Below are 72,089 nucleotides of genomic sequence, written 5' to 3'. Positions count from 1 at the left end.
TGGATACCCATCTCTGCTTCCTTGCACAGTTGATTTATTCTCTCCTCCTACCGCACCACCACTGTCAAAAGCTAGCCTTCTCTGTTTGTTTCTTAGCACATGTGGCCCTAATATTGACAATCCCCAAATGGGAGGCTTAACTCTTGAGTCTATTTGATGTTATAATATGGATTCTGTAGCTGGTTAATCCAGATTCTCTCTGATCCTTGGGTTGGTATCCTTCCATAGTCCAATTAATAATGACTGTTGGCAGGCAAAGATGATATCAGACAGTAGTAAGTAGTCCTGCCTCTAGGGAACACAGAGAAGGAACTGATAAGCATCTTCATCACATTAGCCTTTCCTAGCACCAGCTTAAATGACCAATAATACGGTTCCTGAGAAGAGGAATTAGACATCATCTTCCCAAATAGTGGAACATTGGGAAAGCCCAATGTTCTTTCATCTTCTCTTTTCCAGATGACCTCTGGATTCTACCTTATAATTTTATCTCTTTAATATTAAGATTTAAAACTCAGTTAAATTTAACATTTTCTCCCCTAATCACTCTATATATTCCTGTCAACTAATTAAATAATGAATTAGTTGAACAAATACTAAGTGTCTATTATAGAGGGGGTATATTTTGTGTTGGATATAACCCAAAGGAACTACCTTTAAATTGCTTACAGTCAAGTGTTGACAGATTTATGTAAATTGAGATCCTAAGAGCAGGTTTCCAGGGCCAACTACTCACAGACACCTGAGGTCAGAGGAAAGCAAAATGACTTTTATGGAATATCCATTATGAACCATACACCATGTGCTGGTCCTTTTATGAGTAATTTTGCATAAATCCTTACATTACACTAACAGAAATAGACATCATCATTCTAATTTAAAGAGAAGTGAGATTAAAGGTCAGGCGTCCCAGATTCCAAAGTCTGTTTTTTTTCCTAGGTCAAGCTGCCTCTAAGAATGAGGTGGTGATGTAGGCCAGAGTTTGCTAAATTGGGTAGGTTTTGACTCTGTTCACTCTCTTTCCAGCTGTAGCATTACCTTTACAACTTTCTTCTAAATCGCTTTATGAGAAAACTTGCTTCCCATGGTCAATAAATAACTGGGTGGTTTTTCACTTGGGTTCTTTGTTAATTATTATTTATGTTCAAATCCAAGTAAAGCTTCATGATAAGATGAAGGGGCCGAATGAATATGGGTTGATTATTAAAGCTGGAAGTGATGATTTCTGACACTGTCATGGTGAGAAATCAATTCTTATCAGAAACTGAGTTAACAATTGACCAGGGTGTCCCTGTATGAATACTCTTCATGAGGAGGCTGACCCTTCAGGAGGACGTGAGGCCTGTTCACACTGTTTTCATCACAGCGTTTGTAATTGTCTTTTCCATTTCGGAGGCTAATCCAGCAGTTTATTAAATGGTGTCCCCATGGCCTCAAAGAGCTCTGTCTTCTTCTAGGAGCTCCCATTTCATTCCGGGAAAATTGCTCAAGTCCTGGTGGAATACTGCAAACTGTAAAAGCTTCTCAACTTCCTCTCTGCTCTAAAACACATCACCAACAATCAATAAATTAAGGAGAAACACAGTGAAATGGTGGGAAAAGCAGGAAGCAAGGCAGACCCGCATTTGAATCCTGACTTCTCTTCTTAGTAATAATGTAGACATGGGTAAGTTATTTAACCTCATTGATAGTATCCAGACCTGGATAAAAGAGGGCAACAAAATCTACCCTCAGAGGCTTGTTGCAGGAACGAAATGAGGTAAAGCATGTAGAGAACATACAATAATGTACAGAGGCCATGACTGAGCTCTGCATGCCATTTACAGGTGCTAAGTACAGTGCAGTGAACAGACTCATAGGCACCCTACCGAAGCACTTAACATACTGCCCAATGCAAAGAACAGATTTTTAAAAAGGCAAACGTTGTCATTATTAGTACCCCTCCTATGGAATTTTCATACTGGGTACGTTCTCTTGCCTTCTTTTGGATCACTGGTTCTATTGGGCATCCTCCCTAACTTTGGTTTGTTTTTACTCCAGCTGGACATTGCTTCTTCAGTCACCTTCTTCTATTTTGGACATAACAGACACTAGGCAGATTCTGACCTGGACTCTTGGGATACTTTTCTCTATCCTGGAACTAGAGCTTTGCTTTACTGTTTACCTGGGAGATGGCATCAGAGATCTTGGGCAGAAAAGCATGCTGAATTTAGGAGACAGAGAATCTGGTTTGGTGGAAGAGGGTGGTAGTTTCGGACTTTTCAAACTTGAACTTGAAAATTGCGGTATCTTTTTGAATATCTGTTTTACAGTCACAGAAGCACAAAGGCATCTGATCTATGGGAGACATAATTTACAATTGGATTGTCAAGCATTAATACCAATTTATGAATGCTGAACCTTAGGTGCATTCATAACCTTCTTTCCTTATTTCGTCCTTTCTTTATATTTTCCTTCTCCCCGCCTCCCTCCTTGAACAAATGCTGATTAAATCCTGGTGTCAAAAAGTAGCTTGTTGTACTAAAGACATCTTTGCTAACCTCAAATTGCCCACGATCTAGCATATGTTGTGAAAAAAGAAAAACAGAAAAAAAAGCAGAAGTTTTACTCAGATCTGAGAAAGAAACTAACAATTGTGGGCAATTAGGTTACCATAATTGTTCTGTGTTTGTTTTTTTTTACATAAAATGTCTCATTTTATCCATTAGGCTACTCTATAAACTAGGTATTCATATATCAATTAGTAGATTAAGAAAGGAAGGCTCAGACTGTCAGATACTTTTCTCAAAGTCACACAGCTAAGGTGTTCCTGAACTGGGATTTCAAACCTAGTTCTAGGAGTTTTGATTGCAAAGCCTGTGGTCATTTCTCTGCTCATTGTTACTGTTCCATCACTTTTCAGCCAATTCCCTCTCAGAAAATGACACATAGTCCCTGTATTATTTAGTTTTTGCTTGAATAATGCTTCGTAACAAACAACACTCAAATTCATTTATTTTTTTCCCCTTATGGGTCTGCAAGTTGTCTGGTCTTTGGCTGATCTTAGGTAGACCTGGATGAATTGATCTGGGTTTGGCTACCCATACTGGTTGAATTAGTCTATTCCAAATGTCTTTTCAAACACTTTCCACCAGATGCTTGGGCCTCCTCTCACAGTGAATGATAGGAGTTCAAGAGAGCCCTACTGCTTCCATGTTCATTCACATTTCATTGGCCAAAGCAAGTTATAGTACATGGTCAGCCAGACAGCATGAAAACTGGAAATTATAGCCCACATATAGTGAGAGGGAAAAAAGTGATATGGTAAAGGATTCAGATGCATAATTCTATAACAGACAGCAGGTAAAACACTGGGAACAATAATTCAGTCTACCACAGTCCCAAACCAGCAAGATGACTTCAGGTATATGTCAATGATTTAGTGGCATTTAGAGATTGTGGTCCTGGCTTTGTCATTTCCTGACCAGGAAGCATTGGGCCTATAACCCAACCCTTCTGAGCCCTCACCTGTGCTAGAATGGTCATCATTTCCTGTTCGCTATTCCTCAGCTCGATCTAAGAGAGCAAATGTGAGATTCTTTATACATTTTACTGCCGTATTCAAAGTGAATTGTTAATATTGTTCTTTATTGTTTTTATCACCATCATGACCAACTTAATTATTCTTGAAGTCTTTTGGGGGACCACCTGGTAATCCACAGTTGGAGAACCAGGTGCTCTGTGGGCTGTGGCATTAGTGCTTGATTATTTCATTATTATGTCTATGGTTTGGTTTCTGGTATTAAGTCATTTGTTTATGTTATTTAATAAAAGCAGACATTGTCTCATCTGCAGCCCATGAGAGGCAGTACCAGCCTTTTATTTCCTGGGGTGTGGTTCATTTGGGGCCACCCTCCCCCCATGGGAATGAGGGTGGTTGGTGGTTCGTGGGCATCCTCTGTTTCGCCAAAGTGGTCTGCAGTCTGCAGGAGCTTGAGAGCCCTGCTTCCCAGAAGTACACCGACTCTTGAGCTGAAAGCATTTACACAATTTCTATTGCTTTGTATGGGCTGAATCCTCTCTACCAGACACACACAAAGAGTGCTTGAGGTGAGCAAGAAAAGGCAGGAGGTAACGTCTGCCAGAAGCAACTAGCTCTACGTGTGGATGCAAAATAATATTTCCCTGAAGAATCCATAGCGATGAAAGGAGGAGGAGGCAGAAGTTGCCATTATAAACCAAATATAAAGTTCCTAAGATAAACTTAAACATATTTTTACAAGGCTTGTATGTTTGCTCAGTTCAGCTCAAATCTCTGAAATTCAATTCTCTACAACTCAGTTTAATCAATATTTCTAGACACTATAGTACTAACAATGCAGGGATAGTCTCTAACTAAGAGAGGAATAAAATATAAACCCTGCCCTTAAGAAACTCCAGCTAGTGGTGAACACCACACACACACACACACACACACACACACACACACACGTAAGAAAAGTTAGGGGGTAGGAGCTAGGGTTTGGGAGTCTGGCAGAACTGGGTTACAATCCTGAACAAAAAAAATCTTGACCTTTCTAAGTATTAATTTCCTCATCTGTAGAAGAGAACAATAATATCATATAGAGTTCATCCAACATTCATTTATTTATTTAAAAATATTAATTAGCTTCTGTTTTGAGTCAGGGGATAAAGGCAACCTTCAAGGAGCCAATAGATGTACAGGGAGGCAGATATTACACAGAGCAATGATGTAACATCAATGTTGATAAGTTCTGCAAAAATTCAATTCAGGATATGTGGGGAATGAGGAAATGAAGGAGTAGGGGACATAACTGAGTCTATATCTTCATGTGCTGCTTCCCTTTTAAACATGAGGAAGGATGCTGTGACTTAAGGCATATGCTTGTGCACATACATGCACACACACAGTTTGTGTGTTGGGGTTGAGGAGGCAGAATGGTACAGGGAGAAGGAATGACATATGAAAAGGTATTTTAGTGGCAGGGAGAAGAGCATGCCAGGAAGTAAGAGAAGGCCATTACGGTGGGAATGGAGTGAGAGGGTTGAAGAGACAGACAGTGGACCTGTGGGTAGAAATCATATTAAGGGCTTGGGCTTTGTTCCATAAGAAATGTGGATCTAAATGGGGTGGTGGTGGCGGCTAGGGTTAGCTGTGCTTCGGTGTGGGCGGTGGTTGGGAGGAAGGCACAGATAGATCTGCAAGGCCAGTTCTAAGTCAATTGCCATCTTCCAAGAGAAAGGGGCTATTGGCCTCCTAAGTAGTGGGAGTAAAGAGGAAGAAAAAGACAGTCTAGGAACAATCCTAGGAGGTCACCAATGTCAAGGTCACTATTGATCTCCATGTTGCCATATCCAATGGTCACTTCACTGCCCTCGTCTTGTTCTGCATTTGACACAAATTGGTCCTATCAATCATGCCCTTCTTAAATGATCATGGTGCCTTTGTTTCTGGGATGGCAACCGCTCTTGGATCCTCACTTTATGTACTGGTCACATCTTAGCCTGCCTCGCTGTATCTCTCTAATTTTCAAGGCCTATAAATTATTTTACTTCCTACAATGGACTAAATACTCATGTCCTGCCCCTCCCACCCCCCCAATACATATATTGAAACCCCAGCTCGGAATGTGATGGTATTAGGAGATGGGGCCTTTGGGAGGTGATTAAGTCGATGAAGGTGGATCCCTTATGAATGGTATTAATGCTCTTATAAATGGGACCCCAGAAAATTCTCTTGCCCTCTTTCTGCCACATGAGGATATAATGAGAAGCCTACAAACAAGGGAGAGGGCTAGAACCTGATCTCGCTAGCACCTTGATCTCAGATTTTCAGTTTCCAGTACTGCGATGAATAAATTTGTTATTTACTAGAGCACGAAATTCATGCATGGGTAGGGTCCCCAGGCCTGGCTGGCAATCAGGGCCGATCAGGGCCTTCCTCCCCGCCGCTGCTGGCTGAAGCCTTCCTTCATTCCGTGTTTCCCCTGGTGGTCAGCGCACATCATAGCAGGCGGTCGAACTCCCAAGGGGACAATTTAATATAGGATAAGCCTTCCAGTCTATGGCACTATATTATAGCAGCCTGAACTGACTAAGACATCTTTCCAAAGCATTATTCCAGCTGAACTCCCTGCCTGACTTGAATATTCAGTTGATATCACAACTTGGATGTCTAATAGTCTTGTAGGTATTAAATCCAAAATGGAAATGTTGTCTACCCCCTGCCTTCTATATTTTAGGACTCTATTCTTCTAGTTACTTAGAGCAAAAGTACTTGGAGTCATACTTGCCTCCTCCCTTTTTTCATAATTCATGTCCAGTCACTCAGCATATCCTGGACACTTGTTGTAAGCTGACTGCCTTAATGAGCTCAGTTAATGACACCCTTGTATCCACATCCTTTGCAATGCAGCTTTGTAGCTTCTCCCATAACAACATAGAGTCTATTTTCCCAGCCTTGAATATGAACTAATGTTGTGACTTGATTTGTCAACAAAATGAGAGACTGAATGCAAATGGACCATGGCCAGACTCTACATAAAAACAGACTCTGACCTGCAACCTGCAGCAACCAGCCCAGGAAGCCCACTACCTATGGTAACCAGGAAGTCAGACCATGGTCTGCAGCAGTGAGTCCGGGAAGCCAAGCCATAACCTCTCTAACAAGTGGTACCAAATGGCCAGGACTTGATGAATAACTGACAGTTTTCCTAATGTTCACTCCCATTTCCAAAATAGGACCAACCAGGGAAAGCTATATATGCACCCCTAACCACTCACATGGGGTGCCCTCTTCTAGTCAGCCCACCACAGCTTCCCCATGCCAACAGCCTCCCATCAGGACACACCTGAAACCCTCCCTTTCCCCACTACAATGCTTTCTTCCCCCTCTACCTGCCTTTGAGTCTGCCCATTGCTAGTGACGTGCCTGCCTCCATGCTATATCAATTAGCCTTTGCTTGCTCTCACTTGAGTGGTCTTCATTTATTTCCACAAGAACATGGTAGAAGTACCCTGTGGCCATTCTATGTCTCTGTCTCAGGTGGCCTTTGACAATTCTTCCCTCTCTTACCTTTCTGCCGTCACCATGAGAACGAGCCTGGGCTAGGCTCCTTGGGAGTTCAAGGGCCTGCTATAGCTTGCAAGGCTGTGGAGCAGAACTCAGGTGTTCTTTGGAGATGAAGTATACTTTGCAATGGGCTGCCTGAGGATAAGAAGCCAATAAGGAAGCAGAAAAAACTTAGTGATTTAAGGGTTATTTGGATGATAGAAGGAGAGAGGAAGGATTTCGCTTTCCAGTCAAATAACAAATGAGCTGGCTGGGAACTTTGCTAACCTGGGTTGTTCTTGGGTGCATACAGGAAGTTGATTGGAGAAGGCCGGTCATTCCAGGAGGATGAGCTGTGATGCTCCTCCCAGTCACGGGTTGGGTCGGAGCTGAGGCTGAAGCCCCCAGCCAATCAGCTTCTATTTCATGCTGACCTTTTGAGGGCAGACGCCTCTCAGAGCAGAAGCAAGACAGTGATGCATTTCCTGGGGCATCTCCAAACATGGCTTGGGTAAGATACCCTTTTTACAGAGTTACAAGTGAAGCCTTTGTGTGTTTGTGAATTCTTAACAAGTACTAGGACAAAGAAAAGCAGGTATACATGTAGCCTGGAAAAGCTGCTAGGTGTGATGAATTTAACTGCCTTGGTGGGGGGTTTTGTTGGGGGGAGGTGATATGAATGAACCCTCTCAGAATTTTGCAACTGTGGCCACAGTTTGCATTAACTAGATCACAGCTTACACCTTACCAAGAGCACAACAACCAAAGAGATATTAATGAAATGGAAGTTGAACCATGTGGCCTAGTTTTTCAGCTGCCCACATTTTTCTCCCCCCCAACCCCCACCCCCACCCCCAACCTTCCTTTGTACAAAGGATGCTTTGGTTTCTTCCATGGCATTTCTTTTGCTTTGCAATTTTCCTCAGACACGGGTGCCATATACATGTCCTCAGTGTGGGGTCCCAGAGTTTCTTTCTTCTTCCAAGTCAGACCCAGAGGACAGTGCAGGAGCTTCCCCCCCCCCCCCCCCGGCCCCCGAGAAGTTCATTAAGAACATTTGCTGAAATGGACACCAGACCTCAGCAGATGTCATCTATGCTCATCCATCCCTCCATTCATTCAAACATTTACACAAAGTTTGGCTTGGGGCCAGCCACTATGCTAGACCCAGTGAGATACAGCGATGAAGTGGACACAGGCCTCGTTCACGGGGCCTGAGAGTTTAGCAGGGAAGTGAAACTGTGTGCTTAATTAGCTCTCAGGTGAAGTAAGGGGTGACAGGTGGAGAGGCACAACACTCTCCCAGCATGGCCAAGGGAGAATAATGGACTGAGAGGATGAAGCCGGCTTGAGAAATGTCAAACTTTTCAACGTGGCTGGAGCATAATGTGCTTCACTAATATTCCTAATTACCAATTATCAAACATTTAATATGTCCCAGACAACGTGCTACACTTTATATACCCTCGTCCAGCAATTTTCAACCTTTTCATCTCATGGCACACAAACTCATTACTAAAATTCTGCGGCACGCCAAAAATATATATTTTTGTCAATCTCACAAAAAAATAGGTATAATTTTAATTCACTCACACCAGACAGCTATTATTGTGTTGGCTGTTGTCATTTTTTTTAAAAAAAATTTGACAATCTAAGGGAAGAGAGGTCAGTGCTCAGAAGTAGTCAGTATAGTATATTTTAAAGTCTTGCAGTGCACCAGTTGAAATCGCTGTTCTAGTCCATTCAATCAGGACAACTATGTAGTAGATATTAACAATCTCTTTTGCAAATGAGCAAACTCTAATGAGGAAAAGTCAATTAATAGTTCAAGGTCAAATAGGAAGTGAGTGGTAGACAGTCTTTAATTCATTAACTCAATGAGTGTTGGTGGCTCACTGGCCGTGTAAGCAGGCTCTGTGCTAGGTTCTTCTGATCTGGAAGCCTGTGCTTCAGCTGACTCCCATGCTGGGTGTGTGAGGGACCCAGGCTCTGAATGATCTCCTAGGCCCACCCACCAGGCAATAGGGAGCGACAGAAGATGGAGAGAGAGTGCCAGGTTTTCTGGTTAGCATTAGGCTTTGGGGAAAGATGGAGTTTATGAGGTATTTGAAAGGGGCACTTTGGTAGAGGGAGGCTTGGACCTTATCAAATGAAAGGTGAGAGAAGATGGGGGTGGATACTTCAACATAAGAGATCAGGTGAAACTCCTTGTAAACAAAGCATTTCTGTAGCTGACAGGCTGTGGTTGGGAAGGGGTGTCTGCCCTGGCTGACTGGCTGTCAGTCAGCTCAGGCAGCTGTAACAAAACACCATAGACTGGGTGCCTTAGAAAACACACGTGATTTCTCACAGTTCTAGAGGTTGGGAATTCCAAGTTAGGGTGCAAGTAGGTTCACTTTTGGAGAGGGCCCTCTTTCCTGGCTTGTAGACGGCTACCTTCCCCCTGTCCTCCCATGGCAGAGAGAGGGAGCTCCTGAGTCTTCCTCTTCTTATAAGGGCATGGATTTCATCATGACCTCATCTAACCCTGCTTACTGCTCAGAAGCCCCAGCTCTTCACACCATCACATTGGGGGTTAAAATTTCAATATAGGGATTTGGGGGAGCAGAAACATCCAGTCTATAACAGTGGCTCCATCTTTGAGGCTTGTTGGAACCAGGCAAGTGTGTTCCGCTTACACTTTGTCAGAGGCTGGTTTGTTATTTATTTGGATTTTGAAGATCATGAGGAAGGTTGTTGGGCTGTGGGGGTTGATTCAGATTGCAATTCAGCCAAGATGGCAATAGGTAGTTTATATTTATTTAGCTCTTTATGTCTAATAAAACACTTCTACACATGATATTTAAGATCCATTTTACAGAAGAGAAAGCAGAGGCTCTGAGAGATTATGTAAATTTTCCAAGGTCACATAGTTACGAAGAAGCTGGAAAGTACATTGAACTCAGATTTTACGGCTGAATCTTGTATTCTTTCCAGGCTATCAGGAACTTCTCAGATAACCCCAAAGTCCACGTAGACTGACGAATATCCCTAAATCATAAAATATTTGAGCTACAGGGAATGTAAGGACCATCTATCCCCAACTCTTTGTGTTGAGGTCCAAAAAATGAAGCAATTTGATAGACCCCAAATTTAGGACATAGTAGAGTGAAAATGAGAACTTTTATTTTTTAATTGCTGATCCAAGATCCCCCTGACCCTAGAATATGTTTACCAATTTTTTTTTTCTGCCAAGCGCCTTCCCTTAAATGACTGCCTTTACTTATTAGAACAGTCTTGTAAGAAAACGCAGATGTCAGCCCATTTTACTGATGACAAAACAGAGGCTTTGAAAGATTCCGTAACTTGTCTCACATTGTCTGATTGGTAAGGGTGAGCTAGGTATTATAACCTCCTTTTACTGATGAGTTAACTAATTTCAGATCAGTTAAGCAAAGTGTCCATGAAGCCAGACCTTATGATTACAAGTCAAGTGCAATTTCACCCCTTTTGTTCTGTGCTCCACTTTTCCCCTAAGGCAGAGAGAAGGTGTTCCCTCCAGGTTTTGCCTGTCTTTGTCTGAGTGGGATTGCTTGCCTGGAGTTGTCATGACAGCTGTGGCTGCAAGCCTGCTCTCCTCAACCTCAGATACCTGTTGACCCTCTGAACTTGCCCACAGACTTGCTCCATGGATCCCCTGCTGTCCAGAAAACCCATTTCTAAAGAGAGGCCCTCTTCATATTGTTTGCATCATGAACGGCTGGCTATATCCCCTCTTCCCTCATTTCTCATCTGTCATGTGGGCTTGTGTTAGAAGCAGGGTCAATTAACTTCCTACAGAGATGTTAACTTGGCAGACACAACTTGATTGATTTGTTTTAATTTGACCCAGTTTTGCGATGAGCTTTCCAGGTAGGAGGGATTGCCAAGCGTGGGAGCTGGGGTGAATGTCAAGATTGATTGCTCTTTTATTTTAGAAGAAACACAAAGTAAATGTGGACAGATGGCAGATTTGTCTGATAGATTGGTGTTATCAAAAGCCTGAGTGGATTGCTTTCTCCTGTAGTATTCCTGCTTGACAACATCAGCCACCACTTCTTCCTGTCATCATCTTTCTCTTTCAGTGGCTCCTGCTCTGTCTTGGTTACTGTCCTCACTCTTCCTCTAATGGCCCAATCCAGAAACTAATAATCATCCTATCAACCTCCTTGACCTCACCTAATTTAGTTGGTCATGACTCCATGTTGGTTCTACCTCTGACATAGTCTCAATTCCATAGCTTCTGCTACCTCATAACCCACATAATCTTACTTGATACTATCCATCTTTTCTCCAGTTATCATTGCCATCACCTCCTAATAGGACCTAACATCACCAATGTTTTCTCCAACTAAGTTTTGATTGGAGAGCGAATTTGGTTATGTCACCTCCCTGCTTAAAAGTCTCATGGCTCTCACTGCCCACAGAATGAAGTCACAACATTTATGCGTTTAATATAAAGCTCTCCATTGTATGACCCTGGCATACCTCTCCAGTTTTATATTTCCACTTATTCCTCTCTTGAGAACAATGCTAAACTCTGCTTTTCCAGAAATTTGTTACTATGTTTCATATAATTGTATCTTTGCACATACTCCTTTTTTTAAAAAAAATAAATAAATAGGTTTTTATCCATTTTAGAGAGAGAGGAGAGAGAGAAACATCAATTGGCTGCCTCCTGCATGCCCCCTGCTGGGAATCAAGCTCACAACCAGGTCATGTGCCCTGACCTGGAATTGAACCAGCAACGTCTTGGTTCACGGGTCAGTGTTCAACCACTGAACCACACCGGCTGAGCATGCTCCTTTTGTATGAAAAAAATCTTTCCCTTTATGTCCCATGGGCAACTCCTATTCGTCTTTAAGATCCAGTTCAAAATCACATCTTTAGACCAGCCATCCCTTATCCCCAGGTGGAATTGAGTGGCTCTACTGCATCCTGCATCATACCTCTATTATAGCAAGCGTCCCACTGACTGACAACCCTGTGTTCATTGGAACCCTTCAGGAAGAGGAACCATGTCTGATGTATCATTCTATCCCTGTCACTTGCAAGGTGGAGGTGCAGAATATATTCTCAGTAAATGTTTTGGAATTATATGCAACGATTGGACTCCAAATCCCACTTCCAGCAAAGACTTAATGAGAGCTATTTTTTTTTTCTTTTCTGTAGAGCACAGTTACTCTGCTTGCTGTGATATTTTTTATCTTTGACCTTTTGCACGTTCCTTTTGCTTCGAAGTGGCATTGTCACGTTGTTGCTTGAAACAACCGTATGTCCTTAATCTCAGCTTAAACATCACTGCCTCCTTGAAGCTTTTCCTTACTTCTCCAGGCAAAAATTAATCACTCCTTCCTTGGAATTCTCACAGTTAGAACTATATAGGGTGGGGCAAAAGTAGGTTTACAGTTGTCCATATGGAAAATAATACAATAATTCATAAATTATAATAAGGTATAAAACTCTGTGTTTCACTCAAGAGTGTCTTATTTTCCATATGAACAATTATAAACCTACTTTTGCCCCACCCCGTGCATGTTATGCTTTCCTTTATTGTAGTTAGCTGAATGTGTTTCTAAATATCCTTTGAAAAATTATAAGCAAACAAATGGCCATCCCTCAACCCAACCAGAATGAGCTGTGGCTTCTGTTTTATTTTCATAGCATCTGTTTCTAATTCTGCCACAGCATTCGTGTTAGAGTAGAAAACTTACTTTCTATATCTATGCGATTTTAAGATCCTTGAGGGGAGGGCTGTGCTTTATTTATCTTGTTTTCCCTAGTGCCCAGCAGAGAACCTGGCGCATAGGTGCTAAACAATTGTATATGAAATTGAATTGAAATGAACCAAAGTTTGAGTTTTGCTAAGGATAGTGATTTTTATCTTACTCCTTCTTGATTTTATCAAAGTAGCCACTGGGGGAAAATGAAACAAAAGAAAACACTTCTGGTTGTATGTACAGACAATCCAAAACATTTTTAGAACACACACACACACACACACACACACACACACACAAAAGCTGTAATTCTATTTATCTTTCCCAGAAAGACCCCAAAGTTTTGATTAATAAAATTTCCTTATAATATGGCTCCTGTGCTTGAGCTCCATACTGCCCTTGTTGGGAATGTACAGACAGACAGACAGACGCTGCTTACACATTTCTTGTGAAGTGAATTGATGGCTATGAAAACATAATTTGAAGTTCAAAAATTCAGGCTGATTCCCTCAGACTGCAGAATACCCAAGAGGTGATCTGAATATATCAAGTCCAAACTATCCTGGGTCTCTTTTAACTTCAGAATTGTCCAAAATTTTCACTATCCCATCAAGAACCACCATAATTTAGGGACAGGCATGATTCATAAAGCAAAATCATAGCAGATTATTGCCACAAAGAGCATGGGCCCTGGGAGTGAGCTCTGTGTTCAAATCCCAGTGCTACTGCTTTCTAGGAGACTAAGCTTTGAATGTCACTTAACCACTTTCTCCGTCTGCAAATATGGGAGGCTTTAGTGGATTGGCGTGAATCTTATGTGAATTAAGCTTTGAAGAGTCCTTTGAACATACTAAGTGCTATGTAAATACTTATTTAATAATTTCCTGCCTCTGAGGTTTTTTTGCTTGTTTGTTTTGTTTTGTTTTTGGACTACTTCTTCTGTCTGAAATTTTTTTCCCTTCCTCTTTCTCTACTTAAGGGCTCATTTCTAGTTCCATTTCTATTTCAGCCTTGAAGACTTTGGTGACCCAACCCTGCCCTCGGTCATATCTCCTGCCTTCAGGCTGTACTCTAAATCCATGGTAAACTTCTTCAGACTCTTCATCCCATAACTGTCTGTTGACTGCCCAACAGGAGCCGGGGTGTACCATGGGTGCTTAGCTGTGTGTTAAGTCAAACACATGGAATTTTTTGACTTAAAATCTTATGTGCAGAGAAGTTCTGCAGGCAATTGGTTCACACACAAGACAGAACTTAAAAACACCACAAGAGAGTGTCAAATCCCATGCTATGGATGTAGGTGTACGCTCAATCCTTGCCCACACACAGTGTCTGGCAGGCAGTGGGAATTCAGTAATAATAAAGGGACACCCAAGGTAGCTTTGGATTATAAAGGGAATTTTGTTCAAGAATCTCAAACGGACTTTATCTAAGGCAATGAAGAGCAAAATAACCATGCATTTCAGTGGATTGCAAAAGGCCCCAGTGGCCTAGTGTGGAGAGCAGAGCTGTTGTCTGAATGTAGTGGCAGGACTCGGCTGTGATTTAGGTGTGTTGTCTACTTGTACTATGTGAATTGGCCTCCACAGAGCAGGGCATATGATATCATTTAGTTTTATGTTTACGGTTTATATTCTTTCAAACTGCACTGCCCTTCATATTAGCCACTGACCACAGTGGCTAGAGAGCACTTGCGAGGTGGTCGTTTCCAGTTGAGATATGTTGTAAGTGTAAAACATACACTAGGTTTTAAAGACTTAGCTGAAAGAAAGAAGGCGGAGTATATCATTAACACTTTTAATATCAATCACATGGGAAATTAAGAATATTTCAGATACTATGAGTTAAATAAAAATTATTAAAATAAGTTTTGTTTATTTTTATCTTTTTAGAGTAGTTACTAGAAAATTGCCCATGTGGCTCCAATTATATTTCTGTTGGACAGCATTATCTTAGATTATGGTTTTGAAAGGTCAGTCACACACACTCATTGAGCACATGTAATGTGCTGGGCCTTGTGCAAGTTGCAGGTGATTAAAAGGTTAATGAGATGAAGCTCACAGTCCAGAGAAAGAAACATCTGTATAACCACCTATCTTTGATAGAGTAATGAGTCTCATACTTGGGTAGCAATGTTGTGTGGAAAAAAGATAATAGGTTTGGGTCATATTGGGTCATATTGGGCTGAATTTGAGTTCTAATTCTTCTATCTGCTGCTTGAATTATTCTGTTTGCATCTCAGATTCTCAGTCTTCTTATCTGCATAATGGTAACCATTATATCTACTTTATTTATTGTAGTTAGTGTTTGTATCACTCATAGTAGGCAATAAATAAAATGATATGATCAAAGTTCTATGATGGTATGAGAGAGGAGAAAATGAAGCGTCTATTATTCCTAACAGTGATAAAGTGGGAGATGTGAAGCTTATAGAAAAATTTCACTTGACTAGAGTCACTAAGATTACTAAGAGTTTGCCAAGGGGAGAAGGGATAGTGAAAGTCAATAATAAAAACTAATACTTATATACAGCTCACTATGTGTGCCAGGCACTGCTCTAAGCACTGTACCTGTGATAGCTCATTTAACCTTTTCAGAATGCTGTGTGGTAGGTACTTTAATTATATTCCCATTTAAAGAGGAGAAGACTTGTCACAAAGTAGTTAAGTAACTTCTCCAAGGTCACGCAGCTAAGAAGAGGCACAGCTGAGGCTGGATCTAGGCCCTTAGCATTTACAGTCCATGATTCAACACTCTACTCTGCTGCCCACAGAGAACCCATCGAGAGCAGGTCTGTGGGAGAACCTGGTGGGCCATCTATCAGGGCTGGATGTGTGTGTGTGTGTGTGTGTGTGTGTGTGTGTGTGTGTGTGAGAGAGAGAGAGAGAGAGAGAGAGAGAGAGAGAGAGAGAGAGAGAACAGGCTGGAAGAATGGGGTGTAGTGAGGGGCTTTAATTTCTATGCTAAGGAATCTGGTCTTCATTCTATAAACAGTGAGGAGCCATGGAGGATTTCTAAGTTGGCGAGTGATATGATCAGAGTTTTACTTTAGAAAGATAATTCTAATGGCTGAGTGGGGAGTTAATAGGAGCAGGTAGAACCTGGAAGCAAGAATAATATTTAGGAGAATACAAGGGTACTGCACAAGTCCCAGCAAAACATGTTGCTGGCTTGAGTTAGGGCAGCTGCAGCAAGGATGGACCAACGAGGTAGAGTCCGTGGACTTGATGGTAGAAATCACATTGTGTAGGTCATTAAAATATTTTATTATTTCATTCTCCTCAGTTGCCTATGTTTATTTTTCACTGATTTGTACTTGTAGTTGGTCCAGATTGAGGTTTTTCTTTTTCTTTTTTCCCTTTCTCTCTCTCAAATAGTCTTTACACTGTTATTTATATTCTGGAGTTTATAGCACATGATAATTATTATGTTTCAGGTTACATCTCTATGTAAAATACAGTGTGATTATTGTTCATCTGTATTTTTCCCTTAGTGCTTAATAGTATATTTTTACTGGGCACCAATAATCATCTAATTGCTATGTAGTTATTGAAATCAGATACAATGCCCTGTTAAAGATTACCCTAATTAAGAGGCACGGTTATTAGATCTTTCCTTTGCCTGTAGTAGATACTCTCCTAATTTTAGGCCTCTAGAATTTTCAAATAGTAAAAGGTTCAATAGACATTGAAATCATAATATTCTACCATTCAGCACCCCTCTCATTTGGCTGTTAAGGAACAAACAGGTGGACTCTGGTCGCACTCACTGCCTTGATGAGACTGGGCCGCATGGGAACTTGTAGTCTTGCTCTGAGGCATGCTGGGAAAACCATTGTTGCCTAAAATGAGGACTGTCTGATAGGATATAAGAGACTTGATCTTTCAATCATAAAAATATTTCCTCTTCTCCATTCCCTATTTCTATGTTCTTACTCAAATATACACCCTATGTGTTTATTAAAAATTTTTAAAAATTTAATTAGATTTTTGTTAACGTTTCTGGCTCTAAAAATGATAGCAATAGTTTAACCTTACTTTCATTCAGTGGAAATTTGAATGTAACTTCAATAGTGAAAAATGTAACTGTCCAGAAGAATCAATTTGAAAATAGGCAGGCAAAGAATTATAATACAGTTTCTGTGGGTGGGATAAAAGGTGTATTCAAAATTAATGTTAAATTATACCCTTTACCCATTCTAATTAATTTACAAGGTCATGGTCACATGGAAGGCATGCATTATAAAGTCACAGATCACACATTTGGAAGGAAAAAGAAATACATGGGCTCCCGGATTAAGGATATCAAAGGATCCTGAGAAACTGAGGCAATGACCTTAAACTAAGATGTCACTTTAAGATGCCTTTACTTGTTTCTAAAAAAGCAATCACAAAAGTACATTTCTGGAGAGAAGTCTCAGATGCTATGTGCAAGAGAAAGATACAAATCCAAACCTTAGAGTTATAGTGGAGATGGCAATTTTAGTTGCCCCATTGACTAGTATTTTAAGGAATTGGTTGGTAAGGAACGTGAAAAAGAAGTGTCGTTGGGTTTCTCCAGAGAAGGGTATTCACTTGCCTTCCCTGTCTTCCCTGGAAGCATAGAGCTGTGACTGCAGGCTGAGGGGAGAGAGCTGTTGGATACTGTGAGATCTAAGATGCTGGGAAAAGAATAGAATCTGATTACTTTGTTCCATTGGGTGGTAGTAAGGACAAGTGGGGATGAAAGAGAATGAGATTAAGACCATAGTTGGAAGGATTAGCCTGGGAACAGGTGAAGGATATACACTCTTCTGAGATAAGAGGGGAGGAGATAAACTTGAGTAAACACGAAACCATCTTAAAGTTATGAGGATGGTGTGGTGTTAGGGGCAGAAGGGATGAAGATATAACAACACCGGGAAGCTTCAACCTTCTTTGAAATAGTAGAAAAAGTCATCTGTTAAGTGTAGAAAGGAGCCATTGGAGCTGAAGACCTGTAAAAATATGAACTGCAGATGTCATGAATGTTAAGGCAGGATGAGAGATAACCTGAAGTTTAAATACATGGCGTGTTGGTGTTACCTAGTTTATATAAATCGGATCCTGTCACTGTCCCGATTTAAATTCTACAGTGGCTGCCATTGCTCTTTGGGATGAAAATTACCATTCTTAACATGGTGCACAGTCCCTCCACCATCCTGCCCGCCTCCTTCGCAGCCTGATCTTGTTCAGGTCTTCACTGCATTAAATGCCCTTTGTTTAGTCCTGCTGACCTACACTACTTCACACTTCAGGGCTCCACCCAGAAGGTGCTTCCCCCAGCTCTGGCCTCGTTAGTATCCACGCAGCCTTCAGAACCCAGAGTAAATCTGCTTTCCTAAGAAGGTTTCTCTTGCTCCTCTAACTACACACTCTCCCAGCACTCCTCGTTCCCTTTATAATATTTTCCCCCAAGAGTAATTCAATAAATCATCGCAAAAGTAAATCAAGAGAAGGCTGGTTTGAAGTTAGAATGGATTTATGTGAGTTTAGGACTGGCAGTATGATTTGTGGGGCCCAGTGCAAAATACAAATGCAGACGCCATGTAAAAAAATTATTAAGAATTTCATGACAGTGATAGCAGAACATTAAACCAAGCACAGGGTCCTTCTAAACAAGGGGCCCCGTGTGACTGCATTAGTCACCCACCCCCCGAAGCTGCCCTGTGTGAGTTTCTCCTGCAGGGGCAGGGACTATGAAGTCCCATAGGAGTGTGAGGGGTGACACTTTATAGTGCTAGTGAGGGCAGTATTGGAATGATGAACCACTGTGTTTAGAACAGAATGGGCTACAAAAGCAAGTCAGAATGAGGCTGATAGACTGGCTAGGTACCATGTCAGTGCAGTGGAGGTTTGGTGTGATGGATGGCATAATAGAATGTCCATGCATTATTTATTAATGCATCAAGGCAACATTTAATTCCTTAGCTCCTACTTAGTGTTTGTGGGAGGACTACTTGAATTTTTCATTCTCCCCAAAAGGAATACCTTGAGAAATTTTAGAGAGGAAGGCATGGAGTCTAAATGATTGGAAGAACAGGTTATAGATCCAGATAGCTGGTGTTTAAGCTCAAGTTTACCAGTTATAAGCTCTGTGACCTTGATAGTTACTAACTTCTCTGTGCTTTAGATTTTTTTTAGGGGAGTTATGGTATAAAATAGGATAATGTTAATATCTCCTGTGATTGTTTAAGGAACAAGTGAGTTAGTGAATAGTGTCTGGATCATAGTTAGTTCTTATTATAATTTCACATTAGTGAGCTCTTACTTTCCCTTTCAATGCTGTTTCCTTTAGGTGAGATAGAATGAACTCAGTTATAGTATTGCCATATATCATAAACAGCTAAATGTCATTATTGGACTTAGGTGGATGAAAAGAATGTACTCACATGCTTTGTGAAATTTGTAATGGGATCCATTTAAGCAGAAAGGACATAATATATAAGATAACTCATCTTCATTATAGTGCAGTAAGTGCCAAACACATATCTAGAACATATTAGCATATTAATGTGTAATATATTTCCATGAACTCCAGCATTTCATATTTGTATTTCTTGAGTCAGAAAGCCTTCTTTTGGGCACACAAAGATGATAAGGGTTATAAATTGTGAGCAACAAACAGTGTTTTGTACTGGACTATGGTCTTGTCTTCTGTTTTGCTCATCTGTATAAAATTAAGTCAGTATCTGTTATTTATTGAGCATGTAGTATTTTTTAAATATTTAGGATGCCATTTTATGTTAGGGATCTCTGCTCTGGACAATATATGGGTCAATTTCTGAGTCAATTATCCTTGATATTTCCATTTAGGCAGGGCCACCAACAAGGTCATGTGTGGGTGGGCCATATAACCAACAATGGATTCTCAATCTACATCTCCAGTCTTCCTCTCTCTTATAATTTATAGATATGAATCTACCATTATTCTCTTAACATTTTTTCCTGGATATCCCCCAACCACCTCAAACTCCACTTATCTCAAGCCAAATTTATCATCTTTTCTGAAAACCCAGCTGCTTCTCATAAATAACTTATTTTTTTTGGCTCACTCCTATAAAAAGATCCCCCAGTGTTGTAGAGTCCACCTGCTTAGTAATTCCTGAATCCATACTTATCTTTTTGTTCCTTTTGCCATTGACCTAGTTTAGGCTCTTATTATGTTTGTCTTTGACCACTGTGGTAGCCTGTCAACCACCTCTTCCTTTCCAGTTTTCTTTTCCTTGAATCTAATCTCCTCACATATGAATGAGAACAGTTTTTCTAAACTGCAAATCTGATCATTCAGTTATTTCCCTGTTGTTCACTAGGTGAATTTCAAATCTTTTAGCATGAAATGTTAATACTTGCATAACTATGCCTAATAACTATGACATTTTTTCACCCATGTTTCCTACCACTTCACTGATCTGAGAGGGATACATTGGATATGTCAGAACACATTCAAAGGGCACTTCATATCAGGGGAGGAGTCTTCTTGGAGGAGATGACATCTGTGTTGAGTTAGCCAGGTAAACACGAGAGAACCCCTGTTAATGAGATGTTTATAAGTAATTTTAATTATTTGTTTACATGGATAAATAGCATCTATATTAGGAAGCCTCAAAATTTTACAGCTTTATTAAGGTACTAGAGGCCTGGTGCATGAAATTCTTGCACTTGGGAGGGGAGTCCCTCCGCCCGACCAACGCCCTCTCTCAGTCCAAGAGCCCTGGGGGGGGGGGGGGGCGGGGGCGGGTGTCTGGCTGCCATCAGTTGGACATCCTTAGCACTACTGCAGAGGTGGGAGAGGCTCCCTCCACCACTGCTGCACTCACCAACTGTGAGCCCGCCTTCTGGCTGAGCAGCACTCCCCCTGTGGGAGTGCACTGACCACCAGCAGTAGCTCCTGCGTTGAGCGGGATCAGGCCAAAACTGGCTCTCTGATATCCCCTGAGGGGTCCTGGATTGCGAGAGGGTGCAGGCCAGACTGAGAGACCCCACCAGTGCACGAATGGGGTCAGGGAGGGAAGTGGGAGGTTGGCCAGCCAGGAGGGAGCATGGGAGGGCTCCAGGGCATGTCCGGCCTGTCTTGCTCAGTCCCAATTGGCCAGACCCCAGCAGAAAGCTAACCTACTTGTTGGAGTGTCTGCCCCCTGGTGGTCAGTGCACGTCATAGTGAGTGGTTGAGCGGCCTTAGATATCATTAGTATATTATGCTTTGATTGGTTGAACAGCTAACTGGACGATTTAGCATATTAGGCTTTTATTATGTAGGATAATTAGTATACAAAAATGCATATAATAAATGTACACAATTTGGTGAGTTTGGACATATACCCATGTTACCATCACCACAATCAAGGTAATAAATGTGTCCATCACCTCCAAAAGTTTTCCTGTTCCCCCCCTTTTTTTTGCACATGTGTGTGTGTTTAGAATCCTGAGATCTACCTTAAATTTTGGAGTACACAGTACCCTATTTATTGCTTAACTATAGGCAACATGTTGGACAGCAGATCAGATCTCTGGAACTTATTTATCTGGTATAACTGTACCAGTAACTTTACATCCATTGAAAAACAGCTCATACCTTCTTCTCCATCCCCTGCTACCTACCATTCTGTTATTTACTTCCATACATTTGACTATTTTATATGCCTCACATAAGAAGAATCATGTCATAATTCCATACATATGACTATTTTATATGCTTCATATAAGAGGAATCATGTCCTAAAGTGACTGACTGGTAGAGAAATTAGAATCCTTACACACTGGTGGTGGGAATGTAAAATGGTACAACCATAATAGAAACAGTATGGAGGTTCCTCAAAAAATAATAGAAATACCATATGATTTGGCAACCCCACTTTTGAGTATATATTTAAAAAATTGAAATCAGAATCTCAAAGAGATATCTACACTTTCATGTTCATTGCAGTAGTATTCCCAATGGCCAAGATGTGGAAACAAAGCAAGTGTCATCAACAGGTGAATGGATAAAGAAAATATGGTATGTACATAAAAAAAGGAAATCCTACCTTTTGTAACAACATGTATGAATCTGGAAGGGAAGCCTCACTTTTATAATATTTTCTAAATTTCATAAATACTCATTTTATTTGCTCTTTCTCTCTGGCTGTTAGACTGTCCCTATTTGACCTGCTTAGAAATTCTCTCTAGTCCAGTGGAACTCTCCTTATGGGACACAGGTCTTTACTGGTAGAGTTCAAGTTGTGTTATCTATGCATTCAACCTATAGTTGCTGAGTATTTAAAAGTGCTAAGCACTGTGCTACTTGCCAATAATATAATGGAGAAAAGTGCTGATATGGTCTCTGCCTATATTGGGGAGGCTATGAGGGGCCCAAGGTAAAGAATGCTAGGAGTTTACAAACTTTACCTGACATGGTAGGTACAGGGGGCTCCTCTAAAGAGGAGATATTGAAGCTGAGATTTGAAGAATGAGAATGATATGTGGAGAGAAACATTCCAACTGTGGGGATTAACACACAAGGTTTTGGGACAGGAGAGAGTATGTGTGCTTGAAGGGGAATGGAAGGAGCCAGCATGACTGGAGTTATGGTTAGCAAGAGGAAGAAAGGCAGAAAAATAAGGTCAGTAGACCATTGCCTGGTACGGAATTTTGACTTTGCTTTCAGAGCAATGGAAAGCCAACAAGAGGTTTGAAGCAAGCATGATGGTGGAGGGTGGGGTGGAAGGAGTTGCAGTGGGGTAATGTTGGTGGAATGATCATCAGTTTTAGAAGCTTTCTGGTTGCTGCATTCAGAATAGGCAAGTGGAAAGCTAGCGCGGTAACAGGGAGGTAAGTTAGAAGGTTGTTGTAATTGTCTATGATAGAGTTGATAGTGGACTGGATTACTCAGTCATTAATAAAGCAATGGGCACCTACTTTGTCCAGACCTTTTGCTAGGTAGGAATTGAAATATCATCATCACTAAAGGAAATAGGGGGAAAAGATTCAAAATCATTTCGTAGGATTGGCACATGGCATATTATCAGTATGAAAATGAACTGAGGCAATGCAGAGAAGGGGATGATCTTCCTGCTCTAGCTGCGACCAGTAAGCTTCACAGAGGAGACAGCCGTGGCTGTGAGGAAAGTTCACAGTTGGTAAAGGGATCTGAAGAGCATTTCCTGCTGTTGTCTTTTGTGGTGGGCGGCTGGAATTGAGGGAAGTTCTCAGATCTTGGTTCTGGACTTAAGAACTGGAAACAGGGAACAAAAAAGTATGCAAAATGCAACCAGTTGTATGTCTTTCACCGTCTAGTTCTTATGAACTTCAGGAGTAACAACTTTTGCCTGCCTTCTGATCTTTTCCATTTTCCTTACTTGACATAGACATTGTCAAAGACACTATTGCTAATGAAGTCGAGCCTACTGCATAACCCCTGACGATTTGGCATGCTGTTTTATGGCTGAAGTTTCCACTTGGATTGGATGAGATCCAAAACAAAGAATTGACTACTTCTGGTGATTAAAAGCTCCCTTGACGATTTTTTAAAGGGATTGTTCAAAGCTTTTAGTTCCACTAAGTAGGGAATTACACTTTGCTTCCCTAAAACCATCCAGCTTTTGCACGTGGACATGGCAGTCTTTCTTTCCTGTGGCACACTACAGAGAATATTTTTTTAAAGGGTAGCAGCCTTTTAGTAGGAGGTTAAGTGGTCCTTGTATATATAATTGATAAAGCACTTGGAGCTTTATGTATGAAAGCACATTAGAAAAGTGAAATTATTATTACTTATATTGTAATTAGCTTATTTTTCTCCTGTTGTTATATGAGGCACTGGCTTCTAAACTAAGGATTTAGAGAGGAACTGATCATAGAAATAAGAAAGAATGGATCGAATAACCCTAAACATTTGGGGCAAACAGTTAAATCAGTTAAGGACGAACAGTGTATAATGTTTGCTTTTCCTGGAATGATATTTTTGATATGTATGTAACATCCCCCCCCCCCCCCAGGTTTTTAGATAGAATCCTGAGAATAGTGATTTATAGGCGTGCACTCCCACAGACACACCTGTGCGCACACACTCACACTCGTGCACACACACATCATAAACCTTTAAATTACTTGAAAGATCAATTTTACTTCTGTCTCCATAGACCTGACAAATAAACAGCTGAATTACATAATTAGAGCTGCGATGCTTTTAGATTAAGATACAGAAAATAAAATAATGAACTTTTACCTCTGCAATTTCTATCGAAGAGCTTGTCCTAGATATTGGCACCTTATTGGCACCTGAATATGCCCAGAGGGTAGGAATGGATATGGAAGCACAATATAAAGTTTGATTAATGTTTCAATCCCTCTAGGATAAAAAAAAATCACAGATTAAATCAATCCATTAGTAAGTCAAGTTAATTAAACTATTCTAAGGTCATATATATATATCCTTAGACTTGACTGCTTGCAACAGAAAAACATCTAAACACCAGGGACTTAGTAAGAAGAAAGTTTCTTAATTACAGTATGATTGGATATAGGTAGGACTACATCTCTATTTGATTATTAAGACTCCCTGGTTATTAGGAACCTAGGATCCTTCTATCTTGCTGCTCTGACATCTATAGAAGTTTGCCTCTTGTTCCAGAATCGCCATCAGGGTTTCAGCCAATATATTAGCATTTCCGGCAACAGAAAAGAGGAAGGGAAGAAGAGTGCACGTACTCTCTTTTAAGGAGACTTGATAGAAGTATTTATATTACATTGGCCAGAAATAAGTCATATAATCGGCCAGCTGAAAGGGCGTCTGTGCACCCAGCTAAATACTTGCTTTTGCGACCGTGCACCCAGCTAAATACTTGCTTTTCTGTTACTAAGGAAGATAAGAAGATTGGATATCGGAAGTGAGTTTGGAGTTTCTGCCTGATTTGATTCATCTTGTTTTCTGAAGATGGAAAATTTGACTTGGTTTAAGTTGGTTGGTTTTGTTGGGTGTAATGGGTGTGGTGAGGTGCAGAGGAATGAGCCCTGGATTACAAGATTCTGATTCCAGTTTAATATTGTTAGGCATCCCCCATCACTTGGAATAAGGAATTTGTGTGATAGACCCTCTAGGAATTCTTTAAATTATCATTCTCTTATCTGGTTCCTGAGGTTTTACAAAAAAGGTAGATATGTATATTTATACACATATATAATTAGAGGGCACACAATTAAAAAATCTATTTCTGCCTTAGCCAGTTTGGGTCAGTGGATAGAGTGTTTTCTATAGAAATAGAAGATGTACACATACAACCATGTTAGCAGAGAGTGAATTGATTCATATTTTTCAATTTTCAATTCCTTGCTTTTAGTGGAAAGAATTAAATCTGGAGTGAAAATTGAAGTGGTGAGAGATTGAGATGGGGCATAACTGTTTTCTTTTAAATTGAAAGTCAACTTTTCATCCCAAATATACGCTCTCCTCCCATTTTTTCTGGTTCCCATTACTGTTATTTTACTCATCACTTTACTCATCACCTGGCAGGATCAGGATTCGTGTCCTCAAATATGTGATGTGACTGAGTCCTTGGCACTCTGGGACTCCTGGGATGTGAATGCTGGTCTTCCTGGGAAATAGCAGTAGGGAAAATTGCACCCTCTATCTCCTGCTTCCTACTCTATGTCCGTTGGTTGTGATTCTTTGTCTTGGGCAGCTGTTATGCAGTGCTAGGTAAGACTTTCCATTTTTCTTTTCCATTCAGGGAGAATTAGCTTGTGCTGCTTTGTAGCTGCACTGGCCACATGAAGTGTCTCCCTTTGTAGCCCCAGGAAGCTGTGCCCTTTCTTAAGTATCCTAGTATTTTATTTTATTTTTTTTTAGAATTACCGTATCATTTACCTGGCATGGTTTTAACAGATAAGATGATTCTGAAGACACGAATGATTCCAAAGGGAACCAGTGGAATGAAGTGAAACAAAGCAACAATAACAAAGGACTATTACTTGCATTTTCTTCTTAACTCTTTTGATCTTAAGGAGAAAAAATTATAAAATGCCATCACCCCTCTCATATCTTATATGAAACTAGAGGCCCAGTGCACGGATTCGTGCACCAGTGGGGTCCCTTGGCCTGGCCTGTGCCTTCTCTCAATCCAGGGCCTCTCAGGGGATGTTGGACTGCTGGTTTTCGGCTCAATCCCTGCAGGCCAGGCCAAGGGACCCCACTGGTGTACGAGTTAGTGCACCAGGCCTCTAGTATGCATATAAGATCTTTGATTAATCTCTTCCTGCCCTCCCCCCTCCCCTTCCCTCTGAGATTCATCAATCTGTTTCATATTTCCATGCCTGTGTGTTGAGTGTCTGCCCCTTGGTGGTCAGTGGGCATTATAGCTACTGGCTGATTGGCTGGTCAGCCAGTCAGCCAGTCACTTAGGCTTTTATATGTATAGATGAGATGAAGGTACAAACAAACAAAGGAAAATGGATAAAATTACTTTGATATAATGTAGAAGCAAAAAATTATTGACCAGTTAGATGATTTAGATTGAACCATTTGAAACTGCTGTTTATGTAGTCAAAGTAGGTCCAATACAGGCACTGTCAAATGGTTCAACATGATACTAGTTTCTATTCTAGCTACACAATAGAAATTGTTAACCTTAAAACTAATACCATTTGAAGTTACTCCTTAGCTACATGTTTTGCCTGTAAGAGCATTTGGCTATTAGATGATATTTTGAAATTCAAGGAAGTATATATTTAATATTGGCATTAAAGCTATGTATTTGAAAAAAATTCCACCCACGATCCTGCTTTCCTTACATACTTTTTTTTTCTGTTTCTTTCTCAACTTTATCCATATATCATAACTGATGTTTTCCAAGGTGAAGAATAAAAAAGTATAAATCATACTCCAGACTGCATAGAGTAAAACCTCAAAGGAAGTTCCCCTGGTACTTGAATTTCTGAATCTATAAATGAACACAGAATGCAGTGGAGCTCAAACAAAGCCTTTGCATAATGAAACCTGTGAGGAACTTTATAGTGGAAAATAACGCTTTCTGATAGCCTACAGTACTCTCCAAAGGCAAAAATATACTTTTACAAATTACCTTAATGAGCTGAGGGACATATGCTTCCATCAGGAATGATTTAACATCCACACAGTCAAACCTGAACAATTCAGGAAAAAACAAGATCCCCCACCCCCCTCTTTTCTTCTTGGAGATGACAGCCTCCAGTGTCCCTGTCCATGGTCCAGAAGTTACCCTATAATTTTTCTGGTTGGGTCAACTCTCTCCAGGCTCAAGGAGATAAGGGCATAGTATAAGAAGCGACAGGCAGGGGCAGGATGGAATAATTGTGGGGCTCATTGTGACTTGTTATTTCTTGACACTCCAGGGAACATGGCTGGTCCTAATTTCGTTTGGTGTGGAAGTCTGAAACCCTCAGCTAGCTACCTGCTGGCCCCCAGGGTGCTAACACCTTATAAGGTAAATGCCAAGTGCCCCAGTTAGCCAATGCCTGACCTGCCTGGTTACTAAGGAACTATTTGCCCAGCAGGTTACTAAGCCAGGGAGGAGGGAAGAGGAAGAAAACCCAGCACAGGATGCCCCTCCCCCTTCACTCGGCTTCATTTTACTTTAACATCTTAGATTTCCACCTGAGAAGAGAAGTAATTTCCTAAAACCTAGGGATCCTCTGATGTAAATCAAAGGTCCTGAATGGCATTTTAGTCTCCCCCTATTGATATGCAAATTTCTAATTTACTTAAAGCACACTGTCATGCATTATAATAAAGTCTAATACATGCTTCCATGTAATTATGTGTAATAAGCAGTGATCAGTGGGAGGAGGGAAGTGGAGAAGGGAATTGTGTCTCCAGCTGGCCCTCCACACCTGCAAATAACAGACAACTCCTTTCAGTGTAGAGGAAACAAGATAATGACAGGATGGTATTAAATGCAAACATTAATTCTTAGGGACAAAACATAAGAAAGAGATCTATCAATTAAAATGTGTGAGAGTGAGCAACTTAAATTATGTGCCACACTGTCTTACAGAAAAATATGGACCAACCATAATGAAAACCTTAATTGGCTATTTACTACTGTGATACTCCTGGTGCCATTAGTTTTATTTTCATTTTTAAAGAAAGATTTATATGGGATACTGAAATCTTATGTTAATTTGGTTTGTTTTAAGAACCAATAACATATTTATATTCTCTCTCTCTCTCTCTCTCTCTCTCTCTCTCTCAAAGGATATGTCAGATCTTAGAGAGGAAATCTGAAGAGCCCAATAGGATCTTGAACTGTAAGGAAACAAAACAATATAAGAATATGCTTTGTGAGCGGGCAAGTGCGACCCTCATGTCAGGGACTGTTATTGTCCTGGCTGCTGTCAATGCAAGTTTTGTTATATGAGAGGTGTGTTCCTGTAAAGTCATCAGCAGAATTAATTTGATGACATTTGAACATGTATTTTCATGTGTGAGGCAGTTGAACATAGTAATTAGGATCTTTGGAGTGTTTCTGACCTGGTTTTGATTTATAGCTCTGTTAATAATTACCTGTGTGATCTTGGGCATGTTTCTTAAGCTTCTCTAAGTCTCAGTTTTCTGTAAAATGGGAATGAAAAAAGCTACTCTGACTTGATAACATTTTTATGGGAATCAAATAAAATAACATACCTATTGTATACCAGGTTTACTTCCTAGAGTCTTTGTAAATAAATAGTCTATTTGTAAATAAAGAACTATTTTTTTTACAACAGTAATCATATCAGAATATAAGTTCTCCACATTGCTTTATATTATTAAAAGAAACGATGGACTATAGATCAACAGCACCCATGGATAGCAAAGGTGTCTGATAAATGCTTTGCACGTATTGTCATGCAGAGTAGTCACATAGGGCAGGAGAGGAACAAGGCAGTCAAGAGTTCAACTCTGTTTCTATTTAGTAACTCTATGATCTTGGGCAAGTTGGTTAACTTGTCTGGGTTTCTCAGAGAAGACTGTGCCTTTGCAGTCTGTATCCGATATAGACTGGATGTATCAGATGTGATACCGAATTTTTGGACTGGAACCCGGATTCTTTGTCCGCTGGAATCGAAAAATGAATCCACAAGCAGAAAGTGGTGTAGCAAAGGTGGAGATTTATTGAAGAACAAGTACAGACTCCCACATGGGGAGAGGGAAGAGTCCCACAGAATGGACTCCCATGTAGGGAGGGGGAAAAGGGTCCCAATGGGTTCCTTTCCCTATGGCTTATAAAGGCTGCAGATCCTGGTGCCTGATATCCTCTCTGATTGGTCAATATTCCCCTTTGAGTTGGTCACTATAGTAACTCCTGGGCTCAAAGGTTGAACCTCACATGGGACTTGTGAGGTTCTCCCTCCCTCCTTCCTTATTGTTTTACTATTCCCTCTGGGCTTTCTTCCTCTCCTTCTGAATGAAGGGCTTCCTTCTCTTTATTTTGTAAATATAGACCTTTCCTGGCTACTTCCAGTTCCCTTGTCTTATGTAAATACAACTGTTGCTGCTCCCTTGTTTTATGGAAATATAACTGCATCTGGCTTCCTTGTGTTATGGAAATGTACCTTCTCCCAGTCTGTGGCCCCGCACTTTTCCATGGACCCCAATTCTACAAAATCCCTAAGCCTGCCTATGTTACCCTCAAATTCCTGCCTCAGATGCACAAGCTGTCTTTTACTTCTCTTGACTTATGTGGGAAAGAACACAGTCACCTTCCAGTTCCTGGGGCAGTAGATAGGCACTTATTTCCCCAGGTTCCATTCCTCCTTAGAGCTGCAGAGAGCAGCAGGGTATTTTGAATTACTACCTGGGAAACCATTACGTTCCATTGTGGGGAAAATGTGAGCCTTTTTAATATTGTAGGGACTATAAGAGAGGGGGCATGGGCAGGGAGGACATCAGGATGTATAAGAAGGTTAAAGGAGGGATGGAGATATAGAAACTAAAACTCTGTAGAGCCAGGTCTCCTAAAGGGCTGAGGCCAGTGGACCAGGAATGGTGCTACCAGGAGTGTATTGTGGGAACTTTTACAAGGGATTGGGATTCTGAATGTTTCCCAGCACCATAGTCCAGGGAACAGGTCATTTAAGGTGTAGTCCATTGCTTTGCTTAAAGAACTTCACTATTAATTCCTTGACATCAGAGTAAATTACGTCTGTGGATGTGCTTCCCATCCTATCTCACAAGCCTTTGCTGACAGAATAGGAAACAACTCAGCACCCAGGACAGCTCCTGGGCATTTGGCAACCAAAAGAAATGGGAAAGATGAACTGTAGCACAATTCATCCTAGATTAATGGCTTCTCTAGTGTTGCTAAATAAAATTTAAAGCAAGGCTTGAGAGGATCAAAGAATTTCAGTGTAACTTGACTGTGTCCCAGAATAAAACTAAAAAATTTTTTTTAAAAAATAACAAGGCCCATCCCCCAACAATGCAAAATTCACAGTCTGGATTCAATAAAAAAAAATTACATGGAATTACAAGAGCAAGAAATACAAACTACAATGAAGATAAAAATCAATGACCCCCACATTATATGGATGACAGGATTAAGAAACATTAAAACAGTTAAAACAGGAAACAGGCCCTTCTGTGATGTCACAAGAAAAGAATTTCATGGGCACTCACGTAGGAGTGGCAAGATTTTATTAAAGTGAAGAAGCGATAGTACACTCTCAGAGAGGCAGAGAGTGGCCAGGCCAGAGGGTGTGGCTGCCCAGAGGTCCTTCCAAGGATTCCCTGTATTCCCTTGGGTTTGGGAAAGAGCTGGCTTTCTTTCAAATGATCCAATCTCTTTCCTGGCTTTCCCCAGGCTTGTGCCTATATCATACCCCATCCAATCTCTTTCCTGGATTTTCCAATGCCTGTGCCCTTACCCTGATATTTTCCCAGGCTTTTCCCTGGCCATTGTATAGTCACCTATTTGGGCTCCTCCTCACATGCCTCATAGTTCTGCTTTGTAACTTGGCTTCTGCACATACACTTAGTAAAAGCTATGCCCCTCATACCATCTTGGCTTCTACTGTACATGAACTCAGTAAAAAGAATTTCCCCTGGCCATTTCCTCCCCCCCTTCCCCCCAATTATTCCCGTGGAATATGCCACTTACTCCCCTCCCCAATCCCAGGTGGCTGTAGAGCTATCTTTTATGCCTAGTCAACTAGGCAGAATGTTTTGCACCATTTGGCAGAACATTGCCATTTACTCCCCAGGGTGACTGTTCCTTCTGTTCCTTCCTATTTTGTTTCTTTTCTTTTTCTTTTTTTGGTGCCAATTTTAAATAGTTTTATTTAAGACATCACATTTTCCACTTTACAATACAGTTATAAAGTACATTAATTTCTTTCCCTGAGCACAGTCCGTATTCAAGTATCAATGTCCAGTTATTTACTCTACAGCAGCTCAACTTTTAAAAATGCCCATGGATTTTGCTACAAATTTGGGTCCTTCAATATTTTGTGTGGAACAATGCTAGTTTTATGTTCAAAGCTGGCTTAATCAACCTCTTCTATGGTGGGGCCCAGAGGAGGCACTGCCAGATGGAGGAGCTCCGCCACCAGGGAAGCCCCCAGGCATTCCTCCTGGCATGCCTCCTGCACTCTGGTACAGCTTGGTAATGATGGGGTTGCAGACATTTTCCAACTCTTTCTGCTGATGTTCAAATTCTTCCTTTTCTGCAGTCTGGTTCTTATCAAGCCAGTTGATGATGTCATGGCACTTGTCAAGAATCCTTTGTTCGTCCTCATCATTGATCTTGCCTTGAAGTTTTTTGTCTTCAATGGTTGCTTTCATGTTGAATGCATAGGATTCAAATGGATTCTTGGAAGACATCTTGCCTTGCTGCTTCTCATCTTCAGCTTTGTACTTCTCAGCTTCTTGGACCATGAGCTCAATGTCTTCCTTGCTCAGGTGACCCCTGTTGTTAGTGATGATAATCTTGCTCTCTTTTCCTGTTCTCTTATCCACAACAGAGACATTGGGGATGCCATTGGCATCAATATCAAAAGTGACTTCAATCTGAGGAACACCACGAGGTGCAGGAGGTATCCCTGTGAGTTCAAACTTGCCAAGCAGGGTGTTATCCTTGGTCATGGCACGCTCACCTTCACAAACCTGGATGAGCATGCCTGGCTGGTTGTCGGAGTAGGTGGTGAAGGTCTGTGTCTGCTTGGTGGGGATGGTGGTGCTGCGCTTGATCAGCACCGTCATGACGCCACCAGCCATCTCATGTCAAGGGAAAGAGGTGTGACATCCAGCAGCAGTAGATCTTGGACATTTTCAGATTTGTCTCCAGAAAGAATGGCTGCCTGGACAGCTGCACCATAAGCGACAGCCTCATCAGGGTTGATGCTCTTATTCAATTCTTTTCCATTGAAGAAGTCCTGTGGGAATTTCTGAATCTTGGGGATATGAGTAGAGCCACCCACCAAGACAATATCATGGATTTTGGACTTGCCAAGCTTGGAATCCTGAAGGGCTTTTTCTACAGGGTCCAGGGTGCCACGGAAATGGTCAGCATTCAATTCTTCAAATCAGGCATTGGTGATAGAGGTATAGAAGTTGATTCCTTCATAGAGCGAATCAATCTCAATACGGGCCTGGGTGCTAGAAGAGAGAGTATGCCTAGCACGTTCGCAAGCAGTACGAAGGCGAAGGCGACAGACAGTCCTCTTCTTCTCACTGTTATCCTTCTTATGCTTGCGTTTTAACTCTGCAATGAAATGGTTGACCATTTGGTTGTCAAAGTCTTCTCCACCTAAGTGGGTGTCCCCAGATGTAGATTTGACCTCAAAGATACCATCTTCACGTGTGCGGGTTGACACATCAAAAGTGCCACATCCCAAGTCAGAGATCAGCACATTTTTTTCAGCTCCAACCTTTTTGTCTAAACCATCAGCAATAGCAGCAGCATTGGATCATTGATGATTCTAAGTACACTGAGACCAGCAATAGTTCCAGCATCTTTGGTGGTCTGATGCTGAGAGTCATTGAAGTAAGCAGGTACTGTGACAACAGCATTAGTAACAGTCTTCTCAAGATAGGCTTCTGGATGACAATTCTTCTGGATTAAAGCTTTTTGTCTCTCCCTTGGACCTTGGTCCTACCAACATCATTCACCATCATGAAAGGCCAATGCTTCATGTCAGACTGGACAACAGCATCATCAAATCTACATCCAATCAAGCTCTTGGCATCAAAGACTGTGTTGGTAGGATTCATTGCTACTAGTACTTGATTCTTTGTAGTATCACTGATCAATCGCTCAGTATCAGTAAAGGCAACATAACTCAGGGTGGTTCATATTCCCTGATTGTTGGCAATTATTTCCACTTTTCCATGCTGGAATACACCCACACAAGAGTAGATGGTGCCAAGATCAATGCCAACTGCAGGTTCCTTAGATATGGTTGCTGGTGTGCACGCACAGCTTGCACAGACCCGACTGGAACTGGTACCCCTGCGTCCAATGAGGCCCTCTTTTGTTAATTCTCTAACCAACTACCACTTCTAACAGAACTACATTCTATGTTTAAGAATGTACAACAGTTCTAAGCATCTTAAGGAGAAACATGGAAGATGTTAAAAAGACACAAACTTTCAGGTGATAAACCAATTTCTGAGATGAAAAATACAGTGAATGGATTAATAGATTAGAAACTATAGAATAAATGTTTAATGAACTTAAAACCACAGTAAAAGAAACTATCCAAAATGAAACACACAGAGAGAAAAAGAAGATGCTGAATAATGAACAGAACACTGGTAAACTGAGGGGAAAATCTTAACAGCCTAATATATATAAGCTTGAGTCCCCAAAGAAGAGAAGGGAAAGAAGGAAGGAAGAGAAAAAACCTTTTTTATAAAGCCAGAAACATTTCTTAATGTGATGAAAAAATTAACTCACAGATCTAAGAATCTCAATAAACATCAAGCAAAACCTCAACAAAGCCCTCAATTACCAAATTGCTTAGAAGCGATGATAAAGGGAAAATCTTAAAGCAGCCATAGAAAAAGACATTATGTGCAGAGCTGTAAGGATAGCAGCATATCTGCAGGAAACAATACAGGCTCGAAGACAGTGGAACACCTTTAATACTGAAAAAACCAAGCCCCACACAAAACATTAACCTAGAATTCTTACCCAGTGAAAGTGTATTTCAAAAGAGAAGGGGGGAAAAAGACTTTTTCATACATACACAAAATAAAAGGTTTTATTACCAGGAGGCCTGTATTATAAGAAATAATAAAGAAACTCTCTCAGGCAGAAGAACAAGATCAACAGAAATCTGGATCTACAAAATGTAATGAAGAGCACCTGAAAGCATAAAAATGTGGTAAATGTAAAATATTTTCTTCCTGTATCTTAAATCACTCTAAAAGAAAACGGGCCATTTTAAGCAAAAGTCATTACAATGTATTGTGGTGTTTACAACCAATGTATAATGTACAACATATTTACAAAATCAGAAAAACAGGAATGGAAATGGAAGGGTAGTATTTCTAATACTACATGTGAAGTGACATAATATTAGCCAAAGGCACATTATGATAAGTTTAATTTGTATGATAAAAACACCAAAGCACTGCAGAAAAAATTACTACAGACACTATGAACATTAAAGGGATAACTAGAAATTTTTATTAACTTCATCCTAATAAATCTGATAACAGATAAAATAATCAAATTCTTTGAAAGATCAAAACTGAAACATTAAAACTTACTCAAGAAGATTTTTGATAACATGAATATTCTTATATGTAGTAAATAGTTTGTATTTTTTTTGGTGAAACCTTCTCAGGAAGAAATTCAAGCTCAAATGGCTTCAGGAGTGAATTTAACTACACATTTAATTACGAAATGACAGAAAGTCTACATAAAGTGTTCCAGAAAAATTAATAAAATAAATATAGCTCATGAACACAGACACATGGAAAAAATTAACAAAATTTGAACAAAGTAAATCCAGCAATAAATAAAAAGGATAACATATTATGACCAAGTCCGGCTTAATCCAGGAATAGAATCCTGGTTCAGTATTCTAAAATCAATCAACATAATTCACATCAACAGATAAAGAACACAAAGACCCATATGATCATTGAAGAAATGCAGAAAAATCATTTAACATAATCAACTTCTGCTCATGAAAGAAACTTTTAGCAGACTAGGCACAGAAGGGAACTTCCCTAATCTGATTTAGGACATCTACCAAGAGCCTTCAGGTAACTTATTAGTGAACTTATCTCTACTTTTCACTGCATACAAAACTTAAGTCAAAATGGATATCATGCAAAATGCAAAAAATATAAAATGTAAAATTATTTAACTCATAGAAGAAAACCGAAAGGAAATTCTTGGGTTCAGCAAAGGTGGCTTCAGATACCAAAAGTATGATCTATGAAAGAAAATATTTTTACATTGGATTTTATTAAAATTAAGTCCTGCTCTCAGACAGTTTTAAGATACTTAACAAACCACAGACTGGGAAAAATATTAGAAAATACCACATTTGCCCTAACCAGTTTGGCTCAGTGGATAGAGCGTTGACTTGCGGACTGAAAGGTCCCAGGTTCGATTCCAGTCAAGGGCATATACCTTGGTTGCGGGTACATACCCAGTAGGAGGCGTGCAGGAGGCAGCTGATTAATGTTTCTCTCTCATCAATGTTTCTAACTCTCTATCCCTCTCCCTTCCTCTCTGTAAAAAATCAATAAAATATATTTTAAAAAAAGAAAGAAAATACCACATTTGATAAAGTTATTGCTATTCAAAATATATAAAGAACTCTAAAAATTCAGTAATAAGACAACAATAGACACTTCACTTAAAAAGGTATGTGTGCCGAAACCGGTTTGGCTCAGTGGATAGAGCGTCGGCCTGTGGACTGAGGGGTCCCGGGTTCGATTCCGATCAAGGGCATGTACCTGGGTTGCGGGCATATCCCCAGTGGGAGATGTGCAGGAGGCAGCTGATCGATGTTTCTCTCTCATCGATGTTTCTGGCTCTCTATCTCTCTCCCTTCCTCTCTGTAAAAAATCAATAAAATATATTTTTTAAAAAAAAGGTATGTGGATATAGTAAAATGAAGATATGAAAGATTCTCAACACCTTAGTCATTAGGGAAATGCAAATTAAAAACCACAATGAGATACCACTATATACCTATTAGACTAGATACAATTTCCAAAAGAAAACTGAAAATGCCAATACTGGTAAGGATTCATTATTGGAGGAATTGCGAAATAGCACAGCGACTTTGGAAAACAGCTCAACAGTTTCTTATAAAATTAAACTTTCACTTATCATACAATTCAGAGGTCCCATTCCTAGGAGTTTACCTAATGAATGAAAATGAAAAACTATGTTTATACAAAAACTTGCACACAAAAGTTTAGAGCCTCTTTACTTGTATTTGCCTTAAACTCGAAAGAACCCAAAAGTGTCTCAACTGGAGAATGACTATAGACAAATTATGTTATGTCCATCAAATGAAACATTACCCTGCAATAAATAGTAATGAACTACTGATTCAACCTGACTGAGCCTTAGATATCTTATGGTCACTGATGGAAGCCTGACTCAAAGGCTATCTATTGTAGGATTTCACTTATCTGACTTTTTTTTTTTTTTTTTTAAGCAAAACCATAGGGACAGGAAACAGTTCCGTTGTTTCTGGAGGTGATGGGTAGGGGCAGGGTCAGCAGCAAAGGGTCATGAGGAAGTTTGGGGGCACGACAGAACTAGTTTATAATGTGCCTGAGGTGGTGGTTACATTACTCTATATGCTCATCAAAATGTGCAGAACTTTACTATAAAAAGGGTAAGTTTAACTGTATGTAAATTGTACCTTAATTTTAAAAAATGAAAAAAAAAATTCTTAATTTTGAAATGGGGGTTGTACAAAGTATTAAAAAATTCCTTCTTTATTAAGGGGGCAAGACCAAAACCATAAATAAAATAGTCCTATTTTACAAGTCAGGCACGATGGGGCACAGAAAATGGGTCCCCACCCTTCTGAGAAAAGTGAGAGTGGGTATCCTGAAGGCTTTCTGGAGGAAAAGATGATAAGTAGTGTGACTCACACTTATTAGAAATCTCTCCATATCCCTCTGTTATTTAAAATGCCGTGGCTTATTCTTCACCATCAGTCTGAAAGGCAATAACTGTCCCGCTACCTTTTTCATAAAGAAAATGACTTCCTTTTTGTCCTTCCATGAAGGTTCCTGCTCCTCTTCCATCCAGTCCGCTTCAGGATTTTCATAAGGGAGGCTGCCAGGAACCTGAAGGATCTGAGACAGCGTGTTGACATTGGTAAAGACTGATTTTGACATACCCTTCTGACAACCTTTCGGTTAATTTTCTGCTTTATTAAAATCTTTAATTAAATTAATATGGGTTGGAGCAATAGTCTTAACAGATTCTGTGTATTAGCAAACAAGGCCTCAGATTTCAAAGTCAGTGGCCGAGCGGGGCTCCAGAAGCCAGTAGTTTCCTGGGAGCCTTTGGTCATGAACGGACTGAACGTGCTGCTCGTCCAAAAGCCCAGTGGGTTTGACTTGGGCCATGAAGCTGATGAGAACACAGAGAAAGTCCTGTATGTTGGCCTCCCCATGCTGAGACCCTGCCTTCACTGTTGTCTGTCCTCCATTCACCTCTCCCTTGCCTTAATATGTTTTATTTCAGACCAACCTCACAATGGAAGATAGTTAAACTCTGGAGCAGCTAATTCATCCTGCCATGTTGAACCCTTGATGTGTCCCCTTAACACTCACAGACCTGGCTTCGTAGGTGTGCATTGTATGTGAGGTTTGACAAATGAGGTGCCAGGACTCATATCTTGAAAAATTCTAAAAATGATAAATGGATCATTTTTCATGTTCCTCTTTCACATCTCCCCATATGTTGGATTTAGCATCCCATATGTCCCCATTGGCACCAAATCTATTCCTGCCTTGTGGAGAACTTCCAACGTGAGGGTGGGGGGAGGTGATCAAAATCCAAGGTCCATCAGAGAATGGAGATGATTAATACATACAGTCATACATTTATTGCCTCAAGTCAAATGATTTTTTTAAAAGTGAAGTATATTGACATTCAAATGTCATAGAAAAATTTTAATTTTCCACCAGGTTCTTTTTTTAATATAACAACCAGACAGAGGCAGGTTGTGGGCTGCTTGCAGTCACAATATTGGTGTGTGCATGGAACTCATACCCTTTCCACCACTGTAATCACTGACACGTGCTCCATGCAGGCTGACAGATGTTTTGATACACAAGAAAAGTTTACCACTTTTTTCCACTCAGTAGCATCAAAATACAAGGCAATGTATGTTTCCTACCTTTTGCAAGTGTGTCTTATGGGTTGTTAATGAATTTCCATGTGAACTTACCTGTTTCAAAATAGATTAGCTGTATTTTATCCATCTGTTTAGTAATTCCACATAGAAGAATTTAGTGCCTCCTATGTGTCAAGTATGACATAGAAAAACAGATAAAAAACAGAGTTTCTGCTCTCAGAGATGTCACATGTCAGTGTACCAAGTATAGTGACTGAGGTTAGCACATGGGCATACGGTCATGTTTAGGAAACCAGATTCAACAGGGTTGGGGAGGAGGCCAACAAAATCATCCTGATGCTGATGGAAAGATATTTGAGTTGACAAGCCATGGCCAACCTTTGGGGAGGTGTCATAAAGAAGGGCATCATGCAAAGATGTAGCTATATGTGCAAAGCACAGAGATGCAAAGCAGCAAGTGAGGGTGGGGAGTGAAGGCCCTGCAGTTTAGGAGAACTATTCAAGATACAGCTACGGAGGAAAGCAAAAACAGTTCATGAAGGCTCATGTGCAGCAAACTAAGAAAAGTGAACTGGGAACTTTGAAGAATTACTGGAATATTTTAGGGAAGGAGGTGATCTTCTTGGCTTTTGCCTGTCATAAAGGCATCGCTGGTGGCGGTGTAAAAGAGTGAGATAAATTTGGGGATGTAGAGTTAGAGACAGGAGGCAGTGGGCTGAGGTAGGAAGATATTGAAAAAAATATCCAAGTTGGAAAGGAGAGTTTGAACGAGGAGGAAAGAGAGGAGGGCGATGTTTAATAAAAGCTGTTGAATTTAATCTACTGAATAAAAGGAGAGCTGCTATCAGCAATGGTCAAGGATACAGAACTCATGGAAAGGCTTTTAGAAAACTATATCTCCTACAGATAAAATATCAACTGTTTCCATGGTTACAGCACCTAGCCTTGTATTGGGTGATCCATATCTCAGAACGTATTACTTTACCTTGAACGCTTTATTTTTATACACACTAGAGTTGTTTGTTGGGAGAGAGAACATCAGCATCTATAGAAGGGATCTAAAGAATGTTTTGTTTCTGTGTGGGAGATGTTAGGTGCTGCACTAAGAATGGGGCCTTGGGCATTAACTCTTTTAATTATGACAACAGTCCTCTGAAACAGTATTCTTGTCAATGCTGGTAATGATTAAGGAGACTCAGGCACAGAGAGATTAAGTAACTTGACTGAGATCACACAACTAGTGAATGGAAGAACCAGAATTCCATCCCACCCTTCTCTCCTCTTTTTTATCACCTCCTCTCATGATGCTTTGCTGTCTTTCTTTCATGTTCTTCCACTGGTCTTCCGATTTCACAATTCTATATCTGAATCCTGAATAATAAAGCAGATCTAAAACAGATCATTTTAAAAAATATATATTTTTATTGATTTCAAAGAAGTAGGGAGAGGGATAGAGAGATAGAAACATCAATGATGAGAGAGAATCATTGATGGGCTGCCTCCTGTACACCCCACATTGGTGATCGAGCCTGCAACCTACGCATGTGCCCTGACCTGAATCAAACCATGATCTCCTGGTTTCTAGGTCAATGCTCAACTACTTAGCCACACCAACTGGGCTAAAGCAGATCTTTTAAGAATCAGCCTGGCATAGTGATTATGAACAGGGGCCTTGAAACCTGAACGCCTGAGCTTATATTCTGCCTCTAGCTTCTACTACCTGGGTAATTGTGGGTTCTATGCCCCAGATAAGTTATCTATAAAGTATAAATAACAGTGTCTTCATTTTAGTGTGTTTTTTTAAAGGAAGATTAAATGAGTTTATAGATGCAAAGCATGTATAACAGTGCCACTGAAAAATAATCTTCGCTCCCCCAAGTTATAGTATAATGCATTTGCTTTTTCTCTGGAGTTTTATTGGAAATATAACATTAAAAATTGTCAACAATCTATTCTTACAGATGCTTTACTGGGGTAAACTTTTTGCGACAACGTGGCATCTGCTTTATCTTTTTCTTTGGTGTCTTATTTCCTGGGTTTTAGCTTTAGCCACAGGAGACAACTTTAAACATCTGATAATATGTGCAGAACAGAAGTCTCTGGTACTCTGGTAATGACTTTTAACCTAGAGATAGGGAGAAAATATTAGAAGCATTATGCACTTAAAATTGGTTAATATTAAGTGATTGCAGATAGCACATTCATTATGTTGCAGAACAGTGAATACTTTCCCCTTAGAAATTAGCTAATTGTGTCTATCAATTTTTGTAATTTTAACACATTTTCTTTCTTGGAATTTAATAAGGATTTTTTTAACAAATGCATAACCTCATCACATATGATAATTGCTTAAAATAGATTAAAGCCAACAACAGAACAACACACAGCATGAAAACAATTCAAAACAGCCTTCTTTTGAAGAAAACTTGTAGAAACATTTATGGAAGCTATTAATCTCATTATAACTCAGGATAATTCATTCAACCTTTCACAACCTTTTATTTTGGTCTGTTAAATGGAGGAAATAATACAAAGATTAGGTGGAATTATTTATATGAAAATATTAAGCACAAGGGATGACAAAACCAGAGCTTTTTTCAACTTCGTTCCATCCTTCCATTTTCCTGTTCTTTCCATTACCCTTTTCTTTTTATTCCTCTTTATATCTTCAAGAAGTCTTTGAGTACACGGCAGAGCAGGGAGAAGAAAACAAAGGAGGAGAAAACGCAATGAAGCTTGTTTTGATAAGACTGAAATTCCACTGGGGAATGTATTTCTTAAGTGTAGATGCCCCTTAGCAATTTCAGCACCAGAAAGAAGAGAGACACTTCTTACAGAGGAAGCATCACTGTGCTCAGGATTCTGTGTGACGGTGGATTTATTCTCAGTTTAGACTCCCAGCAAGACTTCCTTGTCTGGAAGAATTACATCATTCTCTAACCATAACAGGCTTATTAATACTGGTAATGCCCAAAAGAAAAGAGATTGAAACAATACAGATGGTTAAGACTAATGAGGTAGAGCACTAAAGCGATTTTTGTTAACCGGCATTAAGTAGTACATACTGGAAGGAGGCACATCCTTCCATAAAATAACTTCATGAAGACTCAGACCCCAGAGACTACTTTGAACAAGTACATAATAAAAATCATGGAGTTTTTAACTCAAAGTGTGGGAATCTTAGCAAATGACAGTGTGAACTATAAAATCAATCCTGTACCAGAATTATTCCTTTAGCCCCCTGTATTATTTTTTTTTATTGCTGTGTAATAAATTACCACAGATTAGCTGCTTGAAACAACGCACAGTTATTATTTTGATGTTTCCATGGGTCAGCTTAGCTGGGTCTTCTGCTCAGTTCTCAAAAACACTCTAATCAAAGCAGGAGTTGGGCTGCATTCTCATGTGGAAGCTTGACTGGGGAAGAATCTGCTTCTCATCTCATCTAGGTTGTTGGCAGAATGAACTTCCCTGTGGTTTATGATTGAGGGCCCCATTGTTGGCCGTATGGAGGCTGGAGGCTGCCCTTAGGTACCAGAGGTGTCACGTGGACTTTCTCAACATGGCTGCTTACCTCCTCAAGCCAGCAAAAATAATATCTGCCTGAGGAAGGGCCCGGTCTCTCTTGTAAGGACTCTTACCTGATTGAGTCAGACCTACCTAGACAGTGTCCCTTTTGATGAACTCAAAATAAATTTATTTGGGACTTTAGTTACATCTGCAAATCTCTTCACCTTTGCCATATAATGTAACTTGTAAAGGAGTGACGCCCCCCTCACTTTTGTCATAGTCCCTTGGTGACAAACAAGTCACAGGTCCCATCCATACCAGAGGAGAAGGGATTATTCAGAGCATTAATTCCAGGGCACTATAAACATCAGGCCTGCAAGAGAATCTGCTCACAACAGCCACATTAGTTGAGCTTTACTGCTGGTTAAGAGTAGTTAGAACTAGGCATAAGAATTATACTGGAATTCTTCACATCTGTATAATTCCATTCAGTATACTGTATAACATGTAATTTTACTCAACACACTGGTAAACCACATATAGCATGGGCTTGCTCATTACCCATTAACTCCTTTCTTCTCTTTACACAAACTTAAATTATGGGAGCCCATTAAGGATCTTACATATTTATTCAACAAGTATTTATTGACTGCCGACATGACCCAGGCACTATTTAGATACTGGAAGTATTGAGGCAATAAAAAAGATTTAAAATAATTCATGCCCTCTGAACCTTACATATTAGAAGAGCAGAGAGACAATGAACAAGATGAATTAGTAAAATGTTTATTATGGTTGGTAATAGTAAGTGCTAAGCAAAGTGCTAAAAAGGTAATGTGGGAGTAAAGACCTGAAGAAGTAAGGGAGTAAGTCATGTGCGCATTTAGGGGATGAGCATTTGAGGCAGAGAGAGGCAGGTGGAAGGCCCTGACATTGAAAATGTGCCCAGTGGGTTTGAGACATGACAAAAAGGATGAGTGGCTGCCGCTGAGTGAGCCTGGAAAGACAAGGAGATGAAGAGAGGAGATGGGAGACTGGATCAAGCTGGTTGTGTAGGTCTTTGTATGGAATTTATTGTTTACTTTGGGAAGGAAACCACTGGCACATTTTGAGCAGAATGACATGGTTTGACTTATGTTTTAACAGGGTCACTCTGGCTGCGGTGTGAAGAAAAATAGAATGAAGGGAGTCAAGGGTGAAACAGAAAGACCACTAAGCCGATGACTGCAATGATTCAGGTGAGAAATGGTGATTTAAACCACCAATGGAGGTTAAAATGAATTTCTCTGAAGGTAAAACTGAAAGAGTTTGCTGACACTTTAGTTGTGGGTTGTACAAGAAGGGGAGACATCAAAGATCACTGTCAATTCCACATCTGTATATATATTTATAGCTTATCAATTAACCACCCAACTACTATATGCTCTATGTGAATAGATGTACATACATATGTGTATATGGTGGGGCTTCATTGAATTTACTCTAATTCAATTGAGTTTGGTAAAATATATTTTGTCTACTAATTCCTTATATATATTATGTGATTATGAAATACACTGCACATTCACATACACACGTTACTTTGTTGAGTCAAATACATGACAATATATACTGTGCTTTATAGATAATTTACAAGATTTTTCAAGCCTAATTTTTATTACATGCAATTTCATCTTGCAAACTGATTTTAGAAGCCTAACTCATGAGAGAGAAGTGGCTTGACTTTAAACCTGAACTGAATGGCCCTTCCCTGATTTTAGTGTCTACAGTTCTGCTGCCCAGAACATAACCACATAACAACAGTTCTTTGAGGACTGTCAGCATGGGGTTTGTTCAGCCCCCCTGTGTGCTGCAGAGCATTGTTTGGAAGGAGGGCCACCTCCCAGGTCAGTCTTTTCTGACCACCTTGTTCAGTTCTGCTAATATCAGTGGGATCCATTCCATTCTAGTGACCCTTAGGGGAAAGTGGATTTTAAACTCAAGATTTCACAAAGACAATAAAGCATCCTACTTCAAATTCACTGGTTATACTGGCTATAAAATTTTATGAATAATCATGTTGACAATATGCAAATGTATGCATAAGTAAGTATCTATAATAATAAAAGCGTAATATCCTAACTATACTGGACAGCCAAATGAACTTCCAGACGACCTCCCGGATGAAGCCGGGGTTGTGAGGCCCGGATTTCATGCATCGGGCCTCTAGTATATTTATATGTAATTGATCCTAAGTACCATACCCTTGTATCAGCTGTATTGTCTTGTTGCCAAAGCTGGACTCTCCTCATTCTATCCATAGCACATCTCCAAGAAGTGTGGCCTTTGGAGTACATTAGAGTCGTCTACCAGGTAGAAATACTTCAATTGCAAGTGAGAGAACATTTAGCCTAAATGGCTTGAATAAGAAAGAGAAATTTACTGGCCCATGTAATTGATCAGTGCAGAGGTAGGACTGACCGCAGGCACCATTTATGGTCTTATTTTTCACTAGTCTCTGCTTTCAGGCATGATCCTGGGCTCTGACTTCCAGCTTGTACAACTTGTCCTCCTGTGGCTCCATCCATAATAAAATCAAGGGTGGCAGTGTTCCAGACTGTGCCCTATGCCACTGCAACCCTAGGCAGAGAAGGCCGTGTTCCAGTACTTCCAGAACAAACATTGGGGCATCCTAATTGGATCAGTGAAGGTCACATGACCTGGAATGGCTCCTGGATAGCCAGGAGGATACAATGCATTGGTTAGCTTGGGTCTGAATCTTGCCCATTCATGAAAGAGTAACTGTCACCAGGGAGTTGGGATAGGTTATTAGAACCTAGCCAATTCAGGCCCAGCCTGAAGCTATGGAGAGAGAGGCCAATTCCCTGTACACCACATGGCAGGGGGAGCTGGTACCTGAATCTCAATCAAGGGGAAGCTGCTCAGTAGATGTTTAGATCATGTAAACATTCAAATGTTGCCCAGCCAGTGTTGCTCAGTGGTTGAGCGTCTATCCATGAACCAAGAGGTCGCTGGTTTGATTCCCAGTCAGGGCATATGCCCAGGTTGTGGGCTCGATTCCAGTAAGGGCCGTGCAGGAGACAGCTGATCGATGATGGATGATGTTTCTCTCTCATGGATGTTTCTATCTCTCCATTCCTCCCCCTTCCTCTCTCTCTCTAAAACCAATAAAACATATTTAAAATTTTTTTAAATGTTTTCATCTTGCTTGGCTTCACCAAAAGGGAAGGCTATGCAGTGAGTGCTCCGAGGCTCACGTTCCTAACAGCCCTTCTTTCCAACGTGCGGTTCTTCTGTGGTTCTGTCCCTGTGTCCATGACACCGTCTACATCCTAAAACATATGTTTACAGCTCATTCCTTCTCTACTTGAAGAACTGCCTGATGACAGTCATGGAGGGGAAGGGTCTGCTTCTGAGAACAGGAATTTAGCCCTGCATTGTGAGGTGTATGCTAAGACCCTAGCACCCGGATCTGTGTCCTTTTTACCAATTAGCTATTTGTACTAAAATTTGGGAGTCTCATTGTTTCAGCAATTAGTTGTCTTTTAAATTCTCTCAAGTATTGGTTTACTATTGCTGTCATAACAATTTACTTTATACTTAGTGGCTTAAAGCGACACAAATATTCTATGTTACAGGTTTGCTGGTCAGAATTCCATCACCCGTCGCATTGTACTTATAGTCAGGTGCTGGCTGGGCTGCGTTTCCTTCTGGAAACTCTGGGGACCATCTGTTTTCTTGCTCATTCAATTTGTGGGCGGAATTTTATTTCTAATGGTGGGGTGACTATCACCTGGGATCATTCCCGGCTTTTAGAGGCCACAATGTTCCTTCGCTTGGGGCTTTCTTCCTCCATTGTCAAAGCCAGCGGCAGCAGGTTGAGTCCTTCTCAGTCACGTTGCTCTGCCCCCCACAAAGGTTCTCCACTCCTGGGGTCTCGTTGATTACATAAGACCTACCTGAATAATAAAGGGAAATCTTGTCTTTTTAACAGCCAGCTGGTTAGCGGCATTAATTCTGTCTGCAACATAATTTTGCCATGTAACATAACACTCATATATTCATGAGTTTGGGGGTTGGAATGTGGACATCTTGTGGGGGAGAAGGGTTATTCTTTCTATCACCCCCACACACAACTGGCTCACATTTATTTATTTATTTAATATATTTTTATTGATTTCAGAGAGGAAGGGAGAGAAAGAGAGAGATAGAAACATCAATGATGAGAAAGAATCATTGATCAGCTGCCTCCTGCACAACCCCAACTGGGGATCAAGCCAGCAACCCGGGCATGTGACCTGACCTGGAATCAAACCATGAGCTCTTAGTTTATAGGTTGACACTCAACCACTGAGCCACGCTGGCTGGGCGACAGCGTGTACGCTTGATGTAATGAAATGACACTTTACTTCTATGATGCTAATCCCTAAAACACATAACCCCTGTCTCATCATGAGGAAAACATCAGACAAATTTTAATTAAGGGACATTCTACTAAGCAGCTGATCAGTACTCCCCCAAACAGTCAAGGTTATCAAAACCAAGAGGATCCTAAGGCTAAATGACAACTAAATTTAACTGAATAGAATTCAGAAAACAAAAAATAACATTAAGTAGAAAACTTAGAAAATCCGAAAAAAGGTGTAAACTTTAGTTAGTAATAATGTATAGCATTGGTTCATTAATTGTAACAAATGTACCATAGTAATATATTAGTAAAATGGAAACTGGTTGTCGGGGTATAGGGAAACTCCTTATACTATCTTCACCCCTCTTCTGTAAATGTAAGTATCTAAAATAAAACATTTAATAAAATATAACATTAGTGGTTTTCTCACCAGCATCCAGAGACCTTGGACTTGACAGCTTGTGTTCACTGAGTGTGCATCCTGATGTTTTTGTTCAGAAGCTTGTTTTCCAGGCCTTTCCCTTTCAGTGGACTTGTAGGAACTGATACTGCTTCAGAATATCAGGGCTGTGTTCACTCTCTTGAACCTTTTGGCAGGCTATTTTTGGAAGAAAGATGAGAATTCGGGCCTCTGGAAGGAAGTTAAAGGAAGGTAGACTTTAGTTCTTTGGAAGACAATACATACCAGTGATTGGAATGGGGAGCAGAGGAAATGGCCTACCTAAAGTGGGCTGCTTGTGTCTGGAAAAGTTTTAAACAGAGACATCTTTTCAGATCTATTATGCATGAGGAGCACAGGAAATGCTGACTAGGAAGTTGGAATAGTCCCTTTTTGCTATGATATTCTGGGCCCCTCCTGAGTTAACAAACTGCTTCTGCAACCCAGGCTCACTTTGACTCACCCATCTATTCAGCAAATATTTGCGAACCACCTACCTAGATCTTGGCTGATACCTCCCCAAGATCTAGGTATATGCCATGGAACAAACAGACTGATGCCCTTCCCTAGTGCACTGAGAACAAAGTTTTCTTCTGTGGAACAGATCAGGGATGGTACCTAAAAGCCCTTTGTCAGTTAGTTTCAAAACCGCTATTATTTTCTGCAGAATAGAATCATCTAGGAGGAGGTAAATCATAAGAGTTATTGACTATGAACTCTATGAACATACTTCAAGGATACACTTTAATATTATTAAACTCTTTTTTTTTCATGAGGGGTAGAGGAATATGGTTTTGTTGCGAAGTATCTTCCTTTGCCTAACCTAGGTCATCATTCTCCCCAGGACAGATATAAGAAACGAAACTGAAGATGAAAATGTGTATAATTTAAGGAGCAGTGGGTCATTTAAAATTCTCATCTTCCTTATGACTATAAAGTATCATGTAATTTAGGGAAAATCATTCCTTTTAGTTCTGCTTTGGGGCTAATAATTCTTCTTTACAAATAACCACAGATGTTCTCAAAGGAAACTATTATGTAAAGTTCAAATTAATGCAGGAATTTAGGGAGATTTGCTTAGATATTCATTAATTTAGGGGTCAAAAAGAGGTCAACCCATCTCAGGAAGGGAGGCAATATTTAATCCAATGCCCACAATAGAAACTTTTAATTTATTATTTAATTCACTACCTACAACAACCCTTGGAATCTCAGACTTTAAATATTTTACTCATTTAGTCTAACTCACTGAACAATTGAGTGGAAGAGGGAGGCATGATGCCCATTTGGAAACCTCAGAGTTCTTTGCCTCAGAAGTCTTTGACTACAATGAGCCTTCTTTGCCCACAATCAGACTTCTAGATATGGTCAAAGACATCAGGAGCTCTATTTCACAAGGTTCCCTTCACCTTCTCAGATTCATTTATTTTCTCTAAAAATATTTCTTGGGCCCTGGTTAGTGTGGCTTACTTGGTGGAGCATCATCCTATGCACCAAGAGGTAACTGGTTGGATTCCGGTCAGGGCACTTGCCCAGGTTGTGGGCTGGATGCCCAATAGGGGGCCTGTGGGAGGCAGTTAATCAATGTTTCCTCTCTCATTGATGTTTTAATCTCTCTCCCTCTGCCTTCCTCTCTCTAAAATCAATAAAAACATATTAAAAAATATTTCTTGGGCCCTAGCTGGTTTGGCTCAGTGGATAGAGCGTCGGTCTGTGGACTATGGGGTTTGGGGTTCGATTCTGGTCAAGGCACATGACGGATTGTGGGCTTGATCCCCAGTAGGGAGTGTGTAGGAGGCAGTTGATCAATGATTCTTTCTCATCATTGATGTTTCTATCTCTCTCTCCCTCTCCCTTCCTCTCTGAAGTCAGTAAGTATATACAGCAAAAAAATATTTATTGGAACATCTGTCATGTTCCCAATATCATGCTGGATGGTTGGGGCACATTCCTGAGTGAAACAAACATGGTTCCTGTGCATGTGGAGCTCAGAGCCTAGGGAGACTCAAACAGCAAACAAGCAAATACATTTAATAAAACTAAGCAATAATAAATTAAGACATTAGGAATATAAGTAAAAGTCAACATTTGCATTTAAAATTATTTGATCAAGACTTAGTAACTTTTTAAAAATTTAAATTGACCTTAATCTCATGTATAGATTATGCACAACTAGCAAATTCAAATGCTCAAGTGTTGGTGGCTCTGAAATCACTCAATATTCAATTTTCAGCTTTAAAAATACTTGACATTATCAAAATGTTCAGTACTAAATAAATTTGCCAAGTTCTTAGTTTTCAATGGCTTTGCTAACAAACTGGCTTTATTCTCAAGTGTGTCTGCTTTCACGTCAGAGGTGCTGTCACTTTGACCAGCCATGTGCATATAGGGTATTTGTCTGTGTGTCCTGCTTATATGTATGTGTCCTCTCCTATCCAAAATATTTCCCAGGAAGATGGGGAAGGATTTCTCACTTTACAGAACAACAACAACAACAACGCTGGTTGGAATGCTAATGGGGTAAATGATTTTTGAATATAAGTGCTAATTGTATAGTAATATTGCCCTACTATAATTGAATCATTAATTATATTACATCTTTCTAAACGACTATATATAATAACAGTAATTGCTTTCCTCTTTCTAGTATTTTGATCACCACCCCACAACCTACATTAAACTTAAGCTGGAAGATTCTACAATATAATTCTTTTTTTCTTAAATCCTCACCTGAGGATATGTTTATTGATTTTAGAGAGAGAAAAAGAAAGAGAGAGATTAATCGGTTGCTTCCCATACACACCCTGACCAGAGATCAAGCTGGCAATCTAGGTATGTGTCCTGACTGAGAATTGAATACACAATCTTATAGTGTATGGGATGACATTCCAACCAACTGAGTCACCCAGCCAGGGCAGCACAAAATTCTTTTCTCTCATATCTCCATTCTGTTTACTGAGACCAGAAAATGACTATGTGGACAGGGACCCAATGAGCTCAAGGGAGTTATTTTGTGATGTCTTCCTTGTGTTCTGAATGATGAATGGAATGGCCCTTTGAGGGAAAAATAGATTTATAGTATGTCAGAGCCATAACAAAGCTTCTAAATTGTATTATTAATACAACTATTCTTTACACTATACATTCTATATATATATTATTGCATGTAACACAACAATTTGCACAATCATTATCATCCTCGCTCTATAGATGAGACTATTGAAGCTCAGATAGGTTAAATGATTTTCTAAGCTCATACTATGGATGTACCTTTGAACCCTATCTCCCTGGTCCTGAATTCCACACTCTTGCCCATTATAGTACACCGCCTCTCCAATCCCTACACCTTTATTTTATAAGTGAGGTAACTGAGACATGGAGGTAGAGGCTGAGTTTCCAAGGTCTCAATATTTCATTCATTTATTCCTTAGTAAATGTTTAATACATACTATTTGCATGGTGGGGTGCTAACCACTGAAATGTACATAGGCAAAGATGAATAATATGTGATCTGTTCTCACTGTCTACACTATCATTTTATTGAGGAATGTAAATGAACATGAAATAGGGAGAGGATGTGAATGAAGTGGGAGGAGTGGAGAAATTCCTGGTGTGGGTTGAATACAGCAAAAATCCAACTTTCAAATAAGAAAAGCAGGCCATTGTGTGTTCCATGATTTAATCCCTGTCACAATGGTGTCACTGTGGCGATTGTAGAGGTCACCCCAGGTTGGGGTCAGCTAAGTCTATAGACAAAGGGGTTGCTCTTTATTTTTTTTTTTTTTAAATATCTTTTATTGATTTTTTACAGAGAGGAAGGGAGAGAGATAGAGAGTCAGAAACATCGATGAGAGAGAATCATCGATCAGCTGCCTCCTGCACATCTCCTACTGGGGATATGCCCGCAACCCAGGTACATGCCCTTGACCGGAATCGAACCCGGGACCTCTCAGTCCGCAGGCCGACGCTCTATCCACTGAGCCAAACCGGTTTCGGCTGGGGGTTGCTCTTATATCTGTTCTTCATAGCTGGGTTAAAAGTAAAATAGGTCAGGAGCAGTGAATTCAAGACTAACACTCAAACCCATGCTCCCGACCATCAAACCTGCACTTTTTCAAATATGCTTTCTTATTGCAATAAATAGGACCAAAGACATTCGTTAGCAGGCAACTCTAACCTCAGTATGAGCTTGAGAAAACTAGAAATATCCTCCAAATCATGCCCTCCCCCCAAATTTATAAATTGGTTGATAATTTAAAGGTATGGGAAAATACCTTCATAGGTAACAAAATAACACAAAGACATTTTCTCTGGAGGGATACATATTGGAAACCAAATTAATCTCTATTAACAGTTGCTGAGCGGAACTGTGATATTTCTCAGATTACCAACTACTTTATCTTAGTTGGTACAATAAAAAAATTGTAGTTACTATAGCAACAAAGAGTCAAGATATAGTTTTGGAGGGATTTTTTTCCTTATTAGTTTAATTCATTAATAGTTTAATTCCATCCATTAAATCTATTTCCAACCTTCAAATGCTTTGCTGTATGCGTGTTCTTTGGTGTAGCTATACTTGATTCTGTGCAAATATGAGAACAGCTCAGTTTTTTTATTGTAAAAGCTAATTCTTCTGCCTGCAGAGTTCATGCTCTGCCTCCTTTGCTCCATTGTCTCATTCCATAACTGAGGAGGAGTTGTGCCCACTTTGCGCATTCCATCTCTGTGGGTCTCCTAAAGGCAGAGCGAGTTTTCTCGAAGCACAGCTCGCTCCAGGCCAGCTTATTTGTGGTTCTATTTGCTGTGGCCAAAAGGCTGTTTTCTAACAAAAATCGATAAGAAGGTGTTTGAAAAGTCAACCTTATGAATAATTCCATTTTTTTCTTGTGCTGATGGGGCTCTTGGCATTTCTGTGCAAAGTATCAGCTGGTGACCTTACTTCCATTTCCTGTACATTTATCTTGTCTACAGTATTTTGATCTTTTTAGCCTGAATGTGAAAAAAATAAAACAAAAAACAAGTCTTCATAGCAAAACACTCTCTCACACTAGAGGCTGATTTGATTTCAAGTTCCTGGAGAGGGTTTTTTCTCTCAGCATTGATGAAGGGCTCTGTGAAGTTCCTATTCCTGGTTGGCACTCACAGGCTATTTTACAATCCATGGTTAGCATGGAAAGTAGAGGATCTAGAAAAAAAATATATTTTTTAATCTTTTTGAAGTTAATGTTCTGTAACTTTAGAAGATTTATATCAGAAAAAATATTCACAGAGATTTAATCAAAAGGTAACGTTGGAAGGTTTAAGGCAGCGGTTCTCAACCTGTGGGTCGCGACCCCTTTGGCAGTCAAACGACCCTTTCACAGGGGTCGCCTAAGACCATCCTGCATATCAGATATTTACATTATGATTCATAACAGTAGCAACATTACAGTTATGAAGTAGCAACGAAAATAATTTTATGGTTGGGTCACAACATGAGGAACTGTATTTAAAGGGCCAGAAGGTAGAGAACCACTGGAAACTTTAAGGCAACTGGAGGCCAAACAACATGAGTACTGGCTTCCAGATAGTCATTTGAAAGTTGTCCTGGAGAACATCAGTGAGATTTGTTCCTAGCTCTGCTGCATACCAGCTGTGTGACATTGGGCAAAACACTTCACCACTCTGAGCTTAGGAAACATTTTGAGAAAGAAGTGTTTGCCTGACCAACCTCAGGAGGTAACTGAGAAATTCAGGTGAGATAACCAATGTGAAGTGCCAAGTTGATTATATATTGCTTTGGAAATCAAAAGGATAAGATTAACATTAAATTTAAATATATCAGATATATCAATTTGGGACCCAAATAGAATAGGTTTGGCAAACTACTAATTATAACTCTATCAGGATAATAATATTGGGGTTGGAGGTTATTGAGATGGTAATAAAACTTCTCCCCTTTTCTTTCACTTTTGTTCTTGTCAAACAAGTTCTTTAAAAGTGACATTTTCGTTTATATGTGGATGCCTTTGTTCATCTCCTGACTCAAACCTTGATTGTTCCTAAAGATATGGCAGGGTGAAGACAAGCATACTTTTAAGACCAAAGCAAAAATAAGAAGAGTGGAAGAGTCAGAAGCAGGTGATGGGGGAAGGAGATCAGGGCCCCAGACCCAAGTATTTTCATTATAACCAAACAAACATAAATGACATCTCTCAAATGAATTTAAACATTAACAGAAAAGACAGGTGTTTCAGTTTGATAAGCAAGAGAACAGGTAAGTTAATTATTAGCCTGGGGAAGGCTTTTAATATTTTTAGCCATACCAAACTTTAATAGTTGATTTATAGACAAATTAACTGCCCAACCCAAAATTACAATAATGATTTAAATATATATATATATATATATATATACATATATATATATATATATATATATGATCTTTATGATCACATATTTATCTTGTTTTTCACAACAAGCCTGTAAGATAGGCAAGGGGAGCAGAAGGTGGTCAGAGACTGGCCTGAAGACACATAGAAGACAGGAGTCCTGTGTCTTTCTGTAGAAAGAATATGTATTGGATTCAAGAAAGTATAAATATTGCATGTAGCTAAACATCTTCATTACACCTGGTTTTGTTTTGAAAGAAATGGAAATTCTAAATTATAAAAACCATAATAGGAAGAACAATGAATTTTTAGAAAAATCATAAGTTGAGAACTCAGAAAGTTTTATTACCAAATCTATTGTCATGAGATCTTGATTATAAATAAATTTACTAAAATTGCAGTAGCAGATTTCTTCCTGTAAATACCTCCCCCCTCCCCAGTTATTCTGAATCCAGCATAATTCAACAGTTCAAAAATATTTACTGAGCATCTGTTGTACGCTCTGTCTGATGATGTGATTTGGCACTGCAATCCGAGTTGTCTGTTCTGCTCTGGCCTCGTTAATGACCTGGGTCCACAGCTTCTCGTGGGTGGATTCTTTTCATTCTTTGGGACCTCAGTGAAGAAAGAGTTTATGTAAGAATAAAGTGAAATCTACTTTTTAAACAGAATTTTATTCTTTTTTGGATATTTCCTCTTCTTTTGGACAAGTATACATGCCCATGATAAAGTTTAATTTATAAATTAGGCACAATAAGAGATTAACAACAAATTATAAAATAGATTATAACAATCTACTGTAATTAAAGTTGTGACTGAAGTCTCTCTCTCTCTCAAAATATCTTATTGTACTGTACTCACCTTCTTGTGATGACGTGAGGTGATAAAGTGAGATGAATGAGACATAATTAGTGAAATAAGGGTCACTTTAATATAAGCACCACAATATACCACAGCCAATCCGATAACTAAGACAGCTACTGAGTGACTAATTGTCAGAGAGTATATGCAGTGTAGAGATGCCGGACAAAGGGATGATTCATGTCCGGGTGGGAAGGATCAGAAGGCATGAGATTTTATCTGCCACTCAGAATGGTGTGCAATTTAAAACTTACTATTGTTTATTTATGGAATTTTTCTTTCTATTTTTGTTAATCCTCGCCAGAGGATACTTTTCCATTGATTTTTAGGGATAATGGAAGAGAAAAGGAAAGACAGAGAGAAACATCGATGTGAAGTAAATACATCGATTGGTTACCTGCTGCATGAACCCCGACCAGGCCCCAGGCTGGGAAGGAACCTGCAACCAAGTTACATGCCCTAAACTGGCCTCAAACCCAGGACCCTTTGGTCCGCAGGCCAATGCTCTATCTATTGAGCCAAACTGGCTAGGGCTGGAAATTTTCATTTAATATTTTCAGACCACATTTGACTCTGGTAACTGAACCTGTAGAAAGTGAAACCATGAATAAGGGGGGGCTATTGTAGTTATTCTGAAGGGAAATGGGGTTTCCCAGAGCTTAGGGATGCTTTAATCTTAGGAGATGTTAGTGTTCAGTGAAGTCAAAGCAACAAGAAGTGAGTAACCCTGTCTTCTCTCTTCGCTTCCAGGAAATTGAACTAAACACTGAAACTGTCTCTCAATTTTTCGGACAGATGTTTCATGCCAAAACAAGATGTCATTTATTCGAATACACTCTTATACACTCTTTATCCACCTTAGAAATGTGGGCTTATGATGCCTAGATCCCCGTCAAAGAGGGAGAATGAGTTTTACCCAATAAATGTAGAGAGCATACACTGGTTTGGGGAAAAGAGCTTTATTAGAAGTCAGGAGTCATGTAAGCGTGGGATTCTGCCATGAAAATAGTCTGAAGCTTGGGGTATTGAATCGCCTGGGCTTCAGGTGTATGCCCTGACTGACATATTTAGGTTGAAATGATATTTCAGGTGTTAAATTTCCATTTTTATGTGTATAGCACTTTTTAATTTTAGAGCTTCCCCATGTAATTTTCTTCTGCCTGGGAAGCTCTTCCCTAGATATCCACAATGGTAACCTCTTCACCCCCTTTAAGACTTCGTTAATGTCACCTTAATGAGTCCTCTCTTGGACCCTCTGAAAATTGCACCTTCACTTCTTCACTCACCACTCCCTTTCCCTTCCTTTATTTCGCCATAACACTTACTACCTTATAATGTACTTTATAATGTCCTTATTTACTATGTTTGTGGTCTGTCTCCCCAGCCTGGAATGTTAGTGTCCAGATGGCAATCATTTTGACACTTTGGTTTACACCTACAATAAACTGGATACATAGCAGGGTCTTAATATTTGTTGAATGAATGAATAAAAGAATGTGTTCCCTTCTTGGGTTCCCAGATATTTCTGTAATGTAGTTTGAGGATTTATCTATAGTTCAGAAATGAGGTATGATAGGAAAGCCAAAAGGTAATGTGTTTTATTCCTGACCTGCTCTCAATCCATAGTAGAGATTTAGCAGAAATTATTCAATCAATTGCCCATTTTAGAGTATTTTGAATGTTTCCAAATTTTGAAGTTACTTTAATTCTTAAAGGCATGTTTCAATTCTGTGGAATCTTGATGGAATTGTCTTGTCCTGTTTATTTTATCTAGTGCAGTAGCTACTAAAATATCTATTTAACAGATGAGAAAATGGAGGTCAGAGGAATTAAGGAATTTGCCAGCAGCCAGGCAGTTGGGAAATAGCTGAATTGATTGCTAAACTCAGGTGTGACTAAAAATTCCATCATTTCAGCTATGCCTGCATCATCAGATGGGTAAATAGAAAATGATGCTCCCTCTGCATAAACTCATTTTCAGTATAATTTTTAATACTATTTTAACACCAAGGCTACCTGAGCTGGGCTCCCTTCAGAGGCCAGGCTCATTTTTTAGGCTTGGTTAGCCTCAGCGAAGATGGGCATGTAGCCCAAGCTGGTTTGGCTCAGCGGATAGAGTGTCAGCCTGCGGACTGGAAGGTCTGAGGTTTGATTCCGGTCAAGGGCACCTGCCCTGGTTGCAGGCTGGATCCCCAGTAGGGGATGTGCAGGAGTCAGCCAATCAATGATTCTCTCTCATCATTGATGTTTCTATTTCTCTCTCCCTCTCCCTTCCTCTCTGAAATCAATAAAAATATATTTTTAAAAAGTTGGGGATATAAAACAATGCTGGGTCCAGGGAACAGGGAGCTACTCATTGTGTAAAGGGTACAGCAGAGAGCGATGGGAGCGCAACCTGGAGCAGTTGTAGTGTACATGAAGAACTCTGAAAGATCATGCTTATGCTGTTTGTACGTTGACCTTCTGGATGAGGGGCATGCATGGTCCATTAATTTACATTGGAGTTTTAATGGGGAATCCAATTAGGCTGGGTGCCTAATTGCTGTGCTTTGCGATACTCAAATCACTGGAGTATTGAAACATGTCATTTCACTCTCACACACGTACACAAACTCTGAGGCCTTAGAAGCGATGCCTTTGTACATACTGATGAAATAAATAGCCCTTTTTGTATTTCAAGGTCACTGTTTCTACATGTTGACTTTGACTGTCTTTTAATTAACTTTTATTTTACTGACAAATTTTTAAAAATAGCTTATTTTATGCAGTGTCTTAATGGAAGACTCAACTCTTTAGTCAAGTAGACCTGGTCAAGCTACTTAGTATATATGAGCCCCTGTGGAAAATGGAGATAATATACCTAATATTGTTGTGTGTAGTAAATGAGAAAATGAATGTGTATAAATGCCCAATTAATAAAAGGCATTCAATAGATAGTGTCATTATTGGTTTTATTTCTGTAGAACCCCTCTTAGGCTATGATATCAAGACTAGAAGTCTTTGATTTATTGGCATATTCATTCATTATTCATCTATTGAACACATATTTGTTGAATATTTTCTATGTGCCAAACACTGTTCTAAGTTTCAGTGGTAAAGCAGAAAATATAGCAATGTTTTTATCTTCACTGAACTCCTGCTCTGTCAAGGGACATATACTAGTTTACAATGCTTACAAACTCCCACAACGTTAGTGGCGTAAAGCAATACAAGTCCTTTTGCTTATGGTCTCTAAGTCAGAAGTCTGACATGGATCTTATTGGACTAAAATCAAGGTGTCAGCAAGGCTGCCTTCCTTTCTAGTAGCTCTAAGGAAGAGTCGACTTTCATTGCCTTTTCCATCTTCTAGATGCTGTTCCCATTCCTTGGCTCATGACCCACTTTCATTTTCAAAGCCAGCCATGTGACATCTTTCTGACTCTTCTTCTGTTGCCACTTTTTTTTTTTTCTTACACTGACCTCGAATCAGAAAAGGTTCTTGTAAGGACTCATGTAATTTAGACCCATCTGGCTACTCTAGATATTCTCTCCATTTCAAGGTCTTTAATCTTAATCACATCTGTAAAGTCCCCTTTTCCATGTAAGGCAGCATAGTCGCAGGATCCAGGGATTAGGATGAGATCTTGTGAGGGGAGCATTATTCTGACTGCCATAGACAGAATACACATCTTAAATAAAACAGCATAAGCAAATAAATGTGAATATGTTGTGGAATTTATTGTTAAGAGTGAGGTACTAAAATAAAACAGGATTAGGGAGTGCCGGGGAAGGGAACAGGCAGGAAAAATTCTTACTGATAAGGTGATATTTGCATTTATTAAAAGCAGAAATTCTTTAGCAAATAAGCATTCATTTTAAGCATTTTTCTTAATGTAAAATGCATAAAGTATATCTTTTCATTAAATATTCGATAAGGAGCTAAGGACTTTCTAAATACATATGCCTTCAGATGAGACACTGATCAGGTATTATCTAAGATTTCCCATTTCATCATCTTTCAAGTGGCCCAAGAACTTACAGATACCTACCAAAGTAATTTAAATTCATCAATCTTCTGGTCTTGACAATTTCCTCCCAATGTTTTATTGTTGTTTCAACGGCAAATTTTTTTTTACTAACTTGCCACTTTTATCACTTATTTTATAGATTTATATAAATATTTAAGTGAATTATATCATGATAAATGACAGGTATGTCTGTAAATTGGAGAACAGGGTCATTGACTTCTGATGGAAGAAGTATGAGTGTACTAGAGAGTGAGGCACCACAGGCAATGGCTCATACAGTTTAAGCAGGAAATGGGGAGTGTCACTATTTCATCTACTATGTCAATTTTGATGCTTTTTTAAGAAAGCTCCTCTGGTATCGCCAACTAACCTGAATTTAGTCAGGGCTAATATGCAATAATGTCATAATTTTGAAATTATGGTGAGAATATTTAGAAAACATTAGAGCTAGAGATCAGAGTTCGTGTAGTGCAAAGGTAGATCAAGACACAGGATCAGATTCATTCACTATTTATTCCAAGAAACATTCGATTGAAGTGGTTCGGATGATGTCCAATATGACTAGATTGCCCAGATTCATTGTCTGCTCTCCCACTGAATCACTGAGCATGGTGCAAATTCCTTACTCTCTTTGTTCCTCAGTTTTCTGGAAATTGGGAATAATAGTTGAACCTGTCTCATAGGGTTGTTATGAATCTCTCAAGTAGGTTAATTTCTGTGAAGAGTTTAGAAAAGCACCTAGCACATAGTAATCCAGCAGTGTTAGCTATTATTATTAACTGAGCTGACATTTAAAAAATTTTGGGTGTTCAGACTATGAAAAATATTGTGAACATAGAGATCAAACAAAAGGTCTATCTCCCTAGTTCAGTCACAGTTGAGTGCTGTGTTTGTAATTGAAATCTTGTGGGTATCATAGAACATGACAGCTTTCTGAGAAGTTCCAGAAAAGTATAGACATGACCCAATTGAAAACACTGATTTAATAGCAGTGGAGGGCGCTAAAGGAAACATCATTTTTAATAAGGACCCTGGTGGTCAGAGGGCTGTTCTTGAGAGACAATCTAAGCATCCATACATTATAGTTGAACAGCATGCTCATTTTGCATGTATGAATGTATATTTCCATTTCTTTGTAGGGTGTGGTTATTAGTGGCAGCCTAAAGTTTCCAGTACAACTGGCAAAAGCCAAAAATGATTTTAATAGGAAGAAAAACTTTAAAGACATCATCCATTAGAGGAAGAACTGAGAAATAAATGAACCAAAATTCCAGAGGGTGTTAATTATTCCAAGGTGAGATGCCCTGTGTTTCCCTTGGAGCATTTGTCATTTCTAGATGTGTGTGCACTAGGCTGGCCAGTCAGAGAGACTTTGTGGGGAAGAGAAGCTAATCAAGTTTTAGGGTCTTGCAGGGCAGGAGTGATGAACTGGGATCTGGGACATCTACTGAGGAGGAGGGCCATGCGGGTGGCTGGGGGAATGGGGCATGAAGCCAAGACCAAAAGCTCATAAAGGCAGAATGAAAGTTCCCACAATGTTGCAGTACTTAGGAGAGATCTGATGCCAGACACAACTGGTCACCCTCCTAGGAGCTGCTTTGGTGAGGGCTGTTAAAATCGTTGGAGAGTGGAATTATTTCCTCTACAGTTTTTCAGCCATAGAAAGGGTGGGAGGGAGATAGGGAGAGAGAGAGAGAGAGAGAGAGAGAGAGAGAGAGAGAGAGAGAGAGAGAGAATAATGATAAAGAAAAGACCGAACACTAACTAAGGAAAAGCTGATATAGTTATAAAATATTAAAATAAACTATAGGTAAGGAGCACCATTAGAGAATATTTAGAGTGTTAGAAATACAAAAGAATATTTCAAAATAAAAAGGTATTCAGTCCAACAGTATGATATCCATGTCATAAATTTGTATACACCAATAATATAGCTTTAAAATAAATAAAGCAAAAATTAATAGAACTGAAAGAACAGAGAAATCCACAGTCATAATTGAGATTTTTAATTTTTTTTTTTTTACTGATTTCAGAGAGGAAGGGAGAGGGAGAGAGAGATAGAAACATCAATGATGAGAGAGAATCATTGATTGGCTGCTTCCTGCATGCCCCCTACTGGGGGATCGAGCCCGCAACCCTGGCATGTGCCCCTGATTGTAATAATTGAACCTGGGACCCTTCAGTCCACAGGCTAATGCTCTATCCACTGAGATAAACCAGTTTGGGCCAGCTTCTTGCTAAATGCTTTTTTTTTTTTACAGGACACTCACTATTTTTTGAATTATCCCAATCCATTTTCAGAGAGCTCTGGTCTAACTAGTGACTTAGATTTTACTAAACAGTAGTTTCTGGAAACCAAGGCACAACAATAGTATATGTTTTTCCTAAGAAAATCTAGTCAGTTAGTGTCAGATCTGGGTCATGAAACCTGGTCTCAAGACTCATAAGTCAATTACATTTCTTCTAAATGAATGATAGATCTTATCTGACTGGATTAACCACCCTTTGAGGGTAGGGGCCTTCTCTTGCCTTTTTACAATGTATATCTTTAGATAACTCACACGTCACTGAGCACCTGGGGTGGAGGGGAAGGGGAATAGTATTGTGGAGAAGGCAAAACAGGTCAAAGCCACTGTCTTTGTACCCAGATGGCAGTCAAAGCACTACTGACAGACTGTACGGCTCTAGGACACCCACCCAAACTCCCTGAGCCTCACTTTTTTCAACTTAAATATAGATAATCCATGTGGGATTTTGTTCTGAGGCTAAAAAACTACATTCTGTTTCAGAGCCAGTATAGTGCAGGAATATAATAATTGGTAAGTACAGAATGCTGGATGAATTCTTACTGTTTAATTAAGAGGCATATGAAGGGTTACTGATTTAATTATCTAATGAAAAAGGCTTTGAAACCTTTTGATGAGGACGATCAGACAAGCCTGTATTTCAGGCTAAACTAGATTAATGATAAATTCGACACGTTATTTGTTAGACAACAGCACCCAGCTTCATAGCAGTCGCCCGTTACAAACACTTTGTATCTAAATGGTTTTTAGGCTGACCTTTACGTGTGTGGTTCTTTTAATGCAATAAAATTCTCCTCTTATTCAAAGTTAGAATGGCTCATGACAAGCCCATTAATAAGTATTTCCCTCTGCGAGAGTGATTTTTTTCGCTCTTCCTGTCTAGAAAGCAGAGACCAATATGATAATAAGTGGCAACACAAACATCTTCTCTTTATGGTATCTCTGGTCAAAGGACAGGCTCATTAATGTTGTCATGGCAACCATCCCCTCACAGGTTACATACTTGTAAGCTTCTACTAAGATGCAAATGTAGCTTAAACAAAGCAAACCTTCTCAAATGGCATGTCAACTTCCATGGGGGCGGGTGGCGTTCCCAAGGATTTTATTTTTCCATATTCAACATACTATTTAAAGAGCTCACATCCTTGTTTTGTCTTAGACATTAATTTTATTTTGTCCAAAAGAGAAAAGATAAGTTAAAATGGAATATAAAAAAAAAAACTCTCCTTTCACATTTATTTGCTTCCTGATAGCACCTCTCTTATCATCCCTTGACGAGTCAATGCAGATTACAATATTCAGACGTGAATCTAAAAAAAACAAAACAAACAAACAAACAAACAAAAAAACAACACAAAGTCACTTTGGAAGCTTTTTTCTCATCTTGGTTCCACCCATTTTTCCTCTTGCCTATGCTTTGCCAAGTCGATTACATTGCTATAAGATCCTAGAAAAGTCCAGGCTCAGATTCTGAAGCATGGTGACAGCTCCAGTATAATCCTACCTTGTAGGACTCTACCTGAGTTCTCTTTCACAACATTCCAACCAACATAACATTGTGTATTGGTGTGCTATGAATGGATAACAAATGTCTTATGTTATCAATTCTCTGACCTCCATCCAGGCAGCTGAACAGGTCCCAGTGGGTAGCTAACATTCCTGGAATAGTTGTCATCATTCAAAAACAGCCTGATCCATTTACTTTATTGTGCCATACAAATATTTTTAGTTATTATATGTGTCACGGTGTAAAATAGTTTGGGAAGAAATACTCTATTTCTCTTTAGATGTAACAATCCTATATGTGAAGTGAATGACACCTGTAGGAAATCCCATTAGAAAATTAATGCTTAAGTCCAGGCTTAATAAATTATTGAAGAATGAGCTAATTCTTGGCAAACAAGGAAGATTTAGTATACTAGGAAGCAGAAGAAAAAAAAAAGCAAAAAAAAAAAAAGTGAGGCTGTGGAACACTTACGTTCACTGGCTGTGATAGTCAGGGTACTTCACCTACCTGACATGGTGGCTTGACTGTGTTTGTTTCTGACTCATACTAAATCTGGTGTAAATTAGATAGCCCTCCTCTACCTCATAGCCATGCCACCTGGGGCATGTGGACTCCAAAGTTGCATGTGCATTGAAGAGAGTGTTAGAGGATATCAGGGAATGTGTAACAGGCTAGGCCTACTTAGGTCATTTCTGCCACACCCCACTGGCCAGAGCTCATTCGTATCGCCTCAATCTAACTCCATGGGAAGTTGGAAAATATAGACTTACGATGTGATCAGTAAGAAAAGGTAGTGCTTAAACACATAACCTTGTCTCTGACATAATTTTTAGGGATGACTGCTTAGGAATCTTATTTATGAGCAAGTATTGTTTGAGGAGCAAGTTATGAGAGATAGAATGATCTGGAGAGCCTCAATGCCAAATCTATAAATTAATGCAGCCTAATGTATTCTTTGCCCTTAAAGGGCATAAAAGATGAGAACCTATATATCAGCTGGGCAAAGCCATGATGGAAGCACTTGACAGTTTTGATTGGTTCCCACTACTGGTTCTTGACTCTGCTGGTCAGCTATTGTCTCTATCTAAGCCCCATATTTATGCCTTTAGTTAAGGTGGGGATTGGTGTCTTAGAAATTCTGGATGCTAGGAGCCTCCTCAAGAGAAAATCAGGTATTCTTGGAGAACCTTGCTGAAGAATTCCTTCATAAGAGTCAAGGCAGAAGGTTGAAAGAGTAGTTGATACCTTGATTGTGAAGGGACAAACTACATGTCCAGCTAAAGTGTATAATTTTCATTGTTAGGCTGTGGGAGTCACTAAAAAATTGGGAGCAGAGTTTTCACCTTGTTTATCAAACTATGCCTTACTTAGATTAATCTGGCTTTTCCTGATGCCCACTGCAAGCTAGATTAAGACATCCTTTTTCTGTTATTCCATTTCTCTCTTAATTTCTGTCTAAAATTTCACATATTACTTTTTTGTGCTAAGGTCTGTTTTGTGTTTCCCTCATCCACTCTAATAAGCTCATCCTGGACTCAGACTAGCCTGATTTGTTTTCCTATCTCAGTGTTGCACATGTTGCCTGATAGAGTAGATGGCAACCCATTTATGGAGCATAAATTCTCAAAAGCTACTTATAAGGTCACGTCCCCCACCCTCCTCATAAAACCAAGCTGGTTAATTGGCATCAACTTTTCTGTGAAATGGATATTCCCAAACCAAAACCCCAAAAGAAGTTAAGTAACCTCTGAATAACCAGAAATTTGATTATATACTCAACCTGCATTTTAGTGATTGGAATGTTGGTTGCATAAACTTATTTGGAAAGTTATTTCTCTATGTCCAGGATATTTTATTATTAAGTAGGACATCTATTGCTGGGCTATCACTATCTTTTTAAGTTGATTTAAATCATGTGTTTGAGCAGGTGAGCAAGCAACAGAGAAACCAAATGAGTTTTGGTAGTTTTATGAATGTTTAGTACAGATTTACAAATAAATATGGGGTATGAAGACTGAACATATATCCTTTTTCTAGGAGTAAAATAAAACTTACTGGATTCCAGTGAGATATGAAAAGGAACAAAAATCTTTTGAGCAGCTGAAATAGTCTAAAAAGTATGATGGGCATTTTAGATATATTTTCCCTTTTAAATACCCTAACAACCTGCTGAGTTGGCACCGATATCACCTTTTACAGATGAGGAAATAAAAGCTCATATAGATAGATCTGTTTCCCAAAGCAGCATCCAGTCAATGATTTGGCCGTGAAAACAGATCTGAGTCTTTAGTATGGTTGAGACATCTTTTGAAAATATCTGAAACTAACTTTTCCAGTAATGCAATAGCCAATTTTCTGCCCTCCCTTCCTTCCCAGTCTGATTCCTCCACACTGTTCTAATTAATTGGAATTGCTCAGAATAAGTCCCTTGGGGATTTGTCTCACCTTATGTGACCTGTATGCAAAGCATCTCTCAGCAGAGAAAAATCAACTTATAAACATTTCTATGGCAACCACTGAATCCCAGAGACTACTTAGCACCTCTTTTGACCATGCATCTGAAAGCCAGCAAAATAGATGCTTTTTAAATTTTATTTTAAAGCAGAGTCCACTTAACCAATGATCAGCTCCTATTTTTCTAAAAGTATAATCAATTATGCAATCCCTGTGGACTGTGGCCAATGTAAATCAAGCAGCTTTGAGCTGTTCTTTTCTTCCCTCAACACCTAGCTCCCTGGCCAACAGATATTTTTCCCTTTATTTTTTCATAGAGGGGCTCTACTGGCGTGGTTTTTGTTTGCAATTGAAAAAATAAACTACAATGATGTATTTTAAATAAATTCATATTATCACTAAGACTTGCCATATATTTGTCCCAATAATCAGAATATTTTGTGTAGTAACCAATGCTGTGTGACACAATAGGCCATATTTTTGCTTTCAAAATTTTTTTGGAAAAGAAAATTGGAAAACATTTTAAAACCACGGTTTCTCTCCTTTCACTTGACAAATAATATAATGCTTATCTAATGGTAGATTCATGAAGCATTTGCATTCAAAATATCCAACAACTTGAAACTTTCTTGTTCTCATAATGGTATTAAAAGACAATGATCATATTTTTCTGTACAAAATATTGTCAATGCTCAACAAATTGACCTTGAGAGAAAATGTTGGCAATGAGGGTTGTATAGGGAAATCCCATGAGCAGGGTTGTTCTTCTCTAGTTGGAGAAGATAGAAGAGATGATCATAAGCTCCGAAGCAACTTTGTGGAAGAATTATAAAGAGACCCAGGCAGGTGATAAACCTTCATGAACTCATTAAACATCCCCTTCTATTGTCTCAGCCTTATGCTACCTGCTGTGGATATTAAAAAGTGAATCTGAAAAACAGTATTGTCTTGGAGAAATTTACAGTCCACTTGGGAGCTCAAGGTGGGCACACCTTAAGCAATCAGTGAACTATGAACAACAGAGGAGAGTGAGTAATTAGGACCAATACTACAATGTCCTCCAAATGAATCTACTGTAGGGGGAACAACTGAACCTAATTTACTTTATCTAGTGCAGAGACTTTGATATTTTCCATCAATCCTACATTTTCTCAGTCATTTCAGGCCTTTCTCTGTCATTTAAGTTTTGTTTTTTTCTTTTCCCCCTTCTCATCTTCTCCCTAATTGCATTAAGAGGGGCCTTTTGTAAAATCATGACACGGAAGGAGTGTAGAAGAAGACTGATCTGCTTGGCTGCAGGGCAGAGTGGGCATCTACCAGGGTATGCTACCTTGTCTGTTCTTGGCTGTCATGCCCTCCCCCCAACCCCATTCTTGCATTTTCCAGGGTGGCCAAAGTATGTTTGGCTTCTGATCAAGTGATTTATGCAGTTTTTATGTATATTTCCACTGACAAACAGTTTTCAGAGTGAATCTCTCTCTCTCTCTCTCTCTCTCTCTCTCTCTCTCTCTCTCTCTCTCCCCTACTTTCTCTCTCTCCCTCTCTCTCTCCCTTCCTGCCTCCCTCCCTCTTTCCCTCTCTCCCCCTCTCTGTCTCTCTTCTCCCTCTCTCCATCTCTCTCTCTCCTGCCATGTGAGATAAAAGGTTCCAAATTTGCATTAGGAAAATGGGATGATGATATAAAATAACTGCCTTCAAACATTTGGCAACAGGCAGCAAAGGACCAGGATCCCTGACAGAAGGAAAACATATACAATGAACTCTGCCATGCCCTCGCTTTCTGCCTAGAGGGAATTTTCAGAATGTAGTGCAGGCAGGGTAACCCGAGTGGAACACAGTGATCTTGTTGAGTTAAGGAGACAGATGTTGGAGTTTGAGAAGGCCTGGGTGAATATAATTTTGGATATAAAGTGAACTTAACAAAGAAAGACTTCCAAAAAATATGCATAGAGTCTTCTTGAGTCTTTAATTCAATACTAGTCTAGGCAGATATTGGATGAAATTCCACAAGTATGGACATAAAACAACATCTGGGGAAAGAAACATTTTTTGAGGGCTATAAGCTGAATAATTCCCAGATTCACTCAGGGCTGGGTCACATTTGACTGTCACACCCACAATGGAGAGAACTTGGTAAATGAAGCGGACAATTATTAGAAATCCTAGAGGAGTCATGTCTTATTAATGATACTAAATTCTACATAGGTTTGTCACTGATAGATTATCCTTAAAATAGCTTGAAAACAGTGCTTAACAGGAACAAATTTAAAGCAAATAAAGTAATTGCTTGCTATAACAAAGTCTAAACTCTTTCAAAGACTATATCAAAATTTATCACTCAACCATGTAGAATTCACAATGTCTGCATCCTATCAAAAAGTGCCAGACATGTGAAGAAGCAAGAAATTGGGATCCATAACCAGGAGAAAAGTAAGACAATAGAAATAGGTCCATAAATAACAGAGATGAAATAATTAGCAGACAAGGATCTTAAAAGAGCTTTTATGGATATGCTCAAGCTTTTAAAGAAACATGAACCTAAAGAGGAAAGACATGGGAGAAATGTTTCATAAATGAGTGAAGGCTCTGGAGATATAAAATAAAAGCAAAAACAAAGCCTAAGTAATCTGTGGGGGGAATAAAAACAAGCCTCCTAACACACATACCCTGTGACTGGCCTCTCAGAATATAAACTTTTCTGTAAATCTAAAACTGTTCCAAAAAATAACATAATTAAAGGATGCAATGAGATATTTCATGATAACACTAGAAAGTTGGGATGGGCTACATTAATATCAGATATGGTAAGTATTTGCACACTGACTCTTGCTAGAGATAGTGACATTGTATAATGATAAAAATATGGGTTCATTATGAAAACATAGCCAACCTAAATTGGTATGAACCTCATAGCAGATATTAAAAACACATGAAGCAAACATTGACAAACCTTTCAGGAGAAATAGAGAAATTCATAGATGTAGTTAAAAATTTCATTACTTCTCTAACATGAATATATTAGTAGTCAGAAAATCAGCAGAGATATAGAAAAAAACTGTCACCAACTTGACCAAATTGAAATTTATAGAACTCTCCACCCACCAGCTGAAGAATTCACATTCTCTTATTTATCAGTGTAGACCATATCTTATGCCATAAAACAAGTCTCAGTTCTCCAACACACAGTAGGATTGACTTAGAAATCAGCAACAGAAAAATATCTGACAAATTCCCATAGATCTGGAAATTAAACAAAATGCTGCTAAATAACCTATGGGTCAAAAGTCTTGACTTTTAGACAACCATATTACAGTGCCCTACGTAATATGAACTTGATTATGTGTTGTCCAAAATTGAGAAGAAGGACTATGATGCTTTCAGCTTGGTATCTCCAGTATCTGACATAATATCTTATTAATAATATTTGTTCAATAACTATTGACTAATTAATTCACAATTTCCCCTTTCCAATTCAAAATGATAAGGTAGTGAGAAGATAAACCTAAGTCAACAACATAGAACAACACGAGGAAGGGCAGTGGAAAGGGTACAGCATTCAGAATCAGAAAACTCATCTCTTAATTATGTTACTCTACACAAATTTTTGTGCTTCATTTGTGGAATGGATGCAACACAAATAATAAATATTAATAAGAAATTTGGGGTCTCCATTCACTAAAAATGATTTCATTGATTTGGATTTGAGGGTTAAATTTGGTTTGGCCCAATCAACTCTTACTCTATTCCACATTTGAATTGTGTAATGTCCCATGGGTGCTTCTTCATGTACTACCCAAGAAGTCACCCTTCCTTTGTGTTATCTTTAAACTGCCTTTTCAGCCTAAATCACTAGACACAAACTCCTTGAGGTCAGGTACAATGACTTTTCATCTTTGTCTTCCTTGAACCTACCAGGTCCCTGGCATAGAGAAGGGCATAATAAATCATTGTTGAATAGTGAGGTAGAAGTAGGAGAGATATCAGAAACTACTAAGAAAAGAAAAATTGCTAATACTTTATTCCTAGAAGAAGCTAACAGAGGATCCACTGCCCAACAGCTCTAATTTCTCCATGTAACACTTGTCACTTGAAATGCCAAAGATTAGGTTAAATATTTGGTTCTGTGCAGACTTCTGCCAGGACCTCACTGATACCAGACTCCAAATAGTTTTCAGACTATTTGGCAAATCTGTGCTCTTTTCTGTAAGCATTGGAGAGCTTTTCCCTCTGGCTCACAGTTTCCATAAAGTGCTTTCTTCATCAGCTAAGACTTATGGAATTTGTCCATGCTTTCAAAGTGAAATACAAACAGTGAACAGAGAAAGAAAAACTGTAAACTTGACTGCAAACTAGCACAAGGTAAAAAACTATGAAGCTGGAAGTTTTGAAAGTCAGTCCTCAGTAAAGTTACAAGACTTTGTCAACAGACACTTCTCTCTGTCAAAACTGCAACCATCCTCCAGGCCCCATACTAGTACTGATATTACCCACTGCCCTCTGCTTTATCCGAATTCCTGTAGCATTTATAAAAGGTGACACAAAATCCAGTATCTATATAAAATCTGCTCTGTAAAACTAATTATGTTTCTAATGCACTATATTTGAAATGCTTTCATATTTGTCTCTTTGGTTTTTGCAATTATTTGGAGAAGGTATTGGTGTCATTGCACCCATTTTATAGGTCAGGGTCAGAGAGCCTCAGGGACTTCTATGAGGCTATGTACCTAAGAGGCAATTTTTCTGACTTCAAACATGTCCACTGGCCTTTCTGAATGTTTCATGTGGTTTACACATGCTTGCAATGTCTTCTCCATCTCTAACCTGAGCTCCAAATGTCTGGCCAACAGAGCCTGGTGGAATACTAGGCACAAAGCCAACACACTTAATGATTGCTCTTTGTCTACATCAGAGCATAGGTTGGTGCAAACTTCCCATTTGTCCTAATGCATTATATTCCAGTTTTTTGTTATGTTAAATATTTCTTGATTCTGAGTAGGCTTCTCTAGTATTTATCTGCAATGAGGCCTAGAATAACAGAAAACAGAAAAAAAAATCTGTGAAGAAACTTGAGTTCATATAAGCTACCACTCTTCTTTTCCAGCCCAGTATCGATTCTTCCTTCTGCTAACAAATCCACTGACTTTCCTGGGAACACATTCCACATGTTTCAGTTGGTGGTGGGCTCTTCCTTTCTCTTTAGTACCTATAGAGCTGGGCATATGACCTTGGTCTGGACAAACATACAATGACTTAGTCAAGGTTATTGGTTCAGTAACAGGCACATGATCCAAGCACAGCCAATCAGCGTTCTCCCTGAGATCTTACTTTCTTTCCCCTTGTTGCCAATGCTATAAGGGAAGGGACTATTCTGGTGGTAAGATATGGTTCTGGATTATGAACCTCCATCACACCCATGACATGGAGAGGGTCTACCTGAGAGATATGGAGCCCTTACATCATTGGAATCCTTTATCCTAGCTGTGCCTAAACTCAACACTAAACCTGGTCTCTTTTGTTCAGTTAATCATTCTCTTTAATGCATAAACTAGTTTGCATTATTTTGTTACTTAACAGTTGACGAGTGTAAACTACATACCTGTCACACTTCAGAAGAGAAAATTCAAGCCTAGAAATGACATACTGAAAGTCACATAGTTAGTGATAGTGTCTGAAAATAAATATTCAGATCACTATCATTTATTATAAGGCTTTTCCTAGTTTATCAAATTGTAGTGAACTTTTTAGTTTTCTGGGTCATAATATACAATATCACTGCCTCTATGCCACAAGAGTGCAGACATATATGGCCACAATTACATTTCTGAAATTCAATATATTTTAATACCCAGAATTAAGTCCATTCTTGTTCTAAAGTTCTGAGTTTCTGAGATGCATTGATGTCTGTCATTTATGGGTTATGCATGGTATGTGTTTGGTAAATGTATAGAATACATTTTAGAACTGTACTGGTAACAGTGGGTCAGAGGAGCTGTATAAATTGCTGGGTCACACAGGAAGAAAGAGACAAAGTTAGTATTAAAATTCAGTTCTATTTGACTCTAATCTAGGATCCTTTTTCTGTACCAGAGACCTTGAAGCTTCTCTGCTTTTATCTGAGCTTGTGATTTTACTGATGAGAAATCTAAAGCTCAGAAAGTTTTACCACTTGTTCAAGCTCATCCAATGGCAGAGCTGGAATTTATTCACCCCACACCTGAAACCTGAACAATGCGGTGAGTGCTGAAGATAAGGACTTGCAGATACTACTTGGCTTTTATATAACCAGAATACTAGCCAGCAGTGGAATCACTCACTTCCCATTATAAGGAGTTAATATTGCTAGTTCTAGTATCCAAATTCTCAGGCTCATGAGCTTTGAAGAAAATGCCTTTTAAATTCATAGATGGTCCACTGTCTGATAATGAGTTATTAGTCAGGTTTCTTCAGAGAAATAACCAATAGGATAGATAGAGATAGAGATAGACAGAGATACATAGAAAGAGACATATAATGAGGAATTGGCTTACATGATTAATTAGTCTATTTCTGCAGCCTTCCATCTGTAAGCTGGAGGCTCAGAAAGGCCAATGGTATAGTTCTAGTCCAAACCCAAAGGCTTAAGAACCAGGGGAGCCAGTGAATGGTGTGAGTCCCACTCTAAGATCAAAAGCCCCAGCACCAGGATTGCTGATGTCCAAGGGCAGGAAAAGATGGATATACTAGCTCAAGTGAGAACAAATTCTCCTTTGCTCTGCCTTTCTGCCAATTCAGGTTTTCAACAAATTGGATGATTCCCTCCCATGCTGGGATGGATGGATCTTTACTCAGTCTACTGAATCAAATACTAACCTGTCCCAGAATCTCCCTCATAGGCACACCCAGAAAAGATGCTTTGCCAGCTATCTGGGCATCCCTTAGCTCAGGCACGTGACACAGGAAATTGACCATCACGAGAGGGTAGGATTTCTTAGCAAGTGTGCTTTCCTTGTGGGTCTGGGCCAAGCAGATGGGTCAGCCCAGGTGGCCACCAGGGCAACAGCCAGGAGAGGCTTCAGAAGGCAAGTATAAAAGCATGTCAAGAGACTTCTGGTGGTTAAATTAAAGAAGCCAGATCCCTTGTCATGTCCCAAGGACAACAAGAAGCTGAGGATGAAAAAGAAACCTGAGGGGTGAAGATCTAAGCAGCACAGGAATATACTGGGTGCTAAAGAACAAAGGTAAGGGTGAGATGAGAGGCTCTAGGATTTCCAGCTCACACTGAGCAGGGATGCTGATGTGATTACTGGTCTGCACTGCATGGGGCTTTGATGGATACAGCCTAAATCATAGGAAAATGTTGGCCTGGGCCCCTTTTTAAAAGGATTTAGGAATTTCTTTTTAAAACATCTACGGTGTGGAAGCTGCCTAGCTGTGGGGGAAGAACAGTGGATGTTTTTGCTGGTTGGATCCACTGCAAAACTGCTCTTTTCCCACCTCACATAAGCTCCACATTGAAGTACTTACAGACTGAAAGTATTTCCTGAAAGCACTTGGAACACTTCACAGTTTTCATTCTTTAATTCTTATACATAGGTACACTTAAAAATATTATGAAAAACAACTCCACACAGAATGGAAGGAAGCCTAAGAAATACAGAGAAGTTTTTTTTATGTTGATTTTAAGACCATTTGTGTATAATTACTTGGAAAATTCAGGCTTGACGTTGTTTCACTTGAGATAAGGCAAATGCCTATTGGACACCATAAAGAGAAAGAGCAAATCCGGCTGGGAACGTTGTCTTGTCTGGAAGCAATGCTGGTTTCTTTTAGAGCGTTAGGGTTTCACTTCTCACTCTTTGGCTGCAAGTGTTTTATGTTGAAGTTGGCAACTCCTTACAGAGAGGAAGCTGTTTTTTGGTCAGTGTAGTAATTTCCCTTTTCTGCCTTGGAGCCTCAGAAATTTGATGCTCATGTTTTCATATTTCCTTTGATTTTCTTTATTCAAATGAAGGGCGGCCCTTTATGAGCCTGATGAAAGTATACATTCAACCTCCAAATGATGTATTATTTATTGATTTTATTTTGTTTAAAGTAATGATACAAGTTAGTTTTAGCAAATTAGGAATATACAATAAAGCATACAAAAAAAACCAAGCTTAA

At 39.5% G+C, this 72,089-nt stretch overlaps 1 pseudogene across 1 annotated transcript; it reads right to left on the bottom strand.

The window, feature by feature from the left end:
- Nucleotides 1–31,280: 31,280 nt before the first annotated feature.
- LOC308512627 (heat shock cognate 71 kDa protein-like) lies at nucleotides 31,281–37,119 on the bottom strand (annotated as a pseudogene). Its single transcript has 2 exons — nucleotides 36,964–37,119; nucleotides 31,281–33,285 (listed from the first exon to the last, which is right to left on the bottom strand). The product of its transcript is annotated as a heat shock cognate 71 kDa protein-like (transcript).
- Nucleotides 37,120–72,089: the final 34,970 nt, after the last annotated feature.

The sequence above is a fragment of the Myotis nattereri genome (genome assembly GCF_964212035.1).
Source record: "Myotis nattereri genome assembly, chromosome: 1".
In the NCBI taxonomy this organism is placed as follows: domain Eukaryota; kingdom Metazoa; phylum Chordata; class Mammalia; order Chiroptera; family Vespertilionidae; genus Myotis; species Myotis nattereri.
Note: the sequence above shows the minus strand (reverse complement) of the source record. Positions and strands in the feature narration are given on the sequence as shown.